Source organism: Euprymna scolopes, chromosome 4 (assembly GCF_053919585.1).
Source record: "Euprymna scolopes isolate OS-2025 chromosome 4, ASM5391958v1, whole genome shotgun sequence".
Classification (NCBI taxonomy): domain Eukaryota; kingdom Metazoa; phylum Mollusca; class Cephalopoda; order Sepiida; family Sepiolidae; genus Euprymna; species Euprymna scolopes.
The window spans coordinates 105347234-105419322 of record NC_136485.1 but is presented as its reverse complement, the minus strand read 5'-3'; positions in this window follow the sequence as shown (position 1 = coordinate 105419322).

Here is a 72089-nt window from a genome sequence, read left to right as displayed (position 1 = left end):
CATTCTATTAAAATATTTGTAAAACAGGCACAGTGATGCAACATGGTGGCGATGGGACAGGGGCTGGAGCTTAGTTGATAAAGTGGGACCGATTAGATTGACAACTCTTTTTTAGACCTTATCAAAGAGGGAGAGACTAGTGGTAGATGCACCAGCCCAGATGTGGCAGCAATACTCCATGCATGGGCGAATAGTGGCCTTGTAGAGATACAGGATACTCTCAGGTGTAATTAATTTTCTAGCCCGGTAGAGGAAAACCACCTTCTTTGCAACAGCCTTTGCAATATCCTCTGTGTATTCGTTTCATAATTATACAATAAATGTTTAAAACATACAAATCGTCTATACAATTGATATTATTAAAACATTAATAAATCACAGAAATTGATGTTTAATTATTTCTTCACTAGCTTGTGTTGTGTGTGTATGTGTGTGTATATGTGTATATCTGTGTGTATATGTGTGTGTATGTGTGTGTGTATGTGCGTGTATATGTGTGTATGTGTGTGTATATATGTGTATGTGCCTGGCCTTGTCCGATCGTTAAATACGCTTAAATATTAAGATTTCGTATTTCTTATTAAAAAGCTAATTATCTGTTGAATATTATATTATACCTAATATATAGTACTGATTTTTAAAACATGATTGCCATCAGCTCAAATCGAAACAAAAACATTTAGTGATCTAACTGCTTTCCTTACCGTCTGAGCTATCGACAAATAGAAAAAAAAAGATTTAAAATTAAACCACTTCAAACCATGAATGAATTTACGCATGCGCAAAAGTATTGGAAATATATCTGCAAATTGAAATAAACATTTTGCCTTTCAACTTGCCGACATATTTCTATACGCGTTATTCATCTACCCAAACAAGGATTTGACTCGTTATAAACCGCCCTTGGTGTCTGATTACTATTTACTGTTTATTTCAGTGTTATGTGAACAGTAGTTTATAAGTTTATCGGTTCATATTTTCACACAGACACACACACATACATACAACTACTGTTTTATTTATATAGATGAATGCATTGTTTGAAAAAGGAGGGTATTGCCGAAATATTTGGAGAGGAATAAGATTTGATCGGTAAGTGCAAATGACACGTTGTAGTGATGAAATAATAAATAACATTAAGCTAAAGTTGCTGACGATAGCCAAAGACTACCCAAAGGCTTACTTTTCATTATCTGTACGGCATAATCACGTTGACACACCGGGTTTTGTTAGATCATCGAAGTTAAGCAACATTGAGCTTGGTCAGTATCAGAGAAGTGACTATTTCGAAATACCAGGTCAAAAAGCTAATATCGTATCTCCTAACCGGGATATACATGCGACTGGGGACCGCTTGTGAATATAGTATTGCTTATACACTTCCGCCTTAGTTGACTTTTGAATGCTACACCGAAGTGTAGGGGAGGGCGTCACTTCATTCTCATGATTACTCTATAAGGCCTTTGTAAGGCTACGAATTTTTATCATCGACCACTAAAATCAACAGAGATTAGAGCATTTCTGTAATGACTGGGTCCCTATTAATAGCGGTGTAATGTTAGTTCTGTGCAGTTCTAGGAGGTCTACCATCTCCAGGTTGTGCCTTCTTCACACGGCGATACACGGCCTGCACTCATTACGGCTAGACACGGCAAGCACTCACTATACGGTTAAACACGGCAAGCACTCACTACACGGCTAGTACTCATTACACAACTAGGCATATCCAGCTCACACTACACGGTTAGACATAACTAGCTTACATTACACACGAAGACAATTCTATTCTCAAAAAATGCCCGGCTTAAATTGTAATTTTATTCTCTCCATAAGTTAACGACGGAGTCTTTTCACAAAGTCCAATCTGAATCTTATTTTAATCGCTGTGTTCTACGAAGACATTTTCATAAGGTCCGACCTGAATCGTATTTTAACTCCTCAATTTTACAATGACGAGTATTTATGAAATACAATCCGAATCGTATTCTAATCTCTCCGCTTCATGATGACGACACATTTCGTAAAGTCCAACCCGAATTGTATTTTAATCTTTCGATTTCATGACGAATTTTCACAAAATCCGACTCGTGCATCAGTCGCATCAACTTTAGATTTCTGTCGAAATTAACTTTGAATTCCAGAAAAAATAGTTGACAACATTTTCGTATTTTACATTCATCTTGTTCTATTTGGGCCAACTATCATTCGCCCATGGTCTTTTTATAAAGTATTTTAGGGCAGCTAATTAATTGATATGCAAATCAATGCATATCGATATCAAGATACATATATTGTGTATGTGAGTGTGCATGTGTTTGTATACGTCTCAGGACGAGTAAAACTAATTCTCTCATCAAAACATTTATACGTCCTGCAAAGATAAAAATAAATATATAATGCTACTAAACCTTATGTTTATAATACTTGTTCTAATTGATATGAAAATGCACTACCTGATTTTCGATTCGAGACATTATTTAAACCTTAGGGGACTTGAAAAAAAATGATTTAAAAAAGCGTCACATAACTTTATACATGCATAATTATATATATATATATATATATATATATATATATATATGTGTGTGTGTGTGTGTGTGTGTGTGTGTGGGTGTGTTTGTGTGCGCGTGTGTGTTTTTTTTGTGTGTGTGTGTGTGTGTGTGTGACACATCCGATGAACTCATAAAAGCACGCTGTTCAACATAAAGATTGAAAAGTTCGAATAGATGCCCCTAAAGAAGGTTGGAGGTTTTATCGTACGAAGTTTGAAAAATACCAAACAATATGAAAATGATAATTGGAATCAATTCAAATAATCGATTCACATCTCAAAAATTTAGAAACATACTTTAATTAATACAGAGTATGGAGCCGCAATGAGGCACGAAGTGCATATTATGTTCATGTATAAAAATAAACGTAAAGTTCAGTATTCGCGCAAAATAAGAATGGCTAAGCAAGTTATAACTTCCCTAAATTATATAACAAAGGATGGAAAATAGCATTAATACCTGCCAGTGCAGCACACAAGACCAACATGATAATAGGCCGGGTTCTATCTTCCTTCTTTAAATGTAATCATTTCTATTTTCTTCAAACTCCTTAGAATCAAACTTCCTTAGGATCACCTTATAGGCGATACTGATATCTGATCAATAAGTAAAATAAACGTATATCGTATTTGGAAGTGTTTCCACTTGTGTGAAGACTCCATCGATGACTCAATCGGAGAGTGTTTTTTCATTCCCAGCTATTTAACCCAATGTAAAAAAAGCCCAAAAAGCAATCAACCTTCTTTAAGGTGACTGTACTGGAGTATTTATTGATTGGTTGTTTGCCATCTACATCGAATGAAATTATTCTCTCAACAGAATGCATTAGGGCGTATTTCTATTCAGTTTTTAGGAATTCAAATGCCTTATCAATAATTTTGTACGCTATGGTCAATTTCTTTCAAGAACCACTTTAAATAGAAGAAAAGTACGAGAGTGATAATCCATATCTTTAACGAAAGTAGAACATTCGTTAAGTGCTAGAATCTTCAGCGGTGTACATTTATTTTATCCTTAAATATTCCATATCTTAGAAGTTTAAATGAAAGCGTATTCATTGTGAATGTGCATTAGATTTCTCGTATTGATTACATCCACGAATTTATTGAACTTCTCATCGTGATTTTCTTGACGCATTCCACAAATAATATCACATACGCTGGTAAAATGCTTGGAATAAACTGAATCATCATCATCATCATCATCATCATCATCATCATCATCATCATCATCATCATCATCATCATCATCATCATCATCATCATCGTCACAACGAGTACGTGATTGTCATGGCTAGAAGTATCCTTCCCGAGAAGAAATATGTAACATGAATTATTTAAAAATATTTAGAATATGAACAAAAGAGAAAGCGTATTCATTAATTTTCACGTCTTGGTTACAACTATGCTTTTGTTGATGTTCTCATCGTGTTTTTCCTACCACAATTTTATATCAATTACGTATGATAAACGCGCGAGAATGCGTATTTATCAGTTATTGTTTGAAAGCGGGCAACACTTTTGAATTCTAGGATGTTAATCAGTTTGAAAGACGTTGTCGGCTTTACGAACTGCTTCTTCATCATCATCATCATCATCATCATCATCATCATCATCATCATCACGACCGCGTGGTGATTGCTATAGCTGATAGCACAATGTCAGAGAGTCCAATATTAAACTACTAGTATTAAAAGACTAACCCTCACAGATAACATTTATTGGAATAAATACATAGAAGGTATTGCCAAAGCTGCTACAAAGCATATTAGTTTTCTGTACGGGAGAGAAAAGTTCACACATCTGTAAGTATCATGTCTCTACAAAGTTATTACTCACTCATGCACGGTGTATTGTTCTCACATTTAGGCTGATGCATCAACAACTAATGTCTCCCGCTTGGCCAGGATTCAAAAAAAAGTTAATGAGTTCATAAAACCCACACTGTGTTTAAAGCTCCAAGCAAACAAAATCACACCCCTTCATTGTAGAAATACACAGAGGTGTAAGATGGAACATTGTCATTTGGGATCATCTTATATATCTGTAAAAATTCTCGCGTGGTATACCTCGCTTTCTTGAACACCTTTTTAAATATATCTACAAATCGTTCTACTTGACTCTTGCTTCTCGCATGATACAACGCGATCATAATATGCTTCACTAGTACTAAATAAAATTCACTTGAATGGAGGTTCGTTGTCCGATATAATACAGTTAACGATCCAGTATTAAACGAACAATAAGGAATGCTCCATTTTATAATCATAATTATGGTGAATAGCCCCCTCCATCTCTGTAGTCTGTTTGCAGTATATGTTAGCAATCATTTTTAAATCCATGAATATTTGTAGTGGTTTATTTTCGGCTGGCTACATAATACCTGTTCCACGAACAAATTGATGACATTTTCTGACCTCAAAAATAATATCGTCTGATGAATAATTTTTCTGCCGGTAGTAAAGTACGAAACGTGTGAGCAATAGGGTTTTGGGGTGCGTTCTCCATTTTCTGTGATGTGCATTGCGAGTTTAAATAAATAGATACAATGATTTAAGGATCTGGATTGTAATAGGTCAAAAATAATTCTGATGTCAGGATATTTTATAAGTTTTTTAGACGGTGGTCACCACTTATCAAGGCCCGGAAGCCACTCAGGGATAAGGGTTATTGCAAGTACAGTACGTTAGTGTGGAGACTTATTGAAGTGTTTAAAGGAATTTGTTTACGTTGGACTTGAAGACATCCAGGTTGTAGTCAGGTGGGAAGCAGGCAAACGGAATAGAGTTCCACAGGCGTGCAGTTCTAAGAAAGAAGCTTTGTTCATGGAATCTACGTTTTGATTTAGGCACAGATAAAGAGTGGGGAAAATTTTTCACAGTGGATTCAGCTAGACGGGTGTTTTTCGTGAAAGATTGGCGAGGGGGGGACCAGAGATTGGAATTCAGACGAGCACCTGCCATGGAAATAACGATAAAACAAGGATAGGCTCGCAACGTCTCTTCTGTGGAAGACAGGTTGCAGGGAAGAGAAAAAGGCATCCCCCACTAAGCCACGAAGTCTATTTTATACTCTGTCAAGGCAGGATAGGCTGTTTTTAGCAGCTCCTGCCCAGATATGGCAGCAGTATTCCATCCTTGGACGTATTTGGCTTTTATATAGATAGAGATTTTCATCAGTAGTGAGATATCTTCTGGAGCGGTAGAAAGATCCCACCGTCTTTCCAGCGACCTTGGCAACAGACTTGATGTACGTGTTCCATTTCAGATCAGGAGTAAAGGACAAACCCAGAAGCTTGTCAAAACACGGGGCTTCTCCTAGACGAGAGCCATCCATTTCAATTGATGCCAGATAGGGATCAGAGCGTTGATGATGTAAAGATAGGAGTTTGGTTTTAGATGCATTAAAGGTAACCAGCCGCGTCTTCTCCCACTGAACCACGCGCTCGAGATCAGAGGAGAGAGAATCAGAGAACTTTGTCATTTACAGGCTTTAATGTGTTGCCGTAGATGGTCCTGTCATCAGCATAGATGTCAACGAATGATTTACGTATGTGTTTAGGCAGATCATTGATGTAGATCAGGAAGAGAGTTGGGCCCAGGATTGACCCTTGAGGGACTCCAGCATTAATACTGCAGGCCTCTGATTTTTGTCCACCGACCACTACTCTTATGAGCCTATCGGAGAGAAATGATTTACGATTGAGAAAACATTTCCAGTTATACTGTAACTGGAAATCTTGTGAGGTAGGCCCTTATGCCATACCTTTTCGAAGGCCTTTGATATGTCAAGAGCAATTGCCCTAGAAAGGAAGCCTTTGTCAAGAGATTCACTAATCCTGTGAGATATAACCGTTTGCACATCTGCGGTAGATATTGGAGAACGGAAACCATATTGCGTGTCACTAAGAAGGTTATTTTTGCTGAGGTGGTTGACTATTTCTCTATTTAATATGGATTCCAGCAACTTACTCACAACACACAGGAGACTTATTGGTCTGTACTGAGAGGGAGATGACTTATCACCTGAAATCTTAAATACAGGGCATACTGATGAGGTTTTCCAAGGAGTCGGAAAGCACTTCTCCTTAAGGCAACGCTTAAACAGTTTCGTAAGTATGGGAGCAAGTTCTGGTTGAAGCTTTTTTTTACACTATAATTGGCATGCCGTCAGGACCAGTTGCTTTGCTGGAATCAAGGTTCTTGATTAGCTTGGCGACCTCATGCACAGATATTTGTATGTTACCTAGCGTTTTCTGTGTTATAGGAGGAAATATGGGGAGTTGATAGCCTTCGTCGCATAGGGTAGAATTGGCTGCAAAGTTATTGGCAAATAGTTTGGCCTTGTCTGATGCTGACGAGATGACATCTGGTCCATTGATAATGGTTGGGCTAGAACGCACACTTCTGTTCAGGATCCTATTTGTTATTTGCCAGAACTGGTGGGAACCAAGCCGCTGATCAGCTACTTTGGATTTAACAGACTGGGCATATAGCTCTCTTGCATTTTAAATAGTTCACCCAAAGGTGGTTGAAAACTATTCTGAATTAAAATAACCATATTGTAATGATTTGTTAAAGCAAGAAAATATTGTAGTGACGATACCCGAATTTAGGAGTAAGCATATCTTTTCATCATACTCACTTGCGTAAGGCCTGGTCTTCTACCTTATTTATCTAAAGATTTTCATGAGAAAATCGCACTTTCCCACTTACAACTTGAATCTATATTTCTAGATACTTTTAAATACTTCATGTACATGTTACTTGTGTAATTCGATGAGTTAACTATTTTAATAAAGTTTTTCTATTTTTTAAACTGCAGTATATACTTTTATGTCCAATCGTTTTATACGATCACTTTTTAGACAAATGCAAATGCTGTAAAACAGAACACGTTTTAGAAAGAAACTTATATTTTAGTGATCAAATTTAGATTACGAATTTATTTTCTTTTCGTTAGAGATTCTTCTAATTACTTACTGTTCAATATTTCTTGAATCTTGGCGAACATTAATAACGTTGACAATCATGTACAATATATTGAAGCGTTAAACCATGGTTATTTTCTAATTTACTTAAAAATACATTTTAGGGCTATACAATTTATTGAATATTTGCATCGCGTCAACAATTTTTTTTGTGGCAATATATGATAATAATAATTGACGGCGTTAAACAGCACCCAACTTTCTGCATCGTCTAAAATACAAAAACGTATGTGTTAAAAATCCAGAAACGTTTTTAACTTTTCGCTAATACTGTTGAACGTTTTTTTTTCCGAGCACATCACTTAAATCTATTTTGTGATTGTGTTGTATCCGACATAAATGAAAGTTCTCACTGCCAGTATTGTGTGCAACATAATTCCATGTTATGTTGTGTTCGAATAAGGTCAAATTATCGTCTCTTACATTGTGATCTTGAAGAGCCGAAAATGAAATAAGACAACACGCTGGTAGATTTACAAGGATGTGTATTTAGAGAAGTACAAAAATTTTTACAGAAAGAGTGTTGCGGGACTACCTCGAGACGTCGCCATTAGTTCTTCTCGAGAAGTATCTAGAAGAGTGCATATAGTTATGAGGTAGAGGAGATCACTATCACATCTTAACAGCGAATGAGGTGCAACGATTGCCACTTGAGATTCTAAGAACGTTATGAAAATTAGGAAAAATTGAGGGGATGAACGTGTGGTGATGGTTTATAACAACAATCTATTAAAATTGAATTCGAAGACGAACCAGGGAAGAAGTCTTGTGCTAACGTGTTCCATAGATGGGCCAAAAAGAAGCTTTGTTTGTGGAAATTCCGCCTGACATTTAGCATGCGGAAGAAGGAAAGAACTAAAAAAGAGCATCTGCTCAGTTTGCGGCTAATGTCTCTAGAGGCAGAAAATTTATCGCTTTTCTTATCGCATACTTCTTCTATGACGTATCTTCCCGCACACTTTAGCTGAACTTCTGATTTAATTTCTGATTCTAGTTTCTTTCTCACCTAACCTTACGTTAAATTTACCATTTAAACACTATTTTTACATAATCAATATCTAATATTGCCACGAAAAAGCATCTTACTAAACCTAGCAATGTATATTATAATTCTCTTAGTCTGCCTGTCTATATATCTGTCCGTTCCATTTTTTCTCGAAAACTACTGGGTCTATCTGCCTGAAATTTTGTACGAAACCTTGCTATCATAAAATCTAGCTAAATAAGATATCCGTTCGATGCGCACTTGAGGATTTATAAGGAGTAGTCTCCACAATATATGTTCTCACTTTTTCGGAAATTACTGAGCTGATCATCCTAAAATGTTGTATAAACCTTGGTTACGATAAAGTGCAGCTAACTAATTATTATGTTATCCGTTTGACGCGCAGTTAAGGATTAACAGGGGTTAGTCATCACACACCACATATACACTAGACGTTTTGAATAAACTCATGGCTCGATGTGGGTGAAATTTTGTATGAACCTTTGTTATGATAAGGTGCGGCGAACTAATTATGATGTTATCTGTTCGATTCGCCCTAATATATTAACAGGGATTAGTCAGCACAGTAAACATTTACTTTCACTTTTTCCTGGAAACTACTGGAAAGGTCTGGCAAAAATTTTGCTTCGACATTTGTTATAATAAGATGCAGCGAACTATTAATTATGATATCTGTTCGAGGCACATTTAAAGTTTATTAGGGATTAATAGGGATAAGTACTTAATGAAAAAAATGAGCACAAATGAAACGATATTCAATTATCACTTTCGCATGAAGCACTCATTCTATATCAATAGACTATAACTTTTCCCGTTTTTAAGTCTACTTTTTATATTCGCAATCCATCAAACTATTCATAGTTACTAAATAGTGCTGAAATGTTTGATTTAACTTTGTGTGTGTTTTTTAGTTTTCTTATTCAAGTATTAAATATTTCTAAAAGTCAAGTATCTGCAGAATGTCTTCTTGGTTCCTCCTCTTCTCTCTCTCCCAACAATCGAACACAGCATATAATAACAAAACTCTAAAGCACGTCTGACAGCACTGACTTCTGCCAACAGTCTGCCCCTCCTCTTAACAACACAGGCTTTTTATATCGCAAAATCGTTCACCTCTATTTGCATATTCTTCTAACTCACGTGATCACTACTCTATAAATAAGAGTCTTGACCATTTCTTTTCTTTCTTTTTATTTATTTTTGGTGACCGACCCGCACGTGGTCTATCCAGGTAAGTCACGCATTTCTCCACACTCCCCCCTGATCTCATGATCACAAACAGGACATGCGGGCAATCGTCGTTGGCGGGTACTCCTTCGAAGAAGCACTTCCTCATTGCTGTTTTCTTCATTACCACCATCATTACTACCAGTCTGTTCCATTATCCCGTCTCGTGGTTCCATAGGCGGTGTCTCACAATCAGGGCAGAGGGGCAGTATCCGTCTTTGTCGGGTACTTCTCCGAAGAATCGGAGGCGTCATCTCCTCGGTATGCTCCATCATCCCTTCTCGCTGGGTTTCGCAATCACGGGGGGTGGGCAGTATTCGTCTCTGTCGAGTATTTCGATGAGGCATTACTTCCTTGTGTCCATCGCTCTCCTCACTATTGTCATCAGTATGTCCCATCATTCCCTCATCTGGTTCTGTTGGTGGTGTTTCTATGCTCACCTGAAGGGGCAGTAAGTGATCAGGATCATCTCTGAACGGTGTGTGATCCTCCTCATCGTCCTCAGAATCAGAAGAGGTATAACAAGGGCGGATATCTTTTACGTGACGTGGTATGCCACCAATCAACATGGTCTGAGGACTTATGATTTCATCTATTTTTCCCCGGAAAAATTTCGTAGTGCACCCAGCATTTGGGGGTTTTATCCAAACAAGGTCTCCCACCTGATATGGTGTATTGACAACACTCACCACTGATGGTATGGCATCAACTCCTTTCACACGCTGTTCATATTGGTAAATCCCATTGGCTGGTGCAGTTGCTGGTGTTGCATTGTCCTTGGGTGTTATATTATACCAGTACACAGCTTCTGGAATAGAGCACTGCGTCCTGGCTGCAATTCTTTTGATGGTGCGGTGACACCGTTCTGCTATACCATTACCCTCGGGATAATATGCACACCGATAATGCATTTTAATCCCCCATTCGTGCACGAATTTCTGAAATTCTTGACATCGAAATGTGGCGGCATTATCAGTCAGAATTTCAATCGGGGCACCACGTTCAAAAAAGACGGCTCTCAACTGTTGTATAATGCTGGCTGCATCCTGTCGTGTCAACAGGCGCCATATTGTGAAACGCGTCGGGCCACAATCCGTCATGGTCAAAAAATGTTTGCCCCCATAATGTGTTATGTCCATCCCTACTCGCTGCCAGTTGCCCTCCACCTCGAGCTTCCCTTTTTGCCATTGGGATGGTGCCGGATCAATTCTCTGACACTCTTCACACGAACGTATGGCTGCTTTCACTGATGCTTTTGTAGTTGCAGGGCATACTCTTCGGACAAAATATGCAGTCCTCTGAATTCCAGGATGTCCAATCTGCTGGTGTATCATACGGATCTGGCCAGGTGTTAATTGATCCGTTACAGTCGCGCATGTTTGTTGTTGAAGATCGGATCCCTGCCTCATTGCATCGATCCACCTCTTTGGTACTCGAGTCAAGCTATCAGCCAAATTCTGCATCGACGAGACTAACGTAATGTCTACCTGCAAGCTGTATTCGTCAACTAGACGCTTAATTATTGCTAGTCTCCTTCGTACTAGCATTTCACTTGCAGCTCTAGTCTTAACTCGAGCCTTTCCAGTCAAGGTGTCGGTTAACCAATGGTAAACACACAATGAGTCAGTGTGGAGATGCACAACATTAGTCTGCCATTGCAATGCGAGATTAAGACCTTTTAACGTGGCATCAAGTTCTGCCAAATTTATATGTTGGGCATCATTTTTCGGACGAAGCCAGCATGCATCTTCCACAACAACACCTAGTTGCTCCAACACGACACCTGTAGCCAACGAACTTGCGTCAACCCATGCATTTAGTTCGTTTCCAGACACTTGCCACTCACCCCGGGCAGGGTCATTCCTATGCACTCTGGACAACATTTCAGCCATCATTTGTTGGAGAGAATCATCATCCGCAACATCGTCCCATCCTTTTGTTACTGTAGTCACTCGTCTTTTCACCACTCCTGTTGCCGATCGGAGCCATCCACAGACAGGTAGATGTCCTACCAATTTACCACAGATAGAAAACACAGTACGTCTTGTTAATACATTGGGTAACTTTGGAAGTGGGCTCCCTCGTTTCCATCGCAACGTATTGCCCTCCTCCCAGACCTCGAGGCCTAGCACGGGCACTCCATCCTTTAGGCGCTTAGGGTCTTTGCTTATTAACCCAAACGCTTTCAGTTTTATTCGAACTGCATCCGCAGACATTATGTCCTCATTAACATAGATGTCATCTATGTAGGCTGAAGCAGCTTTTGCTGTGGTCTCATCCTGCATCAAAACAGTTTTAATAATGGTTGTCATAATCAAGGGTGCTACGTTTAGGCCAAAACCCAAACGTGTCAAACAATATAGTTTTCCCTTGAGTAGTACTGTCTGAAACGGCCATAATGACTCATGGACACGTATCTGCAGGTAGGCCCTCTTTAGATCCAGAAGTGCTACATTGCTCCCTTTTTGACGCCACTCTCTCAGTTTAGCAGCGCACACATCTGCGTTTCCGGTAAACGCATCAACATGCCGATTCAACTCTCGGTAATCCATTACAGGACGAATTTTTTCTTTGGTAGGTTGTTCAACAGCCATGAGCGGAATTAATCCCTTGGGTGGTCCCAGACGTTCCTGTGGGTATGGTATTAACCAACCGTTGTCAATCCACATCTGAAGTTCTTCTTCATATGCGGCCCTATTCTTGGTAGAAACTGCATACTCTGGAATCGTGTTGCACAGCCGATCTGGTTCCTGGCCCATGGCCCATTTCCACTTTGCAGTCCACACCCTTTCGTTGTCATCAAATGTAGCACAGAAGTCCTTTTCTTCAATCGACATGGCTGCACAGACGTCTTTCCCTTCTCCAAGCCTGATACCTCTAGCTGCTGTGATTGTAACGCCTCCTAGTGCTTGTATTGCATCAATTCCAAGCAACATGTCGTAGCCAAGGGGTTTCTCCTGCATCACCAGAACGTCAACTTTAGCTGTGTCACCCTTCTCAGTGCAGATTGTGACTGTCCCTTCACCACAACATACCCGTGATAAGCCATTGATGGTCATAACGCCAACTGGGTTCCTCCGCCACACCGGACAGCAATGGGCACTAACTATAGACCGGGAACACCCCGTGTCTATAAGTGCTGAACACTGCACATCATCAAGTTTAACGCTAATGACAGGCAATCCTGTGTTTATTGGTTGGCAGGGGGCAAGGGTAGCGATAGTACCTTGCCCCCAACTTCGTTTCCCGAACAGTTGCGAGATATGTGCCCAAACTTATTGCAGCGATAGCATTGCACTGGTCTCTTTGATTGTGGATATACACCTCTCCTATCACTCCGGCACTCTTTAGCAAAATGATTGGCCTCCCCACATTTATAGCACACTGGGGTGGCATGCTTATTACTATCTGGAAGAGAGTCCACATTGCCTCCATGTCGAAAACGAGCTGCTGCTGCAATTGGTTCCTGTTCCTTACAGATGTTTCGAGCTCGGGCCAATAACTCATCAGTTGACAATTCATCGATTCTTGATGATGCCCGCAACAGTTTACTGACCTCCTCGGGTAGGCCTACCAAAAAAGCACAGCTTAATATTTTATCGTTGACCCCACCAAACGGTACAGATAATTTTCGCAGGTCGGCTAGGTACACGTCGACTGTTTCCTTGGGTTGAAGTGTCCGGCTCGTGAACTGTTGCCACGCAACAAATGGATCTGTACCAAACGCTGTATACAGGCTCTGCTTGATTTCATCCCAGTCTGGTTCATCCCCGAGTTGTTGGTAGACTGCATAGGCCCCTCCGGTTAGCCTCAAAGGGATAACTGTGGCTGGTTCTTTAATTTTGCACAGTTTACAGATTTTCTCTGCCTTTTCAATCCATTCAACGACAGCCGGTCCAGTGGTAGATCCGTCGAACTCGGGTATTAAGCGAATGTCGAATCTGTCCATTGTTAGTAACCGCACACCAAGCGCCGAAATAGCTTAAAACCAACACAAAGTCAAGTATCTGCAGAATGTCTTCTTGGTTCCTCCTCTTCTCTCTCTCCCAACAATCGAACACAGCATATAATAACAAAACTCTAAAGCACGTCTGACAGCACTGACTTCTGCCAACAGTCTGCCCCTCCTCTTAACAACACAGGCTTTTTATATCGCAAAATCGTTCACCTCTATTTGCATATTCTTCTAACTCACGTGATCACTACTCTATAAATAAGAGTCTTGACCATTTCTTTTCTTTCTTTTTATTTATTTTTGGTGACCGACCCGCACGTGGTCTATCCAGGTAAGTCACGCATTTCTCCACAATTCACTCATTCATCACAACCTAATTAAGTTATTCCGTTTTTGTAGCTGACAAGTGAATTCGATTATTAAATATCTTTTACCATAAGTAATATTTTGTGCTGTAAAACTTTTCCGAAAGCGGTTTTTTTGTTTGTTTTCTGGAAATGATTACATTATCTAAAAACAGGTAGAATGCTTCCATTTAAAGCAATTTGCGTTGGCCACATTCTTCGGAATACATACGTTTATCCATCCTCCTCTGTTCATTACTATTACCAAATCGTTTTACTCTCTCCCTTTATAAATGTATATCTGTGCAAATTATAAACGCTCTCATAATGCTCTTTATATTACTTGATGGTTTGGGTGTAGCCACCACTTGTCTTGCATGTGGTTGGAAGAATTACAATGAAGTAAAGAAAAGGCGCAGAACAAGAGAATTAATGGGGATAGACGGGTGAGAAAAATATGTAAGTCATTAAAAGAGAGCAAAGAGATGGCAGAAAATAGAGAGGAAAGAGAGACAGAGAAAGGCGAATCTAGTGCGATGTGAAAAGAAGTAAATGTTATTATATTACAAAATATTCCAACTTTTCTGACGTCGAAAGCCATAGAAATTTAGAGAAAGAAAGAGGTGAGACAAGAATAGGAGAATAATACAGAGGCAGATAGACAGTGAGTCTTTATTATGACATCACATTTTATTCAGAAATTCTTTGACTGTAACCCCTATAAACATCTATCTATCTATCTATCTATCTATCTATCCCCCATTTCTCTGTATACACACATCCCACGCAAACATTTAAATCCACAGACCGGAAGCTTTTATGGCTTGTGCTGACTACAGCGTTGATTAATTCGTAAATTAGGTATATATATATATACTAGCAATCGGTGCCCGGCGTTGCCCAGGTGTTTTGAGGTTAATGCTGAGAAAAAAAAGGTCAATTTTTTAAAACTTTGACCCCTATTATGACCCCTTAACATTTATTGCTTAGGGACCAAGTAAAGTTAATAAGTTAGATCCATGTCCAAGGAATCTATATCTAAAATATCACGTGTTTACTGTTTAGACCCAAAATTGTAGGAGGAGTTTAGTAGAGTTCTCAAAGGTTAAATCGTTGAATATTGACCACTTAATCGCCAAATTTCTGTCGAAAACCTATCACATCGATTTTCCCAAATCTCAGTACCCTATATGTGAGAACATATATATATATATATATATATATATATATATATATATATATATATATATATATATATATATATATAAACATGTGTGTGGCATCCGTCAGTCGAAACGACTATGGATCAGCAGCGCCGTATTAAGATTTTGTTATAAACATAAACATCATATATATAAGGATAATAGTACGCCATATATATAACAAAAGACCATTATTTACTCAAGTGAAAGGAAAACCCGGGGGAACTTTACCCAAAAATAAATCTATATTTTTTTTGTGTGTAATGATAGTCTTATAAGCGAGTAATTAATAATTCAGCCATCTTGATTCTTAACCAAACAGAAAGTTCAAGTAGGGGGAGTTCCCTTTTTTTTTGATAGCGAGGCCAAATTTCGCGAATTTGGCCTTTTTTTAAAGCAGTGTGGCCTTCAAAATTTCTGTTTGGCCTTTTTCTTCACCGATGAAATCTGGAGACGCAACGGGAATTTTCGGCAAAAAATGGTGTTACTATGCACATCTATGTAATGAAATACAATTTGTGGCAAAATTTCAGGAAAAACTAATGGATGGTTATCTCGCAATAGTCCGGACAATTCGCTAAATTATCTCGTCAGAACCTTAAATCTCGAATTTTTGTGCATTTTTTTTTTTTGGGGGGGGGGTAATTTGGCATAATAGTGTCCATTTAATAGTATTATCTTGAAAAAATAAAAAAATAAGGAAAATTGCCAAAAAAAAACAAAAAACAAACAAGAACAACAAAAGTGTGCCGTATTTTTAAAAGTTTTATTGCGTTGTTTTTATTTGCTTTTTTTATTTCATCGGTGAAGAAAATGGCCAAACAGAAATTTTGAAGGCCAAACTGCTTTAAAAAAAAGGCCAAATTCGCGAAATTTGGCCTCGCTATAAAAAAAAGGGAAATCCCCCTACTTGAACTTTCTGTTTAATTTCGCTTGTAGCGTTGATTTTTTTCTTTTTTCGCTATAAAAAAATAACTACTTGATGAAATTACGTGATTTTTTCTGTAGGAAAACTTTATCCCATGACGAGTACATACAATATATATATTTTTTAAAATATTTCCATTTTTTAATGTCAATGGAAAACTGCACAAGTACCCAAACCCGAAATGTAAAGACCACGAGTGAACGCGTGTTTTTTTTTGTTTTTAGTTTAGTTTCATAATGGCGGCCGTGATGTCGGAGGTTCGATTGTTAGATTGTAAGTTAGTTTCGTATTTTTGTAATTTGTAAATCGCAAGTTAGGAAAAAATTAAACCCTTCCAAGATGGACAATAAATAAAGCCATAATATTTTATGGTAAAGTTAAGAGCCTACGAACCATAGTTTTTTAGGAGATGTGATTATTGGATTAACCAATCAGAAATCGTCTGTGGCACACACATCTCTGTTTATATATATATATATATATATATATACCTATAACTACTTCATTTACTCACACAAATTTAATATACGAAAGTATAGATTTATGCGTAAACTTTAAGTATTTACTTCAACAGTGCTCAATACGTAGGTAGAGCTAGTTAGTAATTTATAAAATATATATGGCGATTAAGCTACACTGAATATTCTGCGTTTCATCCACTGTAGGATTCGTCAGACTTATGCGCGAATTTTGTGGTTGCTTCTTGTTTTTATATATGTTGAGGATTTCTAGTTAGCCAATCAGCTTTCTAGTATCAACCGCGCCCCCTCCTATCAGCCAATGGGCATGCATTTTATCGAACAAAGGATCTGTTTTAGAACTAGGTTAGTGGTTTAAGGTAGATCTTTCCCTCGTTTTTTATATATATACGAATATACCCATGTGTATTTTTTTATATATGAATATACCTATGTGTGTACACACATATACACACATATATACATATATATATATACATATATGTGTGATCATTTATGTATATTCATGTTTATTTAATTTATTTATTTGTTTGTTTTCTATTGTTATTGTTAGTTTTAAAGCTATTTTGTATCGCTATCCTAGAGTAAGTTTTATTTTGTGAAAACAATTTTATAAAAACAACACTAGCGAATAAATACTAGGAACACAAAGAAAGAGGACATTCGCCGGTAGTCGAATGGAAAATAATGAGACAAGCTACCACGTGCAGACATTTAGACGACCCATGTAAATTATGCCTCCATGAAAACTTTGCTATCCTGTACTTTAAAGAACCTCAAAATCTATTAAACTGTAGACGAGAAATAGCAAACAACTGTGTTCACAAAATAAAACTTACTCTAGGATAGCGATACAAAATAGCTTTAAAACTAACAATAACAATAGAAAACAAACAAATAAATAAATTAAATAAACATGAATATACATAAACGATCACACATATATGTATATATATATATATATATGTGTATATATGTGTGCATGTGTGTGTACACATAGGTATATTCATATATAAAAAAATACACATAGGTATATTCGTATATATAAAAATATTCAGTGTAGCTTAATCGCCATATATATTTTATAAATTACTATATACATATATATATATATATATATATATATAGAGAGAGAGAGAGAGATAGATAGATAGATGGCTTGTTTAATTTTTCTTTCACTCGAAGTTCTCAGAAATCAAAGAGCCCTTTCGTGTAACTAACACTTGATTTTTATATGAGATACATAGCTATTCGAATGTCCTACTAAAGTTCTTTTTTTCAAAACTGTTAATAATATGTATTAGATAACTATGAATAAATATTCTCCAAAATTAAAATTTATTCAAGTTATATTGAAATGTTTTAGGATGAGCAATCTACGAACTGCATCCAGTTTAATGATCTTAAAAATTTACCTTCATATTTTAAATGTTAAAAAATCATGTAATGGATAGAATTAACATTTAAATAAGGATTCTAGACATGAGGTTTAGTAGCATACTATTTTTATTTCTATATTCATACATGGCGTAACAGTGGTGCAACACTGTTATGTTCAAGGAATTGATTCCCCACGTCCCTTATAAAGAATTATTCCAATATTCTACTAAAACTGAATTATTCCGTTTTCCTAAAGGGTTTTCTTATATATTTTAATCACACAAAACACATACTAAAATATTCCTCAGTTTGGAGTTGAATCATGTTTTAAAACAAACTTGTGTTTTATTATTTGAATTAGAATTTGCAATGTATTGAGAAAATGACCCTTGTTTTAGTAGATTCCTTTCTATCACATCCCTCTTTTCTTCTTTTGCGCACCACTATCACTTTATACGTAATCTCCTGTTTTCGCTTATACCACAGTCGATCCTTTCATTTTTAGTTAAACGCAATCCATCTATCTATATATCTATAAAAGTGAAATTGTCTGTGTGTGTGTCTCTGTGTGTACATTTTCCTGTCAAACTACTCTGTCAATTTTCAGTCTACATACTCGAAATTTGACATAAGGTATATTGAGATTTGGGAAAATCTTTTAAATTAGTTTTCAGCAAGAAAAAAAAGTAAAAGTTCAATGATTTGACATTTGAAAACTCTACCAAACTCCTCCGCCAATTTTGGGTCTAAACACTTGGAGGTTTAGATGTAGGTCCATTGGGTGGAAGTCAAATTTTTAAATTTTGTTTGAATCCAAAACAATAATGTTAATGGGTCAAAATTAGTGTCCAAGTTACGAAAATTACTCAGCAAATTATTGGTCTAAAGATTTGAAATTTTACATAAAGTGTATTTAGATATAGGTCAAGCTTTTTAATCGGTTTTTAGCCAAAGATTTTGCTGCTAAGAGGTCAAAGTTCAAAATATTTGATCTTTGCGGTCTATAGCAAATTATTTCAGCCAATTTTGGGTCTAAACTTTTGCAATTTTAAATAAAGGGTAATCAGATATGCAGCAAGCTTTTTACTAAGTTTTTGGGCGAAAATTTGGCTGCCAAAGTCAAAGTTGAAAGAATTGACCTTTGAAGACTCTACCAAACTCTGGATGGGTCTAAACACTTGAAATTTAATATGTAGGTTACCCGGACATGAGTCAAACTTTTTAATAATAATAATAATGATAATAATAATAATAATAATAATGATAATATATATATATATATATATATATATATATATATATATATATATATATATATATATATATATATATATATATACAGTAGCGTCCAAAAGTTAAGGAAAGATCGATCATTTTTTTTAATGGCTTCTAACTTTATCTATGAAAAAGAAAAAAAAAATTTTGGTGAATTTTCCAATGTTTAATCATGGTAGTTAAAGAAAAAAAAAAATTTTTTTTTTTAATTTTTGATTATAATACATATTAGTTTTTTTTTTTTACATATAAATAAATTTAGTTAAATTACAGGTGTCCACAAGTTAAGGAATGAGGGAAATTCATTATGAAAATATAAAGAATCCTTTCAGTATTTAGTGAAAAACGCCTTGTTTTCAATCACACTATGGTATCTTTTGCTGCAAGACAGAACCAATCGCTCACACGTTATAGGTGAAATATTATTCCAGGATGTTTTTATACATTCCCATAAATCATCAAGATTTTTGGGGGGTTTTCTGTGATCTTATCACCAATAATTTTCCAAACATTTTCAATTGGATTCAGGTCTGGGCTCTGAGCTGGCCAATCCATGACGCAAATATTGGATCTATTTAGCTCTTCTAAAACTATTTTTGCTTTATGGCACGGTGCGTTGTCTTGCATAAAGATATCAGAATTAGAAAGATTAGGTACCACATGTTCTCTAATCAATTCTCTGTATATTTGGGTATTAACTTTTCCATGAATTCTCACAAGGGGGCCAGTTCCTTTTGAAGATATCATGCTCCATACCATTATACTGCCGCCTCCAAATTTTACTGTACTTTTAACGCACTTATGGGACAGTCTTTCTCCATTTTTTCTTCTGGCATTTGGTCTTTTGTCTGATCCGAAAAGATTAAATTTAGATCCATCAGTAAAATGAACCTTTTCCCATTTTTTTTCTTTCTGCTTATTTGTGGCCATTATGATGAAAAAAAGTCCATAGGGGAGATTGCTAGAATATTGAAAAGGTCTAAAAGCGTTGTTTTTCGGATTACTAAAAATAGAAAAAAAGGTTTACCATTGACTGAAAAGAAAAAATCGGGCCGACCCCGAATAACAACTAAAAGGGAGGATAGAAAAATCACTCGATCATCTCGTTCTGATCGCTTTAAAACTGCGGCTTCGATATTCCGGGATTTTACATCCGAAACTGGACACAAGATTTCCCGACAAACGATCTCACGAAAATTAAACGAAGTTGGAGTATTTTCAAGAAGTCCATGCTCAAAGCCTTTAATTTCTATTAAGAATAAAAAGGCCAGATTGTTATTTGCCGAAAAACATTTGTTTTAGAGAACATGTGGTACTTAATCTTTCTAATTCTGATATCTTTATGCAAGACAACGCACCGTGCCATAAAGCAAAAATAGTTTTAGAAGAGCTAAATAGATCCAATATTTGCGCTATGGATTGGCCAGCTCAGAGCCCAGACCTGAATCCAATTGAAAATGTTTGGAAAATTATTGGTAATAAGATCACAGAAAACCCCCCAAAAATCTTGATGATTTATGGGAATGTATAAAAACATCCTGGAATAATATTTCACCTATAACGTGTGAACGATTGGTTCTGTCTTGCAGCAAAAGATGCCATAGTGTGATTGAAAACAAGGGGCTTTTCACTTAATACTGAAAGGATTTTTTATATTTTCATAATGAATTTCCCCCGTTCCTTAACTTTTGGACGCCTGTAATTTAATTAAATTTATTTATATGTAAAAAAAAAAAAAAAACTAATATGTATTAAAAAAAAATTTTTTTTTTTCTTTAACTACCATTATTAAACATTGGAAAATTCACCAAAAATTTTTTTTTTCTTTTTCATAGATAAAGTTAGAAGTCATTAAAAGAAAAATGATCGATCGTTCCTTAACTTTTGGACGCTACTGTATATATATACATATGCACATAAAGTTATGAACAGTGCATAGTGCCCCGAGCAAAGGCGGGCTAAACTGCTAGTAAGGAAAAATAGATTAGAGTAATTCATTATAAGCAGAAATATTATTTGATTTGTAACTAGAGAGCTAAATGGACAGATGGATAGATAGATGGCGGATAGAAAAATGATAGGTGTATATTTATTTTATGAAGTCGTATTCTTGTCTGTTTGTTTGTCCATGTTTATATGTACATAAAGTTCACTGTTTCACAAATTGATTTTAATACTGAAAATGGATTCTTACATACCTTTAATACTACATGATGTCTTGTAGATACTATTTATTCAAAATAGATAAACATCCAAGAGGTTATTTCATTGGCATATTACATTGGAGAAAATCTGTTTTAATAATTAGTTAAAAATAGATATTAGTAGTAAAATCGTTTTAAGTATTCTATTTAAAATATTATATAAATTTGGTTTATGTAATTCATTTTAATTTAATTACATTGAATTTAATTTAATTATTATCATAACAAAGATCAGCTGCGTTTAAAAGCGGAAGTAAGTTTTTATTTATCTTATTTCCCTTAACACAATGAAATTTTATTTTTCTGTTTGAATTTCATAAATGAACATGACCATTTTTGTGCTTTCAAAAATTCCAAAATATGTTCAATTTTTTGGAAAATCGTAACAACTTTGGATATTTGGCATATCATAAATAGTACGTGAATAAACCATCTTTATTACCTGGCAACGCCGGATATATACAGCCAGCATATATATATATATATATATATATATATATATATATATATATATATATATAGATACACGCACAAATAACATTATATATATACATAATATATATGATATACATGTAACATATATAAAGAAATATATATATACATATATATACATATATATATATATATATATATATATATATATATATATATATATATATAACATATACAGTCTAACCCGGATATAGACGTCTTTCTTCGGTCCCTACAACTCTCTTCTATCTGGGTTACACTGTACATTAATACAGGCTCCAATTTCAGCGAAAGTTGAAATGTCGATTTCAGTTTTGTTTGTTTTAGGTCATCCTGCTGCTCTTTATTTAATTGGCAATCGTGATGTAGAAAAAATAGTTTTTAACATGAAACATTATTATAACTTTTAGAACCCAAAATTCGTAATGTAAAAAATGAATGAAGGTTCATATTATAACTTAGTCGAATAAAAAGAGACCACGCTTAGTGAACGTCGGTTGCACCAGTCATCCAACGCGAAAATAAAAATACTATTCCTATAAAACTAAAATGCTTTACTTTGTTATTGTATGTGTGAGCACACTTCTCAACCTATATACTCAACGAAATTTGGTATATAGGGTATTCAGATATGTGGAAATTTTGTAATCAATATTCATCGAGAAAAAAGGGCTGCTAAGGGGTCAACATTGAAAAATTGTTACTTGGGAGTCATCAGATTTTTATCTCTTTGTCAACTGTCTCACGATTGCGCATGCGCGAATCTTCATATGATAGATTCCTTATATTAAGTATAAATAGGTATAAAACAGTTTTTATAGATCGTGGCAAGCTGAAGTAATTGTTATCATAATTGACACACTGTCGGGAGGTTTTTGTTTCGATATAAACTAGAGTATTTTTTTTACTTACAAAAAGTGAAATGCTTAGAAAAAACATTATACACACATGCACATATCACAGTTTCTGTTCTTTTTCTATTTATCTTAAAAATGGATTTAACGTTATGTTTAATACCTACGGTACTTCTATTTCTAATAAATAAGAAATCTGTATTAATTAAAATATAATATTTGTGCGTATTGTACGACCAAGTAACGCCAGGTGGCCTACTAGTATATATATATATAAAAGTGAGAATGTTTGTGTGGGTGTGAGGCCACTTCTCAAACTATATACTCAATGAATTTTTGATCGACAGACTTAAAATTTGATATATAAGGTAATCAGACATGTGCAAAACTTTTAATCGGTTTTCATTCGGCAAAAGGGCTGCTAAAGTTTTTAAATTGAAAAATTGGTACTTGGATGTCATCAGATTTTTTTGTTATCTGTTTGCTAACTGTTTTATGAATGTACATGCATGAATCAATCACATGACAAATTCTTATGTTAAGAATAAGAAAACACTTTTTAAAGAACGTGTTGAGCTGACCTAATGGTTATCGTTGACTCACTGTCTTTAGGTTTTGGTTTCCATGCCAGCTATGGTACTTTTTTGCTTACAAGAAGTGAACCGTTAAGAAAAAAAAAATGATACATGCATCCATGCGTCTCAGTTCCTTTTCGTTTTTTTACTTCATTTTTCTTAATGGAATTTAACGTTACGCAGAATACCTAGGGTATTTCTGTTTTTAATAAATAAGAAATCTGCAACATAATATATAATATATATGCGTATTTTATGACGCGGAACGACATGCGGCCTGCTAATAATGTAATAAATAAAAAAGATGCAAATAAAACTGTATTAAATTAAGCTGAAATGATGATTTTTCTATGAGCAGAAAACATGAATAATTCACCACTTACTAAACCGTGAAGCCTCGTAAATTATTACGTTGAAATAATTAACTTCAAATAATTCATATGTGAATTAAACCTTAGCAGAAGAAATACCATTTTCAGAATATACAATCTGGTGTAATGTTAGGTCGGTCTTAAACTTTAAAAATTATATCAGCACACACACACACACACACACACACACACACACACACACACACACACACACACACACACTACCATAGACATACACACACACGCATATATATATATATATATATATATATAATTATTTCAGTTAAATATTATTTAATTTAATGAGGTTTATACACAGGTGCTCAATACCAAGGTACAGCAATATATACCTTTTATTTGTTTTTAGATTAACATTTATATATAGCTACACAGATATGAGTATGTTTCAGTCAACTAGTTATAAATAACTAGAGACATTGTCAGGCGATGTTACTTTTCCCAATAGTTCAGTTGTTAAGCTTAAGATAAGAACTGAATATTTCGAAAAGCAACGTCGCCTGGTAATGTCTAACTAGTTTACTGAATCGTACTTATGATTGCGTAGCGATACCTAAATTTTTGTAAAACAAATAAAGATGCATATATATATATATATATATATATATATATATATATATATATATATATATATATATATAGACAAATATTATTAAATAGCGCGGAATTATTCTGTTTTACAATTTTCCTTTTTATCTTCTCCAATCTCCGAATAGTCCTTTCAATTGTAAAACAGAATAATTCCGTGCCATTCAATAATATTTGTCTAAATGAGAAAATGCTGCCTAAATATACACAATATATATATATATATATATATATATATATATATATACTAGATTTGTTAAATCATTAAAAATGAACTAAAGTTATAGCCCATTTACTTAAGAATTAGTCTTTTATGCAAGAAAATACACGGTAAATACGATTATAAATTTGTGCTCATTTTTTTCCATTAAATACCAATCTCTATTAATCCTATTTAAAGTGCGCCTTGAGTTTACTTTCGATAGATTCATAACTCTCACATCAATTATGTTGTCATTTACTCTTCAAATTCTATGAGCAATGTTTTTGAAAAAAAAAAGGCTGAAGTATTGCTGTTTTCAAGGTCAGAATATATTCCATCGTTGGCAATTTTTTTTTATCATGAAGTATGATTTTTAGCTCCTTACACCAAGTGGCTTTATGACTTGTCTGGATCGATTTCGATAAAACATCCTTAATTGTTCGTCGAAGGAATACGGTAATACTTAATAATTTCCGAAAAAGACTTCGAGAGTAATTGTGTTATTGTAGTGACTAATCTGTATTAGTCTCTAGTAATCCCTAACTGTGCATCGAACCGATGCCATAATTCTCAAATCGCTGGACTTTATCATATTAAAGGTTCATACAAAATTTCAGCCAGATTGGCCCAGTAATTTCCAAGAGCGTAAATGTGGTATTTTTGCAAATAATTCATATTAATCCTTATAAATAGTCAACTGCGAATCGAACGGATATCATACTATTTAGTTCGCTGCACCTTATCATAACAAAGGTCCATACACAATTTCAGCCAGATTGGTTCATTAGCTTTTGAGACAACCTGGAGAGTAAATGTAGTATTGTGACTACTAATCCCTATAATCTCTTGCAATACACAACATTGGATCGAAATTGTGCTATTATACTAAACCTGCTTCATCTTATCATAAATAAGTCTTATACTAAATTTTAGCCAGATTAGCCCAGTAGTTTCCGAGACATTTTCTAAATAAAATGAATATCGTGATTAGCAACTCTATTAGTCTTTATTATTTCCTAACTGTGAACCGAACAGATGCCATAATACTCAACTTCTTAAACCTTTTCACGTCAATATTTCATACAGAGTTGCGCCCGGATCGGCCAGTAATTTCCAAGCAAACTTCTAGAGTAAATGTGGTATTACGGTGTCCGTACACAATTTCAGCCAGGTCGGTTAAGTAGTTTCTTAGAAAAAGTGAAACGGAAAGACAGGGAGACAGATGACGAGAAATATAATACAGATATAGTTATGGTCGTCTATCTCGAAAACTCTCGACGGATTTTGTGAACAGGCAGACCACTATATATATATACATATATACATATATATATATGTATATATATATATATATATATATATATATATATATATAATGCTATATAAATGATGTTGTTGATAAAAGGTATTTTCTTGCATACAAAAAGACTATTTCATTATGAGTCAATTAGTTAATGACGTTGTCTCGTCTCTCATTTATTTGATTGCGCTACGACATTAATGAAAACAAAACAAAAAAAAATCCGTATTCAAAAGTTAATGTCAAAAATAAAGTGATTTATTTTGCTGCTTCTGCTTATAATAATTTCTTTATTCTGTCCTATTTCTTATTTTGTTTGTATATTTATCAAATCTTAGCGAGATTCGTGGGAAGTCCATAGTTGCATCCTTCATCAGTTGTATAATGCTTTTGTATATATACATCCGCTGATGCTACCAGATCAGGTTGTCTGAAGATATTGCCTCCCCGACCTAAAATGCCCCGAACATTAATGTTATTGTTTTTATTATTTCCTTTGCAAAAGTTAATCATGTTCATCGAAGCATACAAAACGATTACACCAAACACCATGAATACATTTTTCAATGTATAAATGTCTTCAAGCATAAAAACTTTAAAATAAATACTGAATTTGGCAATAAGTGACCCTAAAAAAGTTGATATACCGCAAAAACCAAACAAGCAAACTAAACACATTTCCATTCAATGGACATCTGGTGCGAATGCAGACCTCACATTATTAGTGTACCACTTTTGATCAAACTGAAATATCTATGTTCTCTGGTTAATGTAGTTTTACAATATATCTAATTATTAGGACCCAAAACCCCTGTAAGAATTTGTTACATATTTCAGTTTTCTAGATAAAACAGATACTTCGTCAGAATACCAAGAAAGTGAATGTCAGTACGAGTTTCACGTTGAAAACAATAAGGTCAACAGATGAAATAAAAAATACTTGTTTGCATTCCATCTTCGGCGATCGTGCGATCTAATCTAAAAAAGACATAGAGGATGATTTAAATCTGTTTTATAATTTTTTTTTTACATGGAGGTCATTAAAAGTAAAATAAAATAATGAATAAATAATATATCAAAATATTAGACGTCATGGAGACGTCATCTTTAAAGACTGAAGAAACCAAAGGAGAAGGGGAGCCAAACGGAAAATCCGAAAATATGCCTTTACTCTTCAGCTCTGACAAAAAGGCATCTAACTGACTGATCCTCATATTGTGCCATTGTGTCACAGTCTGACTTTTTCCAGGACATTTACGTAACACACGAGTCGGTTATGTTATTGATCTGCTCATAGTGTTACATATTATTAATTTATTATTTTATTATTTACTAGCATGGGTGTCTGGCATTGCCCGGGCGTGTGAAGGTGTGTGTTGAGCAAAAAAAAAAAAGAAAAAAAAAGAAAGTGGTAATAGGAAGGCAGGCTCGACCCGTACCGCAAGGAGGAAAAGAACGTGAAAAAAACGTGACGTCTTTGCTGTTACGACCACCGGCAAACCGGAAGTGGCGTAGGTTTAAATTAAGGCTAGATAATCAAAAAGAGGTGATGATTTTCGAAAATTTCAGCGAAAAAAGCGACCCCTCTCTGTAGAAAAGTGCCCAGTTGAGGGTGAAGAAATTAATGTTTTTACCTAATTTTTCGAGATTTGTCGTCTGAAGGGTCGAGCTAAAAAACGATACTGATCTTGTTAAAATCTGCGTCATCTGTCAAAAGTTTTAGGCAGACATGCAAACATACATACATACATTTATATATTGGTAGCTCAATTTTTTGACCCAAACCGATTAAAAAGCTTGCCCTATCTCTGAATACCCTTTATGTAAAATTTCAATTGTCAGAGTAATTTGCTAGATACAACAGAGGTCAATTTTTTTAAAAACTTTCACCCCTATTATGATCTCTTAACATTTATTGTTTTGGGCTCAAATAAAGTTAGTTCCATGTCCGATGACCTATATTTAAAATTTCAAGTGCGTAGACCCAAAATTGACGGAGGAGTTTGGTAGAGTTCTCAAAGGACAAATCGTGTAACTTTGACCCCTTAACAGCCAAATTTCTGCCCGAAAACAGATTACAAAGATTTTCTCAAATCTCAATACCCTGTATATCAAATTTCGAGTCTATAGACTGAAAATTGACAGGGTTTATGTGTAGGGAAATGTACACACACAGATAGACACTTTCACTTTCACTTTTATAGATATATAGATTTTGCTTATAAAACTGTTCTATAAGTAAAACAGAACAATAAATAAATAAATAAATAATATTTTTTTACGTCTAAAAAATATTGGTGGTTTTCTAAAAGAAAAAGATCTTCAACGTGAAGACGCTAATCAATCGTATTATCGTTTAAAAATAAACAATAAATCTACAAATGACATTATATATATATATCTATATATATATATATATATATATATATATATATATATATATATATATATATATATCTCTCTCTCTCTCTCTCTATATATATATATATATATATATATATATATATATATATATATATATATATATATATATACAGTGCCGGAAAAAAGAAAGTCCGCACTTGTAATTTTTTCAAAAACTGCAAATTTAAGCTAAATTTAATGTAACTGTTTAAACAACCTATACCTCATTTGATTCGCCATTTATTCCTCTATAATTTTACATCTTCATATTTGACTTTTAGTTGAAATATTCTAGTGTTCACGTCAATTTAAAAAAAAATTACTTGTAATTGAGGAGGCAAAAAGAAAGACCGCAGCAACAAATTCGCTTAAAGCAAGCTTAAATTATCGCCCCTAAACCAGTTTAAAATAGCAAATAACAGGCAACAAAGCATCTCTAATCGTAATTTTTGTTGTTCTAGGTTATACTGCGTAACATTTAGTCCATATGCCACGACTTTCTCTTAGTGATGGCCAGGAGCTCATTAATCTCCACCTTTCTGGTTTATCCAATCGAGAAATCGGCCGCAGATTTAAATGTGATGAGAAAACGGTTCGAAAGACTGCACCAAAATATTGGCAGTGTTCATGATGCCCCTAAATTTGGTCGTACTAGAGTTACTGCTGACAGGGAAGACAATGCTATCAAAATCAGCAGCTTCAAAAACAGATTTGAAACGGCTACCCGAATCCAACAACAGTGCAATCTTGTTAAAAAGAGCTCTCTTTCTACTGTCAAGAACAGATTAAAGGAATTTAATTTGCGACGATGTGTTGCCAGACGCAAGCCCATGATTTCTGTAAAGAACAAAAAGCGCTGTCTGGACTTCGTCAGATGCAATGAAGATCATGACTCTTTATATTGGTCAAAAGTCCTTTTTAGCGACGAAAGCAAGTTCAATAGGCTAGGCAGTGATGGTAGGCAGTACGTTCGTCGGAGGAAAGACGAAGAATTTAATCCTAGGTGCTCAGTTTCAATATAGCACGATGGTGGAGGTTCAGTTTTGGCGTGGGGCATTATAAGTACTAATGATACAGGGTCTAAGTTCGCTTGCAAGGACGAATTAATTCGACCAAGTACATTAATATGTTTACTGAGAATTTTCCACCGTACTTTAGTCAGAATTTGGATGATAATTCCATCTTCATGCAGGATAATGCTCTCATTCACACAGCTGGCAATGTCAAGAGGTTGCCGGAAGAGCATGATATTCCGTGTTTGCATTGGTCTCCAGACCTCAATCCTATCGAAAACGTATGGTATTACATAAAGCAATAGCTACGAAGTCATAAAATTTCAAATTTGAAAGAACTTTGGACAAAAATTGAAGAAACGTTGGATACCCTTTCCCCGGAGTATTGCTGCAGTCTAATTCAAGAATTCCCAAAAGATTGCAGGCTTTCAAGTTGCAGAGGGTTATGCTGCTAAATATTAAAGAGTTCATTGTGTTCCTGTTGTATTTGTGTTGCATTAATGTCCTAAAGTTACATTTAAATATAAATTTTCAATGGTGCGGACTTTCTTTTTTGCCTCCTTAATTTGAAGTAATTTTTTTTTTTAAATTGACATGAACACTAGAATATTTCAATTAAAAGTCAAACATGAACAGGTAAAATTATAGAAGAATAAAAAGTCAATCGAATGAGGTATAGTAATTTGCAGTTTTTTGAAAAAATTACAAGTGCGGTCTTTCTTTTTGCCGCCTATATATATATATATATATACACACATATATTCATATATATAACTACTTAATTTACTCACATAAATTTATATACGAAAGTATAGATTTATGCGTAAACTTTAAGTATTTACTTCAAAAGTGCTCAATACGTAGGTAAAGCTAGTTAGTAAGTTATAAAATGTATATGGCGATTAAGCTACACTGAATATTCCGCGTTTAATCCACTCTAGGATTCTTCAGGCTTATGCGTCTAAGCCTGAAGAATCCTAGAGTGGATGAAACGCGGAATATGCAGTGTAGCTTAATCGACATATACATTTTATAACTTACTATACACACACACACACACACACACACACACACACACACACACGCACACACATATATATATTCGATAAATAACATACTCACTTTCTTTCTTGTGTTGATAGCGCAGTGATTTTACGGAAAACGGTTGCGTTTTTGATTTCAGCTTGAATTATTAGCCGATTTAGCCACAGACCTGTGATGAAGTGAAACACAGTCTATGGATAACTATCTATATAATAATACGACAAAGCGTTTCATGTTCGCATGTACATTATCACCAATCACGTTAGCACCAATTATGTTATAATATGTCACAGAAAAATGTTATTTACTCTTCATTTCATTACGTGTTCCAAATCAAAAGAGAGCGCGGGAGAAAGAGAGAGAGAGAGAGAGAGAGAGAGAGAGAGAGAGAGAGAGAGAGAGAGAAAGGAAAACGGGGAATTAGAGAATTAGAAAAATCTAGCTTGTTAGAGATCTTCGACGTAATGCCATAGATTGTATTGTTATCTACATAGATATAAACGCATGACATTAAGATACGATTAGGAAGATCATAGATAAAGATTAGAACGAGGATCGGACACACCTGCATTGATATTATGAGTTTCGCACGTCTGCCCAACAACTAGTTTAATAGACCTATCGGAGAGAAAAATCGACATTTGTGAGGACAGTTCAGATATTCAATACCATGCAAGTTTAACAAACCAAACCCTATCCATATAACAAGAGCTATTGCCGTAGAAACGGAAACCCATCGATTTATTCGCAGATCCTGCGCAATATCACAGTTTGTACGTTAGCTGTGGATCTTGAAAGATAAAATCCATAGTGCTTCTCACAAAGTAGATTGTCTTTCTGTCGGTAGTTAATAACTTCTAACTTTATTACCGATTACGCGTAACATACTAATGATGCACTAAATTAAAAAGGACCAATCTCCAGTCATTTTTAATACTGTGAAGACAATGGAAGTTCTCTAAAGTGATGGAAAGAATGTTTCATATGAGAAATAGCGGGTATCTTTTTAAGTATAGAAGCAATTTCCGGTTGTAGTTTCATGGAATGTTGCTGGGATCAATTGCAGGATCAGTATCATTGTTTTTGAAGCTGTTAACAAATTGCTTTTTTTATGGAAATTGCACAGATAAGGTATAAAACCACTTGATATAAGGTACTACAAAGTCAAAAACTTGCCAACAATATGTGCTTAATATTATATTAAACCCAATATGTAGTAGTGTTTTCAAAAGTTAAAGCAAAAACAGAAAATATAACTTCGGTTCCATTAGCTAGAATCGAAACCAAAACATATAGTACTCAAGCTTTATTTGTTACCATCTGAGGCATGGATATTAGCATTTAAAAAAATAACCGACTTTACAATATAAATGGATATTTGCACATGTGTAGAAGTTAAACAAGTTCCAATTCATTTTTCAATTTGGACCTCTTAGCAACTTTTTTACTGGCTAAAAACAAAATCGAATTTGTTCCACAATTCCAAACCTCCGACAAGAAAACATTTATGACGCTTAGAATTATTCTGGTAATTAGAGTCAATTTGGAGGGCAATTCACTTTGATCACAAAAGGTAGAATTTGTTGTAAGGAAATTGACGAGTTTTATATATTTTCTCTTAATTTTGATTTGCTCGAATTTCCATAAATATTACATCCAGACATATTCTCCAATAAAGTCTTCACATTTTTTCGACTTTCCTATCAATCTTAAATAACCTTCTTAACATGAGAGTTAGGGGTTAAATGCCACTTTCGTTTTTCCACCTATCTATCTATCTATCTATCTATCTTATCTATCTATCTATTATTACATCTACGATCCGGATCCGAGCGTTCAGTTTAACTTCAATCCTAGCACTCGGAGTCGTGGCTAGTTTTCGCTACCCCGGCTTGTTCATCGGAAGTTAAGTCGGGGCTTGAAACACAAGAACGCTCCACTAGCTAAATAGTTCCTGATAAGATACGCGTGATGCAATGAGGAGCACTCCACATGAACAGACATCGAATACAATATTGGGTCACCTCCGATTATTTTTCTTTCATTTAAAACGGAGGTAGCAAGAAATATATAATCACCAAACTGACTTCGGGTAATCCACCGATAAGGATTTTATCCAAGCATACAAATGCAAACAGTTCATAGGAAGAAGGCAATCCTACTCTTTTTCAAGCAGAGGTCATCCGACAGCGTCTCTCGTGCAGAACATGGTAAACGTCCGACCGTGACATTATCTATCTATCTATCTATCTATCTATCTATCTATCTATCTATCTATCTATCTATCTATCTATGAATATATACACACACACATAAACACAGACATATATATATATTTATGGAGAACTTTTATACACGTAAAAATATCTAAATATTAAAAAAGAAAATTAAAAAAGCACGTGACGTCAATAAAAGGAGCGAATTTTTATATGCTTAACAAAGGATAGGTTATTTCCTCATCTCATTTTTTTTGTTTTGAATTCGACAGCCTAACATCACAAGTGTATTTGCGAAGTTTTGCAAACGCACAAGCAAAGGTCCAGCCTATAAATTCAACAGTATGTTTTTTAATAAAATATGAGCGCGTTCAAAATGAATGTTTCTGTTTAAGTCACAAAATATAACATAATATTAACTTTTACATTTTCAACTTAAATTCAAGCCATTGTAGAAAATAACTTAATAAAATCAAAATTAGGTCACTAATTGTGCAATGTAAGCTACAATGTATTGTGGACTAAGTCACTGCAGGGACCGCGATGGGTTCTCAACTGGAGCAGGTAATCAATCGATTTGCTGGAATAATATGCGATTGCTCTTCGTTCAATCCCGGACAATATAGGTTCTCCTTACTAGTCGTCAGTAAATAAAGAAAGCTTTAATAATTTAATTGTTAATGTTGCTTGTATTTAAAAAAAAATGTTGAATGTTAATCATCGTAGCTTGGTAAGATTTCTTTGCAGACGCAATACTTTTCCGTGTACTTTGCGTTGTTCTGGTCTTACATGATTCATTAGCTAATAATGTCTAAACATTTAACTGCTTCCAATCAAATACGAGGAGCGTTCATAAAGTAATACCTCCTATTTTTATTTCACCCAAATACGAGGCATTGAAAATTGCATTGGTCTGATGGGTGAACATTTAAATTCATCGCCGAAAAGTTATATCTGTTTGTTGCTTATATTGACGGTGTGAGACTCTGAGAAAGCAGCCCTTGTGATGGACATGCGTCAGAAGCAAAAATGCGTCATTGGGTTTTTCCATGCAGGAAAAATTGAACGGATCATAATTCATCGGCGCCTGTTGAACGTTTAGGAAACCGAAGTAGTTGATGTAAACCCAGTTAGGAGATAGATTCGTCGATTTCAGATTCGCGACTGAGATGGGAGTGACAAAGCGTACCCCAGATGGTCATGCATAACTATCACTATCGCTGAAAAAAGTGCATTGAGAATTGTGTTAACTATGTAGAAAAATATATTATGGAGCACAAAGAGGTTGCTCGTTTTAATGGAATCACTCCCGTTTTTGTAGCTCTTAAATTTGTCTTCGTTAAAAAGTAGAATCCAATATTTTTAAGACGACCCTCGTAGTTCAAAATAGTGACATTTCGCAATATCAGGAAATCGATCGTTTAATGAAATTAAACTATTCTGAAATATTTTCACATGAATCTAGTTACAATTCATTGCTTGTATCTAGTTAATAGTGGATAAGGTAGGTGGAATTAATCCTATCGTCAATTACAAGCATTGTTGTTTCAATAATATTTTTATGCTTTCCACGTTGGATTGATTTTCAATATATCAAATAAATCAATGCAATTTTATATTGAGCTTATTTTAAATCAACATGTTTACGTTGGAAAATACCGAATATTTCAGCTCGCACTGAAGAACGCTAGAAGAAACGTAAGACAAAGCATTCAGAATCATCCTACACGTGCTCGACATGCAGGAGATACTTGAGAGCTCGGATCAGACTGACAAACCACCTTAGGATCCTAACCAACAACTGCATGAATACGGTCATCCTCGCAACCAATACGGACAAACATCATCAAACTACTCGTAATTCTGAGTTAACGAACCTTGTTTTCCCAAGGCTTGTTTTAATACAGATATTAATCATACAAAATACATGCTAAAATATTGCTCAGATTTTGGATTATGCTTGAGAATTTTCCATTGTTAGTGTTCAATAAGCCGTAATTTGCGATTAACTTACAAATTCACCCATCCTGTACTACGTTTCTGTCTATAAAATTTATCATAATTCACTATATGTAGTTTCTCTTCTCGCTATTATTTAATAATTATCACACACACATTTCTCAGTTTATTCTTCAATATTCCATCCAAGGCAATAAAATCTTCCCTCCAGTCTCTTTTTCAATATTGACGAAGAGAGATCTTGAGAAGATACAAGTTCGGCGACAAGTTTACTGCTCAATCTGTTACTCTCTTAGTTTATACCCGTTTTCTTTTAAAACCCTTTCATTTTTGTCCTCTCTCTGTCTCTACTAACGAAGAGAAGCAGCAACAAAACAGTCGTAATACTACATAATATGTTAATAAAGATGACATAAGAAAAGGATGAGACAGAGAGGTAGATATATAACGAGCAGAAGGAGAGTAATTTTAAATTTTGTGTTCAATTTAAACAAAAGTCAGTTTGTAAACTTTTTCTATTTCAAATAATGTAACCCGGGCTCATTAATTGATCAAGCTAGTTACATTATATATATATATATATATATATATATATATATATATATATATATATATATATATATATATATATATATATATATATACTGGTCCATACCTAATATGTCATATATTCATCCACACATACAGATACATACACACACGCGCGTGCGCGTGCGCAATTCTACTTTATTTAGAACAAATGCTGAAGTACCCAGCGATATCAACGAAGTATTTCGTCCAGAAACCACTACTGAACGCACAATGGTGGTTTAAGAACTTTCGTGGTGACGACGAGGGTCTAGAAGACGATGAGCGTAGTGGTCGGTCTTTGGATGTTGACAACGATCAATTAAAAGCCTTACTTAAAGCCAATCCACGCACAACTATTAGAAAACTTTCCTCCGAATTAGCCGAAACGTATTCGACGATTTCCAACTATTGAGAGAAATTGGAAAAAACAAAAAACTTAATAAATGGATGCTTCACGAATTGGACGACAACCAGAAGGAACGCTGTCATGAAGTTTCATTTTCCCTTCTTTTACGCAACAAGAATGACCCGTTTCTCGGCCAGATTGTAATTTGTGATGAAAAGTGGGCTCTTTACGCCAACCGGCGACGCTCAGCTCAGTGGTTAGACGCCGACGAAGCTGCACGACACTTCACAAAGCCAGAGTTGCACCAAAAGTAGGCCATGCAGAAGTTTTGGTGATCTACGACCGGTCTGATACATTACAGTTTTTTGAAAGCAGGCGAAACCACTACGTTGGGGAAGTACTGTCAAGATATAGATGAAATGCATCAAAAACCTCTACAACACCCAGCATCAGTTAACAAAACATGCCAATTCTCCTCCACGACAATGCCCGACCGCACGTTGCTAAACCGACATTGCAGATGTTGAACGGATTGGGTTACGAAACTCATCCGCCATACTTTCCAGACCTCTTACTTACCGACTACCTCTTTTTCAAGTATCTCGACAACTTTCTGCTTGAGAAATACATAAAAAATAAGCGACATCAAAAACGCATAATAGTTATCAGAACGCAAGATTGCTGGCCTAAATACACTTGTTTTGCATTAGCAAAAGTGTATTGATTTTGATAGTACTCATTTCGATTAATAAATTTTTGTTTGAGTCGAGATAAGTTAATCTGAATTTAAAAGTTCAAAACCGCATGAACTTTCTCGTCAACCCGAGAGAACTGGTCAGGTATATCATACAGAAAATGGAGTATGAGACGTTGTGACATCGACATCTGATTTTGCGCCATCTGATTACGATCTATTTTCATGGATAATCATCTTCGTGGAAAATCCTTCAACAATGAAGCAGACTTGTGCCAAACCCTCACTGATTTCTTTGCATTTAATATCTCGAGTTCTTCTGTAAGGGCATTAAATCACTGGAGACACCTTGGCAGAATGTTTTAGATATCGATGTCGATTACTTCGAAGACTGAATACAAATTTCACGTACTGTGAAGCGGACATAACTTTTTGGTTACTTTCTATAATTTTTGTTGGATTTTGGCGATTTGATCTGCCTCGTATATGTATGAAATAAGATTAAAATATATTTACCATTGAGTTTTCAATATTATTTTCCTCGTTCAATTATTTTAAATCGAGTCTGTGTTACTCTTTCCTCAATTTGTTATGATTAACGTCATAAATAGCATTTTCCTTGTTTCGTTAATATGGTATTTTTTTTGTGATTTATCATCCTTATGTTTTGAATGGAGTTTATGTAGGTCAGTTATGCTTATGTCTTAAATGAACATGTTCATAGGTTCGGCAGATTGTGCTTAAGTTTGAAATAATATTCAGATTGCTGTGTCGCACTTAAATTTAGTAGCGTACTTGGGTGTAATTGCGCCAAATTCGGGGATAATTGCGCAACTAAAAAAAAGTACTCCGTATTTGCCAAAAGAGCACTTTTAGCTAGTTGGCGCAATTACCCCGGACTCGGTGCAATTACCCCGGACTCGGCGCAATTACCCCGGACTTGGCGCAATTACCCCAAAATACGGTGTAGCATTTTCGTCATCTTCACACACATTGAATGTGAATCCGTCATTGTTTAAAATTGTTTTTAATTAGTATTTTAGATCCGTCACATGAGATTTTAATAGTATGCTAGTCGATTTGAAATGCTCAAGTAAGAAATGGAATTTTATTGATTTTCCATACTTCCTTTGGAAATGTCATTTATTTCAGTTTGGTACGCTTAAGCGCAGAGACTTAAGGCGCGTTATACTTAGATGGACGCAGATTGAAATGACAAACATTCTTTCCGATCATATTAAGGTTATTCAACTATCTAAATCTAAAAGTTTCAAGAAATGTCTCGTTGTTTTTATCATCCATGATTCATTTGATCCGCCTTTGAAGACCAGATCGTTTCTCGTAATGTCTCTAGAAAATGCCATTATTCATTTCTTGAAGAATCAAGAAGCATTTGGCTTAGCAAATATAGTTTAGCAAAGAACATGAATTGGCGTTTAATCATTTGTTGATTGGCCACAATATCTGAAATGCAAACATCTGCTGAGAATTTAAAGACAAATATGCCTCTAATTTCACAAACATAACATTCCGCATACGACATTGATATATATATATATATATATATATATATATATATATATATATAAGAGATGGGAAGGGAGAGAGATGGAGAAAGAATGAGAGAGATAAAAGGAACTAAACGAAGTCACGCGTCTATCAACACTTCGTCTTTATTGTAAGACTTATTCTAGAAGAAGTCATACAGTAAAGGCGAAACGTTGATGGACGTGTGACTTTGTTCCACTCTCTATCCCATTAGAATACTATTTCCAATATATATATATAATATATATATGTATATATATATATATATATATATTTCTCTCTCATACCCCCTCTCTCTCTCTCTCTCTATATATATATATATATATATATATATATATATATATATATATATATATATGATATTTTAAAGAAAATATACAAATATACCAATGTATACAGAACAAACAATCTTGACGAGAAACTATTACTTTGGCAGAAGTAAATAAGAGAGAGGTGGGTTCCTTGTTCAGTTTATTATAAATTACTGATAATAACATTAAAAAAGTGCTTATATAGTAAACTAAAAGCAAACTCAATGGCGTTATCAAAATTTTTATGTTAGAAATGACGTTACTACATAATGACATTATCTATTAAAATAGATGACTGAGAAATTTAACGACAATCTATCCAATAAACGAGAGGGAACAATAGATATTACAGATAGATAGAAAGAGAAAGAGAGAGTGATAAAAAGAGAGAAAGAAAGATAGAGAATAAATCTTTTATTTAGAGCGGGAATCTCCCATGTTTTCGGACGGGGAGTCACATTGCTAAATTTTTAGTACACGAGGTAAAATAGAAAATAATGACCCGGGCGTGTTTATACTATTTTACTCGTTTTTTTTTTTTTTTTTTTTTTTTTTTGCTTTTCACTGAAACTGGTTCTCCTAAACCTCATTCTTGTAATCATGTGCTGAACAAAACGACAAGCCACCACATTATGTCCATACATTTCTATTCAAAAGAATCTTTACTGAATATTTTTACGCTTTTCATACGAGCTCCACGGATTGAATTTAAGACTGGCAAGCCGCATCTAGCCCCCGCGCTGTAGTTTGGAGACCCCTCATCTAGAAGAACGTCTAGGTCTTTTATGGTCGTGTCTACTACTAAAATGCTGAACTTGCTTGCTTGCCAGAATGCTAACATCATTTGAACATGAATATTTTAGATGATGGAAATGGAGAGCGAATAACGTAAACACAGGGTTAATGATTACAAAAGTTTGAGAACAGACGAATGACGTAAATAAATTAAGAGGGGTGAAAGATGAGTTAGCAAAACAAAAAAGTGTAAAATGAGAAAAAATAGAGAGTAAGAATAGAGAGTAAGAAAATCAAACAAAAAGAAAAGCGGGTAAAATCAAATGATTATTACGAACAAGGCCAGTGGAAATTCAATGAAATGAGCAATACATTTAATTAACCAATATGTTTTGATAAAACTAATATTTTTCTGGATAGCGCAAAAAATAAGTTTTCGGACAGAAAAACAGATAAGACGTGGCAAATATGAATTTAATTAATATTTCTATGAAAATAGTGTCTATTATATTTAAATATAGAACTAATCCAAGTTAGATAAATTAAGAAGTACTACTAAATACTCAAAAGTAATATTGTGCGACATAGTTCAATACAAATAATCAAATTAAATTAAAATAGATAATCTTTAATTTACTCATTCAGTTCAGCACCTCTTGGCATGAAATGTTCTTTTTGCCCTTTTTATTTCGAATGTTCCCTTTTTTAGTTAACATTTCGCTGATTTCTTTTTTCGGTAAAGAACCGCTGCGCATCGTAATTATTATGAATTCCTTTCGCACGATATTATAGCAATGATCATATATTATTATAATGATAGTCGAAAACGAGGCTACATCAAAGGGAGGCTACTATTATATTCTTGTCTAGTATTGACAGATTAACATTTTTAAAGCTGTATTTCGTCACTTTGAAGCAATTTGGCCTTCAAAATTGTATTTATTCTTTTTTAAAATCGTAACGTACAAACTAACTAAGCCAGGAACAAGCATAATATTATATAGATTAAAAAAGAAATATATATTTATTTTCAAATAGATGACATTACATATTATGGTATTTTAAAAATGTTCCTAAATCAAATTTATGACATCATCTATTTTTAAGTTAATGCTTTCTTGTGAAAAATAGTGTCAACAGTTAAAAAAAAGAAGAAGATATATATTTAATAATAACGTTATTGTTTTGGGAGTTGGCAGTGGGTAAGTTGTTAATAACATTAGAAACTTGAGTATGACAAATTCGAATCCGGCGCGTTCGGTGTAATACTTTCATCGACTCAACACTTGATCTTGTGTCTAACCTCATATAGAGGAGGTAAATAAAATATTTTGAAAATTCTTGCTGCTAATAGATCTTTTCTTTTTGAATTTGAATCAGGGTGGAAATCACTTAGAGTATCTTTATCTCCGTCTCTACTAATATCTAAAAGAAAATTTGTCTATGAGTGTGTGTGTGTGTGCGCGGATGTGTGTGTGCGCGCGTGTGTTTGTGAGTTTGTTTCCCGTGGAGTCTTAAATGGCTGGATCGAATTAAGAAAAATTCACACAAATGGCCTCCATATATTGGCAGTGTTCTTGGACGGGTTTTGTATAAGAATGTATCGTTGATATACTTATCGAAAAGTCTTATCGATAATCGAAAAAAATCCGATGAAATAAAGAACAGACGATTTTGACTAAACTTAACGCCTTATACAGTCTACCATCACAAGTGAATTTGAGAAGATTTATTATTATACAAGCTGAAAAGCCCGACATATAAAATCAACAGCAAGTTCTTTGATATAACAGAGGAACAATTGAACCACGATATTTGATATTTGCATTTTAAAACTTAGTTGAAGCTATTATATAAAAATAATTTTATAATAGTAGGTTCTCTATAGTACAATGTATTGTAGATTAAGTAACTGCGGGGAGGATTGAAAAATAGGCGATTTTACCTATTTCAATGACAATAAAATATTGTCAAAATAAATTCCCGTGCAACTTCTAGTCTATAATAGTATTATTTATTATAGTAAATAATTATATATATATATATATATATATATATATATATATAAAATATATATATAGAAAATAAAAATTACAATGAGTTTACCAAGGTAATCAAAATTTATATATATATATATATATATATATATATATATAATTATTTACTATAATAATTAAATACTTACAGATTCTAGTGTTTATCCTTATATGACGATCAACGCGTATGAGTTAAGTTGACCGACTTATTACAACTGATAGTGCTCGATGACTAGAAACAAGTTTCTTAAAGGGGCTGACATAATTATTTACTATAATAAGGATACTAGTGTTTCATCCTTTCGGGAATCATCAGTGCAGAGTGTCATTATTAACGCCAGTCGAGAGACTTGAACCCCGGCAACATTAGCAAGGACCCGAACAATTCGGCTACCGACAGCCGCGAGAGATAAAGTTGAAATTAAACATTTATTTTTTAAATGCTTTTAACGTCAGTCAGAATGATCTATTCATTATATGACGATCTACACATATGAGCTAAGTTGACTGACTTATTACAACTGAGAGTGCTCAACGATAAGTTACACGTTTCTTAAGGGGACTGATATAATTATTTTCTATTATAATTAAATACATACACACACACACACACACATATATATAAGTGCATAGGTTAAATAAAAAAATATATAATTATATATATATAAAATATATATATCTGTAGAAATATATTTTCTCATTATATATCAATCCTTACATAAGAAGCTCAATGTGATTACAGAGCAATATATAGAATAAATGACAAGAATTTATATTCCAAAATTCATGATGTAAACCATCTTATAATTTATTCCTTTAAATCCGTCAATTTATACAATTCTTGACAGTATCTGTTTCGTAGCGCAAAATCTTGTGATTGATTTGCGCTACGAAACAGATACTCTCAAGAATTGTATAAATCGATTGATTTAAAGGAATAAATTATAAGATGGTCAACATGAATTTTGGAATATAAATTTTTGTCATTTACTCTCTCTCTCTCTCTCTCTCTCTCTATATATATATATATATATATATATATATATATAAGTACATAGGTTTAATAAAATGTGTCGAGAAACACTTTAGTAAGAGTTTAAATATATTTATTATTCAGAAAAGGAAACACAAATAGAGGCAAAAGTCCTTAATTCGTAGAGTTTCGAAGAAATACTTTCCTTTTTCGTCAAAGGGGAGAAGTTTGTAAAATGTATAAATGAATTTTGCTTGTAAAGTATTAAAAGAAACTAAGCATGGAAAGCATACTAGTGTGAAAATAAAATAAGGACAAATATTTAACGTGAGAGAATGTTCCCATGGTTGTTGAGTCCAAAATCCAGTGAATCCAAGAAGGTGGTGAAGGTAAAATATCCAAGTTTGTAGTAGTCCGAATGCATCTTTTTGGAGTTTTCAATAGTCCAAAAATAAATTGCTTTGTGTATAGGCACAGTTGGAAAGGTCCAAGATGTGAGATTAACCAAAGGGAATAAGTAGAGAGAAGTAACACTCAGTTAATTCAAAGGTCAGGGAGGTTATTGATGCAATAATAAAAACAGTTCAACGAAGTAGAGTAAGGGAGGCTGATGATCTGGTTGTCATGACAATTTATCATTGTAAAAATAGTACTAAGAGCATTCATTAGGGTGGGGAGAAATAGGACAGGTAAGTGGATACGGTTGGGTGGAATTATAAGCGAAGTTAAGCAGACGTATTTGAAAAAGTTGTAAACTTATTGCGAGAAATACTTTATCTGGAAGATTGGAGAGTTTAATTGAGAGTTTTGGTGGATTGCCAGAGTTGAGGAAAGAATAAAGGAGAATTAGAGGAAGAAGAGGGCGACTGGCGCCCGCAGACTCTGTCATAGTGATAAAAATAAAAAATAAAAAAGATTACGCTGGAACTCATGTACAAATGTATATATACCTATGCATAAGCGCACTTAATGCACACATGAATACAAGCATTGGAGCGCATATATAGGTAAGAGCATAGATGCCCAGGTCTACATGTACACAAAAGAAAAATTTCTAGCCGAGTTTATATATATATATATATATATATATATATATATATATATATATATATATATATATATATTTACGTATACAAAGTTATTACATCCCTTACATTTCTGCAGATATTTAAGTATATCTCTTCATGAGACAACACTGAACAAATGATTCTTTGACACAATGAAATGTAGTTTGCGTTAAGCTTATTTATTTCCTATAAAAAATAACGTAAAATATAACCTTTAAAGGTAAACCCCTGACAAGAAAAAGAAGTACAACCCAAGAAACTGCATTCCTAAATGTCTAAATTGAGTAATATTTGTCATTTTACCTCTAAATTTTCAAATTACTCATTAATGTAACTAAGCACATGTGTGTAAGATCTTGGCTAACCATCTTCAAATTGTTTTGCATCACCTAATAAGTCCCGAACACACTTGTGCTGTTATGTGCCGGAAAATCCAAGATAATTTGCACATGTTACGCCTAATCATAGATAAAGTCGACACTAAAGCCGCGCTAATAAATTTAGATCAGTCCAAAGTTTTTGATAGGATATAAATCCGCTGAAACCCACGTGATTATTAAAGAGTGTGTAATAGAGGACACACCTAGTATATAGTTGCTTATTATGCAAATATTATTGGTTAATTATGTTATGTGAATACCTGTTTTAGTGGAATCTTATTTCAAAAATACCATTTTATCAGTTCTTTGACTTGGGATTCTACTGAAACATGTATGCATATATGTAACCAATAATGTTTGTATAATAAACAGAATATATATATATATATATATATATATATATATATATATATATATATATATATATATATAGGGCATAAGCACCTTGACAGGTGGATTATTCTTAGATACCGAACTTAAGCGTCGTTAAGCTTGGTCGATACTACATTGCTGACAATTTGGAAAAATCAGGTGTTACGTGGGCATTTTTTTCTAGTTGCTCCAGACATCTTTTCACTGAATTGAAGCGGTGTCAATGCAGAAGATGGGTATTTGGGAATTACACAAGAACTTCTTCACAATTATACGCCCAATTCCTCTTACAGACGGTATTCATTGTTTCTCAAAAATGTATAGAGGCCATTGTACACACACACACGCACACACACGCACACACACACATACACATACATATATATATATATATATATATATATATATATATAATTATTTCAAAAGCCAGAAAATCTCTCAGCTCACAAGATCCATGAAAGCCACCAAAGCGGAAGGCCAAGACTCAAGTTCGCCGTCATTTGGGCTCATCAGTTTTACACATCCGAACCCGGAATTCAAAACACGAACCTTTTGCATGCGAGCCGAGCACTCTGCCACATAAGCAAATGCGTCACACACAAAAAGTCTATTTACTAACACACTAACTTGTGTGTTAATAGACTTGGGTGTGGCGCATTTGCTCAGTTTGCAGAGTGCTCGCCTCGCATGCAAAAGGCTCAGATTTCGAATCCCGTGTTCGGATTCGTCTAACTGATGAGCCCAAATGAGGTCGAAACTCTAGTCTTGGACTTCCGGTTTGTTAGTTGCTATGGCTCTTGTGAGCTTCGCCATTGTCAAGCTGTGGAAATAATTATATATTCTCGCAAATTTTGAATATATATATATGCCATACGTATATTTTTATTTAATAACTTTAATGAAAATAAAAATAAAAGTTCTATTTGCGCCAATAAATCAGATCGATGAGGAAATAAATAGACTCGAATAAATGAGAGTGTAATAGAAATTAGAATACAGAGGGTAGACTTCGCCTAGAGTGTTCGTAAAATCTAAAGAGATAACTGTTCGTGCAGATTTCTCTACATTACTGAAATCTGCAATAAATGGTTTCCACTTCTCCCGGCCTTCCGCAGTCTGCAAAATTCGACGAAGAAAAAATCATTCTATGTTTATTTAATTGATGCTAATCTAAAAATATGTGTAAATGAGTAGTACTCAAAACCATTTCATGTAAATATCTATATGGGTTCTTACGAATTCGAAGAAATACCATTTGAGATTAAGCTTTACCAGGCATTTAAAAAGAAAATGGACACGTTGCTTAGCAGCTTAAGATATAGGTACAGTGATCAGTAAAAGCACCTAGCGATTGAATCACATATGCTTGAAGTATTTAAAAGAACCCACGAACATGGATTTTAATTGAAGGTAAGAAAGTGCATTTCTTCATAAACAATTGAGTATCTTAATCAGATTATCACCGTGATCGAGCTAGTGTGATAAAACAACGCCTGCTATGAAAAACACATTGCTATGCAAAAGATTTGAGCTTTCAGGCATGCACAGTTTGCGGAATCCTGTAAACGAGCTAGTACAAAAAACAGGTATTATCTGGACTAGAAAATACCAAGTAGCAGTTGAAAGAATAAAGAATATTCTTACGCCAGAATTATCTTTGATGCGCTATTATCTAGATGTTGAAATCATTGTGATGCTAGCTCGTACGATATTGGAGGTTGTATATCACACAAAATAGAAGATGGATCTTTATAACAGATCGCTCACACATCCCATACATATTACCCGCAGAAAATGATAACTCAAAATCCAGTGGAAGCATTGTGCATTCTTTACAGTCACCAAATTTCATTGATTTGTTCACGGAAAACAATTTGCATTTCAAACAAACAGTAATTAATTGCTAACAATTTATTAGTTAAAAAAGGGATTACCGATGTTATTACGGGTGTTCAAAAACAATGAACTAACTGGGAAACCTGTAAATAAACGTTTCATGATTCACATGTTAACGCGAAGGAAGTTTAACAAGAAAAGAGACAAGAACCAGATATTCAGATACAGTAATAATGCTCCACAGCGTAAACTAATGGATATTATGTTTAATACATTTGAGATACAACATGCAAGCTGGTTCTGAGCAGTGAAGATAAACAAGAAACTTAAGATTATGGACTTAATTATGATAAATAGAAAAAGTGTATTTACTTCATAAAGAACAAGACTAAAAAAGTGTGTTCTGGTACGATGGTGATATACCCTATTTTGTGACTATATGTACCTTTCTAGATATCAAGTAAAAACAATAACCATTCAACTTTCAAGATGGGATGAAACTGTAATATTTGTTCCGTCATTGTTTAATAAAAGATTTTCACAAAAGAAGCAATTTTTATTTTTATCCCAATGGATCGTTTTTGCGGAGCTTGGTTTCTACACTTGAAAAATCAACCTTTAGTTTAACTCTGATCCAAGGGAAGCAAGTAAATAAGGACCATATTAAAAACAGATATTTTGCAATAAGTTTTCCGATCGGCAATATTATTGTCATTATTACTGAATTCAATTTGATAATTGAGAGGTGGTAACTGAATCTTTCCTTCCATTTGGAGTAGTGCATTATTACATTTTAATCCCTTTAAACTATTTTCATTATTAACATAATTTTCTTCTATATTATTGTGAAAGAAGAACGTAATTACCCGAGATAAAGAATGTCATTTTTTGTCTTATTCGACAATGTCTATGGGCAATAAGTTTAATAATTCAGTATAACATTTAAGCAGGACAACCACAGTAAATAAATTACATTATTAGTTTTTAGCACAATACAACAAGAGAATAGAAAAGTTTGGTGGAAGACAAAGAGAGGATAAAGGAAGAGAACGGAAAAATGAAAGAGATGGAAAGAAAAAAGATGAATAGATGGAGAGATAGACTTTTTGATATAAAGAAGTTACACACATATATTATGTTATATTATATGACAATATATTTACACGCAGACAACGCCTGTTACATGCAGCTAGTATTGAGTTAATGAAAAATGTAAAACTGGACTGAGTGAATTTGGTCCATAAAATATCGGTTTCATTGATAGTATCTTCATTCCAATTTTCATTTTGATTTGGATTATTTGATAGACGCTTATATACACGAATCTCTCACAGCTGACACATGTCTTGACCTATGACATTATCTTGGATGGGTCAATAATGAAATGTAGACTTTCATTACGGTTGTCTTATCATACGTTATGAAATAAGGTTTACTTTACAAAACTGCGTGAATCAGAAGAATAACGTTGATTCCAAATCAGATTGAGCTCATGCATATAACATTGAATGAAGTCTACATATTCAAATCCCTTTTGCCCCCTGCTTTAGTCCTACTCCGTATTATTCATGTAGCTTTACGGCTGTTCAATCATAGGTTATGTTAACGCTTATTTACATTTCATACTGATCAATGAATTGAACACATATTTTATAATTCAGTTAACATTGACGCACTTTGTTACGAGGTTAATCATGTGGAGATAGTGTAAGCATTGATACTACTACTACTACTACTTACATAAAGAATAATAATAAGGTAATAACTTGTAGTTTTGTTTTGTTTGATTGTTTTGTTTCACGCCATATCAACCCCTTTCGGTTTTTTTAAATTCCGAATTCAATAATTTTGTGAAAAATTATGCTTCGATTCTTTATATCTTAAAATATTTATTCATGGAGTTTTGTTTGGTTGTTTTACGATATATCAACCATTTTAGAATTATTTAATGCTGAATACAGTGATTCTCGAAAAAGCTTTTATTCTTCATGTTCAGGTACATTTTTAAATATTCATTGGTGGAGTTTAGTGTGATTATTTTGTAGAAGAAGTTGTTTTTGTCTTTGACTTTGCAGGAAATGATTGCGTTTTGCAAAGGAAAAGAAAAACAACAATATCAATGTTTGGCGTATTTTTAGTCAGTACCTTAAGACAGTTTGATGTGGCAGCATTGGATGCCCTAACAGGTATTACCACTCCAGGCCAAAATGGACCTAGAATCAATGATAACTAAGGGGTAAAGCCATGTTCTTCAAATGGGGTTGACCACTAGATGTCGTTTTATGTTATACGATATAACTATTAGTGGCCATGAAAATTTCGGCAAGATAATTGTTGTTACGATCTTTAATAATTTTTGAATGTTACTTTTTGCTGTCAATATGTGCGATTCTCCGTAGGATATGCCATTGACTTTTCTTCTTAAGTCCGGGATTGAGAAAGACAGTTCACATCCACCGTGTAGGTATTAGACCTGAACGGTGTATATGCAGTTTGGGTTTCTTCTAATAAGGTGGGCTCCATCTACCGTGATAGAAAATTATTCACATCAGAAAGCATCCTATATCTTTAAAAACGATCATTCGATCACGCATTGAGTTGCTAAATCTACCACTAATGTTTTACACGTAGACGGCGTTTAAAAAAGAATTTCAAATTGAATAGGTTCCGCATTGTCGGCCCAGCTTCAGCCTTTGACCCATTATCACAATCTCGCATCCCTGTGTCGATTTTACAAGTACTCTAATGAATTCATAGCACTTGTGCTCTCTCGACCTACATATTCCTAGCTAACCCAACTGTCAGCAAAATCCCACTTTTTCACTCTTGATGTCTGTCGATGACGAAAAGCGTTATATTCTAATAGTTCCTTCCCACAAGCGGCTAAGCTTTGGGATTATATCCATGTTTCCTACTTCCATGAGTGTACTAACAAGCAGAAGTTTAAATTTAATGTGAACATACATGTCGCTGCTCAACTTCCCACGTTTTTTTTTTGCTGTAAATATGTACAATTATTTGTAGGATGTGTTGTCATCTTTTCTGCTTGAGTTCAACACGGAGCAAGAGACTGGGCAGTAAATATGGATGTTGGACCTAAGCGGTATGTCTGTACAGACTTTGTTTCTTTCGATAATTATGACATCTCTATGTGATACCTACTCATCACTAAATAAGAATTCCATTTTCGATAAGACCTCTTGGGTTGATTCCTCGATGTAATCCATGGTTGGTCGATTAAAAAGTCATAAATTCAAGATAAAACAACATAAATAACAAAGCGCTTGTGATTAATTACTTTTTATTTTCATTTTTATTGAAATCACTTCAGACAAGGGATGAAGCCTTTTAATGTAAGGTACTAAAATATCATCTTAAGGTAAAAAATTGGCCAAAAATATCCATTAGATAGATAGATTCCGACTCAGAATGCAACCATTTTCGCTGCATTTGTCAAAAATATTGATCTTAGAATGTGAAAACTAAAGGACAAAATAAGGGAGGCGAGAATTACGAAGTTGCCGAAAATAAACTTCAAATTCACTTTCTATTCTTCTTTATTTCAATAGATCGATCTACATTAAATGACGATTTAGTAACTTCTCTTTGGTTGGACAATCTTTTACAGACTCTTGACCTACTGTCGGTTAATTATGGAATACAAAGTTTCAATCCCTGAATGTAATATTTCGGTGACGTCCATAGTAAACTATCAGATAAAGTTATTATCTTTTTCTAAAAAAGAAAGAAACTAATAAATATTTCGTAAAATAATATATATTTTTATAATACGACTATAAAATTAAAAACAGTGAAAAAAAAAAAATTTATTATTTATGTAAAAATAAAAATTAAGCATGAAACGATTTTTTTCTGGCGCTGTTTACTGTAGACTTTGAGTTGCATGTTTTTTCTGATTTAGCAGTATTTCTTTAGATTAAATTTGTAAATATTAGAAAGCCGAATTATGCTGTACAAGTTTTTATTACATAAAAAATCATATTTTTAATTATTTTTGTTTGAGACTTTCAGCAGAATCCAACGTGATCATATGAGTAGACTTTGTATTTTTCCCATTTGTTCCCTTATAAAGCCAAGCTATATAACGTAGTACAAATGCAGTTTTGCAAAAACAAACAAAAATAAATCTATATTGTATATCTTCATGTGCACATTGTGTGTGTAAACCGTTTCTTTTCTTTCTGTTGCTAATTTCTGTTTTAACTATTTTTTTCTCCATTTTCTCGTCTTCATAACATGTTCTTTTTATATGTATGCTATATTTTAGACACTTCTTGCGTGTGTGTTTCTTTTATACTTTCTTTTTACTAAAGTACAATGAAATTCTTTGGATACCTTTCTCCTTTTCGCTTTCTTTTATTCTATTTTTTTTTTTAAAAAGAACTTAGACTCTTATTTACTTTTTTCCTTATTGAGGCTTGTGTGTGTGTATGTGTGGTAATCTATGTTCTTTTATTCCAGTTAGAAAAATAGTCATGGGCATGGAATATGTGCCTACATCAAAGATAGCTTTCCATGTGGTAGGGATATCTCCAGAGAAGACACTAATTTATGTGCTTCCTGGTTGAACTAACGTACACCACTGCATTTATATTTGCCCCCCCCATTGCCCCTACAACAGTGAGGTTACTATCTTTTAGAGCATATCTGAGAAAATTGACCACATCCTGTCTGCTCATCCTTCGGCTAACATTCACATTTGCGGTGACTTCAATGTCCATAATGTGGAATGGCTGACCCACTCAAATAAGATCGATGACGAGGGGAGGTTCTGTCATGATTTTGCCATTGCCTATGACCTCACTCAGATTGTTCACGAACACACCCGTGTGCCCGATACTACCAGTCAGTATGCAAGCCTTCTAGACCTTTTCCTCACAACTTCCCTTGAGCAATGTTCATGTTCCGTTTTATCTCCTCTGGGATCCTCCGACCACTCTGTTGTAGCAGTTAAGATAAAAATGAAATGTAATAAGTCTTCAGACGTACCTATCCACCGTACTGTATATCGATACTCTATGGCTGACTGGGATAGCTTCCGTACGTTCATATCTGATCTACCTCTGCATTCCATGTTTAAAAAGGACGTGTACTCCATGGTATCAGACCTGACCGAATGGTCAATTTTAGGCATAGACAGATTCATACCATCTAAATAATTCCAGCAAAAACCTAACAGCCAGCCATGGTTCTCCCCAGAATGTGCTGCTGCCATTACGCACAGAAATCACTTTTTCCATAGCTACCAACGTAATAGATGTACTGAGACTAAAGCTGCTTTCAGGAATGCCAGCAACCACTGTAAAAGAGTAATAAAAAATGCAAGAGAGCTATATGCTCAGTCCGTTAAATCCAGAGTAGCTGAACAGCGGCTTGGTCCCCACTAGTTCTGGCAAATAGCAAACAGGATCCTGAACAGAAGCGTGCGTTCTATCCCAACCATCATCAATGGACCTGAGGCCATCTCGTAAGCATCAGGCAAGGCCAGACTATTTGCCAAGAACTTTGCAGTTAATTCTACTCTATGCGACAAAGGCCATCAACTCCCCGTATTTCCCCCTATACAACACACTATGCAACATACAAATATCTGTGCGTGAGGTCCCCAAGCTAATCAAGAACCTTGATTCCAGTAAAGCAACTGACCCTGATGGCAGTCCAGTTATAGTGCTGAAAAAGCTCCAACTAGAACTTGCTCCCATACTTACAAAACTGTTTAAGCGTTGCCTTAAGGAGAAGTGCTTTCCAACACTCTGGAAAACCTCATCAGTATGCCCTGTATTTAAGAATTCAGGTGAAAAGTCATCTCCCTCTCAGTACAGACTAATAAGTCTCCTGTGTGTCATGAGTAAGTTGTTGGAATCCATATTAAATAAAGAAGTAGTCAACCACCTTAACAGAAACAACCTTCTTAGTGACACACAATATGGTTTCCGCTCTGCAAGATCTACAGCAGATGTGCTAACGGTTATATCTCATAGGATTAGTGAATCTCTTGACAAAGGCGTCCTTTTTAGGGCAATTGCTCTTGACATATCAAAAGCCTTCAATAAGGTATGGCATAAGGGCCTACTTCACAAGATTTCCAGCTACGGTATCACTGGAAATGTTTTCTCAGTCATTAAATCATTTCTCTCCGATAGGCTCATAAGAGTAGTGGTTGATGGGAAAAAATCAGAAGCCCACAGTATTAATGCTGGGGTCTCCTACGGGTTCATCATGGGCCCAACTCTCTTCCTGATCTACATCAATGATCTCCCAAAACACATACTTAAATAATTCGTTGACATCTATGCTGATGACACGACCATCTATGGCAACACATCAAAGGCCGTAAATGACAAAGTTCTCTCTAATTCTCTGTCCTCTGACCTTGAGCGCGTGGTACAATGGGGAAAGAGGTGGCTGGTCACTTTTAATGCATCCAAAACCAAGCTTCTATCTGTACATCATCAACGCTCTGATCCCATCTGGCATCAATTGAAATGGATGGCTCTCGTCTTGGGAGGCTCCATGTTTTGACTAGCTTTTGGGTTTGACCTTTACTTCTTATCTGAAATGGAACACGTACATCAGGTCTGTTGCCAAGGACGCTGGGAAAATGGTGGGATCCTTCTACCACTCGAGAATATATCTCACTACTGATGCAATTCTCTATCTGTATAAAAGCCAGTTACGTCCAAGGATGGAGTACTGCTGCCACATCTGGGCAGAGTACAAAATAGACTTCGTGGTTTAGTGGGGGATGCCCCTTTATCTTCCCTGCAACCTCTCTCCCACAAAAGAGACGTTGCTAGCCTGTCATTGTTTTATCGTTATTTCCATGGCAGGTGCTTGTCTGAGCTCCAATCTCTGGCCCCCCTCGCCAATCTTTCACGAGAAACACTCGTCTGGCTGAAACTACTGTCAATAATTTTCCCCACTCTTTATCTGTGCCTAAATCCAAACGTAGATTCCATGAGCAAAGCTTCTTTCTTAGAAATGCACGCCAGTGGAACTCTCTGTCGCTTGCCTGTTTCCCACCTGACTACAACTTGGATGTCTTCAAGTCCAACATAAACAAACTCCTGACAAACCGCCCCCTTAAGTAAGACACTCTATCAAATCTCCAATACTAATGATTACTACAATACTATCTCATTGATTACTTTACACGCAATAACCCTTATCCTTGAGTGGCCTTCGGGCGTTGATAATGGTGACCCCCATGTAAAAAAAAAATAGTCGACGACAATTAAAACATATGCGTTATATATGTAACGATCTATATAATTTGGACCAAATACGTATATTACGCGTGTGCTCGTATATGAAACGTATCTACGTAATATAAGTATATAACAGATGTTTACTTGTTACTATTATTCACGACATCCAATATTGTCTATTATAAACCCGAGTGTGTATATATTTACGCGTCTATCCGTGTCTGTCTACGTTCAGGTATGTTTGTATCGTCGTCTGTGCCGTCTCTAGTGTGTTAAATCTATGTACGTGTCGGTACGTGTGGTCATCTATATAAGGTATGTGCATGATATATATTTATGACAGTGTCTCTGCGATCATCTAGTTTATATAACGTGTATATGCAGACAATAAACATTTTACCCAACGTAGACAATAACGTCTCAAGGACAGTTTGGGAGACGTAACTTGTTTCACTAGATCCCTCTTTCTTTTGGGTTCTGTGAATCAGCCTAAAGGTTTCCGTCAAATGACACACAAACGCCAGTTGACATTTGTTTAGCATTTAGTCATTGATTATTTCCCGGCTCGGAGTTGTACGCTTCCTTGACCTCTACATCTTGCGATATTGTCCACCGCTAGTGCTTACATGAACCTCGGCGACTGGATCCTCCGTCTGCTAGCCAAGTCGACCTGTGTATGACTGACTAACTCGCTAACGTGTATATATTAAAACTATTTGTCTATTCATCCAAATCCTTGACGTTACAGGTCAATCTTATTGTTATTCTCAATAAAAATTTGCTTATCTATCTACATTTCAAACTGGCCTGCCTCCCATGATATCAAATTCCATTATGGCTCAAACTAATTTTATTTTTCAATATTCTTTTCAGTTATGGAATAATTTTCTCTTAAATTTTCCTATTTAATAACATCTGCATTTATCCTTAGAAAATGCCAAGCGGCATATAAGTTCACTAACACGGAAGAAAGAATGAACCATCTAATGTACATGGATGGCCTTAAACTGTTTGCAAAAACAAAGACAGCACTAGAAACACTAATAAACAAGACCAGAATCTTTTTCCAGGATATACAAATGGAATTCACATGGAAAACTGCGCACTGCTTACCATGAGGAAGGGAAAACTAGAAACAACAGAAGGTATAGTACTGCCCAATCAAACAGAAATGAGGGCACTAGGCTAATGAATGGAGAAATAACAAGAACAAAGCAACCGGACCCAACAGAAATCAGACACTTTTAGAACCAAATATGGGGACAACAAAAAGATCACAATAAAATCCCTAAATGGCTGAAAGACATGAAAAATGAACTAGAAAATGAAGAAGGAAAAGAATCAGAAATGAATGTAGAAACACTGATGACAACCCTGAGGAAAATAGTAAATTAAAAATCACCGGGTCATGATAGGAAACATGCATATTGGTTCCAAAAATTCACGACACTCCATGATAGACTTGTACAAAGCCTGAAAAGAGGAATCTATGAAACAAAAATACCAAAATGGATGACTAAAGGAAGAACTACGATAATACAAAAAAGATACAAAAAGGCACGACCTTAAGCAATTACAGATAGATAACCTGCAGAGTATGTGAAAATTTTTTACTGCATAATTGATTGAGTAGATTTACTACTCCCTTAACGCCCCAGCGCTATTGCTCGCGGAACAAAAACGATACCGTAAAGAGAACATACGACTTATTATACATAGATTTTAAAAATTTTGAAAGAGGTAAAAAGCAAAAATAAAATGGATTGAATACAAGAAAGTCTACCACAGAATCCCACAAGCATGAGTAATTGTATGCCTAAAAATATACAAGATATCTGACAAAATTATTAATATTAAGTAGAAAGCAATGGAAACATGGAGACTGGAACTAAAAGCTAGAGGACAGTACCTGCCTGATATAAAACTAAAGAGCCACATATTCCAAGGAGTGTTTATCATAGTCATGGTGTCACTAAAATACATACTGAGGAAATGTAATGCTTGATACAAATTTACAAGCACAGAATAAACCACCTCATGTATATGGAATACCTGAAGCTGTTTGTCAAAAAGAAAAAAGGACTGGAAAAATTGATAAACACAACGAACATATAAGGCCAGAACATTGAAATTGAAATTTAGAATGAAAAATGTGCATTACTCGAGTTGAAAAGGGGAAAACTTGAGACGTCAGAAAGAATGGAACTCCTTAACTAAAAGAAGATGAGAGCGCTCAGTGAAAATGACACTTAAAAATACGAAGGGATGCCGGAAGCAGACACCATTAAATCGACAGAAATGATAGCTGGGATTGGAACAAAGTACCTAAGAAGCATGAGAAAACTGTCAGAAACAAAGATATGCAATAGAAATTTCATTAAAGGGATAAACACCTGGATGGTATCGATAATAAGGTACTCCGGGCCGTTAATAGGATGTACTAAAGAAGAACAGACACCTTGATAAGAGGACCGAAAAATTAATGACAATGCACAATGCATTACACCCAAAATATGATACTGAACGACTCTATGAGAATAGGAGCGAAGAAGGAAGGGGACTTATAAACCTAGACGACTATGTAGAAGGCGCAAAATAGACTTGAAAAAGTATATAAGTCAGAACACAGAAAGATTGATCACCGCAACGAGAGATACCACCAAGAATAACAATACAGGAATCAATTAAACCAGAAACAAAAAGACAAGAAAAAAGTGAGAAGAGAAAAAACTACACGGACCATTTATCAGAATAACAAAAAGGAGAGAATCATGAAAATACATGGATGTGGCTAAGAAAAGGAGAAACATAATTAATACTGACAGTTCCACAGAACAACGCAATTAGAACCAACCACATTAAAGCTAAAAGAGATAAACCACAAGAAAACAGTAAATGTAGAGTCTGTGGACAGAGAGCCGAAACAGTAAACCACATAAGTGTAGCCAAAAAGGAATATGAGGACAGGCACGACTACATAGGGACGGCAGTGCACTGGAAACTCTGCAGACGATTACACCTCGAACATGCTAATTCAAACACAAACCACTGACACAAACCGTTGGGACATGGAGATACAGACAGATAAACACGTCGAAGCAAAAAAACAAAAACAAAAACAAAAAAACAAACAAAAAAACGGGTTGTCATGATTATAACAAGAAGGAAAAAATGACCAAATTTTAGGTTTTACCGTTCGAGAAGTCCACAGAGTAAAGATCCAAAGCGAAGAAAAACGAAACAAATATGAGAAACTTGCCAGAGAGCTTAAACGAAGATGGAACCTGCAGAAAATAAATATAATACCAATATTTATAGGAGAACTAGTAACAGTCCAAAAAAACTTGGAAATAGACTAAGAGAAATCGGAAGCGATGAGAAAACTGAGATTATGTAACGAACAGTAATGCTAAAAACATCTAAAAGCTTAAAAAAAACCTTGCGTGCAGAAACATGTCAACATGAGCGACAAATTCTAATCAGTCATATATAAACTGCAGCAAAAGTGAAAAAAAAGATACAACGAAGAGGACTCGTACACCAAAAGTTAAAAGTGCTTATTCCCTTATTCTCCTCCTCCCCTTCTGTCTCTCCTATTTCTGTCCTCATCCTTGTCCCCTTTCTTTTCTCTTCTCTCTCCCTTTCTCCGTACCCTTTTCCATTTCCCCCTACCGTTCCTCCTCCAAAAAACTGGCAGAAGCACGACTAAAAATCAAATAGTCGAAGGGTCAAGAATGATGGAAAGACTAAGGGGAGAAAGCACTAACCGGGCCATCACTAGATAAGTGCGAAGAGGACTGCGACTTTGAGGCTTTTTGCCACTCACATTCGAGTGAAGATCAATGGACGCTACCAACAGGAAATCAATGGTGGACGTCTGTTGCGATAACTCAAATTACTTTGCAAATGGTATCGAAAGAGGTGGAGAGTAATGGAAATCTGGGTAGACTTGTCACTCAGACGCCCAAGAACACCACAAGTTCTCAAAGAAAATTCCTTGATGATAGCCTGTGTTAAAACTCCCAGTGACTGAATAATAATAATAATAATAATAATAATAATAATAATAATAATAATAATAATAATGAAAATAATAATAATGAAAATATACAATGAATAGCAATAATGAAAACGGCTGAAATCTTAAGGAAAATTTTAGAATGCGGAAATCAATCCACGTAAACTGCAAATTACAACCAGTAACTTGGATAGTGCAATAGAAATAAGACAAAACCAGAATATGACCACAGGAAAATAAGAAAACCAACATAACAAAATATTAAGTTGACTTCCACCCCTCACTAAAATGGTTGCGTTTAGATTCGATAGCACCACACCAAAGCTCGGGAAGGGCCCAGAAGGACCGAGAAGGGAGAGAACTAACATGCCCCCCATTTAAAAAGTGCGGAGAACAATGGCTCCTTGAGGAAGAGTTTTTACCAACCAAACTCCAGGGAATAGATACCAATAGCCGTATTTTAGAGACGGATCAAAGATAAGCGGCCGTTGAGATAATGTGAAGTCATCTTCGCTGGTTATCAAGAAAGGTAGAAGGCACTGGAAATTTGGAGAGGAATTTTGTCACTTACCCTCCAGGGAAGATTACAGGTTATTTAAGGTGATGGTCTGTAAGAACTCATAGTGAGTTGAATATAATAAAATGAAAATTGTCAGTCTCATGAATTAATTCAATATTCCTACCAACGTACGTAGGGTTAAACGAATATTTTTGAGTCAAGGATTTTCAATATCACATTATCTCCGCCAAGACATATAAACATTCAATAGCACCATTTAATAACTTCTTCGCTTAGAATTGCTTTTTACTTGTTGAAAGAATGTGAAATAAAGTCGATATATATACATATACATACATATATATATATATATATATATATAATACTAATACTGCTACTGTTATATACGCTATCTTTTTCTGCCAAGAAATTCAATCTTACTTTAATTTCCTTTGTTCAAACTATCTTGCCCATTATAAAAACTACTTATTTGCAAGAGTGCGATACATTATTCATTGTTTTAAATGTATTCTATAAAATGTCTTAAAATATCGGTAATTATTTCAACGTCTTACATATTTAGAAAAAAACTTAGCTGTCGGTCAAACTTAGCTGTGGGGAATGTGTCTGAAACGTAATTGTCAGTAATAGGGGATGAGAAGCTATGTGTTATGCTACCAGCTGCGTCTGTGTAAGTAGAGAAACCTAGCCAATTACTGTGGTAGACATTAAAGTCACCAAATACATGTACGTGCGCGCTAGTATCAAGGAGGAGTGCTGTATATATGCAGGTAGAGACTTGGTTTGGAGAGAGAAAATATAAGTAGCTAACGCTATGTTGCAGATGAAGTCTAAAGCACATAAAGGCCTGGTCGTCTGATTCTAGTTCTGAGTCTTTAGTCAAGAGGAGGGTGTTTCGAATATAGACTCCAAGTCCGGTCATATGTTCTTCTGAGTCCTTACGGCAAAGTAATAGAAAACTAAGCATTTTCATATGATTAGAGGGGATGGAAGAGTGTAGGTTAGTTTCACTTAGCGCCAAGATATCCGGGGTGTTTGCTAGGAGAAATAATTCAACATCATCTAAATTAGTTTTAAGCCAGCGGATATTCATGAATGCAAGCCTCAACGGAGGAGGTAAATTGATTTTGTTTGAATTTACGCCTGTATTGGTCGTAATTTTTGATTGAACTATGATTTTATTTTATTTAAAAGTTTCATTTTAAGGGTAAGAGGTGCTGAGAAATATGGTTGTGTAGTATACCAAACATGCAATACAAGTAGTTAATCTACAGGATAGTGGCCTCGGAAAGCCTACTAGAGATGGGTACAAGGTATCTTTCCATGCGCTATATGGCACTACAATCATCCCGATATTATTAAACTGATATTGGAGCATCCGCTCTAAGCGCTAACAAAGAGTTAGGATTCCTGTATTATCCGTTGGAATACAGCAGCCAGAAACTGTCAAACCGGTACCGTCAACCCGTCACACAAAAATCAACCCAATCCAATTGCATTGGAATATATGACACTCAAGCACCTCCGAAGTGCCCAGTTTTGGGGGATTGGAATGTGGCGGGAGTGTTTTATATATATATAATAACTAGTAGGCCTTCCGGTGTTGCTCGATCGTAAAATACGCTTAAATATTATATTTTAATTCATGTAATTTCGTATTTATTATTATAGAGCCAATTGTCTATCTCTTATTATATTGTACCTACTATATAGCAATAATCTCAAAAGTAAAAATAAATTAACTTGTGTACCATCAGCTAGAATCGAAACCAAAACATATAACCACCCGCCTGTCGTATCCGTTTACGTACAGCCTAAATCCATACGTATGCAAGTTTTGACCTACTAGCCGCTACCTTACCAGCTAAAAGCCAAATCAAGAGTGTGCTACAGGTCTAAATGCCCTAGATATAAAATTTCAACTTTGTAGATCAAATATTAAGAGTGAAGTTTGTTAGAGACTTTTCGCACACACATAGACTAGGTCACTTATATATATATATATATATATATGTATATATATATATATATATATATATATATATATATATATTCGTGTGCTAGAAAGTTTTTATTTTAAATTATACGCAATTATGCAGAATGTAGAAACGATGCATAAACAGAATTCAAAGTAATGGTCAAATGAAACCTATCAACTAACAAGAAACCTTAAAATGAATAAGTAATTAATAAACTGTCATTTTTTTTCAAATGATTATTTTTTTTTAAATAAAAGAAGTTTTTAATATCAATATCAGAGAAAAAATCCCACCTTTATAGGTATGCAGACGAGCGATAGACAAGCTGGAAAGTTAAGATTCTTTTGATCTGTAGATACTGCCGCACATTTAGAAAGTCTTTCTCTGATTTGTGGTTTCTATACATTTCCTTAACATAAATCAGCATAGTAATATTTCGTTTCGTTTCTAATTGAACTTTTGATGTCTTTTTGGGTGTGCCTAGAAGTATGCCTCTGTGTCTGTAATTTTTTTTGTTAAATTAATGTATAAAATTATTACTGACGATCGATACTATATTTCCTCTAAAACAGTTCATGTCTTCATCATTTGCCCAGTCAGTAAGAATTGATTTTCTCTCGTATTTATTAAGAAAATAAACGCTGTTCAAGTTAAGGATGCTGTTTCAGTTGACGCATTTTGCTAAAATTATTTTAAATGGACATTGGAAGATAATATATTTAATAAGTACATTTTATGACTGCTGACATTGATTTCAATTGACTGTCTCCACTTTAAGAATTTTTTTCTTTGTAATTCTAAAGTATAACACTTTTATTGCATATAAATGCATTGGAGAATAAATATCAAGTGGGTTACTATCTACTACGTATTATCTTTTAGTTTAATTTATTAACGCTGGTCGATATCACATTTCCTAAACACTAGCTCAGTTTCTATACTCAGTTACACTTCAGTCGAATTAAGTATGACTTTGAATTTTAAGAGTACAGCCACTATTCAGGTCGTGCAAGATTTTATTCACTCTTTTAATATTTTCGGTAAAATAACGCATGTTGCACAGAATAAAATATTATAAATGTAAAATACTTGAAAGCTATATCGTATAATCAATAAATTAATGCCGATTTTTTAAATTTTAATTTCGAAACAGGCTTATTTAAACCATATTTCACGTGTTTTTTTGGGTGGGGGAGGTTTAACGTTCGTTTCCTGTTTTCTTTTTTGTTTTTTCGATTTTTACATTTAACATCGTTCGTTTGCCTTACGTTAGTTTTTTGTGTTTTTTTCGATGTTTTAGTTACCCCCTCCCCGCTTAAGTTTTAACGTCCGTTTTTATGTTTTCTTTTTTACTTCGCTTATAACAAAAAAACCTGGTCATTGAACTCATTAAAAACGTTCACACAGAAAATGTTAACTGCTGAATAGCTATAGCTTACGTCGTCGTCCTCGTCGTCCTCGTCGTTGTAACGCTCGCATAAAATGTTAACTCTATGACTTCTGTGCGGCACCTGTCGATTTCGTTCTTACTTAAATAAATTCGAACATCTTTCAGTAACTCATTCTGGCTGGCCGAACGGAATGTTTTTTTCACATTTTATTTTCCAACATCGCCTCAGGGCTTCGATTCTACCAACTTACCCCCCCCACCCCAGTTTCTTTTTTATTTAAGAGCACACAAACCTCGAAACACCCGGGCAACGCTGGGTACCCCGCTAGTCTAATATATAAAAGGCAAAATGTGTGTGTGTGTTTGTATGTTGCTAAAACTTTCGACAGACAGAACAAAAATTAACAAACTTGGTATCATATTGACGCTCCACCAAGGATGGAATACTGTTGCCATATCTGGGCAGGAGCTGCTAAAAACAGACTATCCCGCCTTGACAGAGTACAAAATAGACTTCGTGGCTTAGTGGGGGATGCCCTTTTCTCTACGCTGCAACCTCTCTCTCACAAAAGAGACGTTGCGAGCCTATCCTTGTTTTATCGCTATTTCCATGGCAGGTGCTCGTCTTAACTCCAATCTCTGGTACCCCCTCGCCAATCTTTCACGAAAAACATCCGTCTAGCTGAATCCACTGTGAAAGATTTCCCCCACTCTTTATCTGTGCCTAATTTTTGCCGAAAAGGACCACTAGAAGTTGGTCAGTTGAACGATTTTCTGCAGGAGGGGGGCAAAAAAGTGACATTTTAACGTTGAACATTACGTATTTTTAAATCGATTTATAAGTGCCCCCCAAAAAACGTGCCACAACTCTACCACATAAAGTGTACACGGGTCCCGTTTTTTTTAGTCACCCTGTATTCAAAAACCGCTGAGTCATGTCACGTGATCTTGACGTCAACAAGCTGTAATGGCGACGTTCGTATTGTTAGTATCGGACAAATTAAGATTAACTGTAAGTATCGTACAAATTATTATATAATATCTTACACGTTATGAAAATGTTTCCAACGTGATTAACGGGTTAAAAATAGTAAATATACGAAGGGGGAAAAAATTAAGCTTAAAATATTCACTGAATCGTTATATTTACGCTAAAAAATAAACAGCCATTTTCTTTTTTTATCATTAACACATGACCTCCTACTTCTGTTAAACTGGAGTGGGGGCGGACATAAATATATATAAATTTTTTAAAAATATATTTAGCAGTAGACGACCGACTCACAACAAAAAAACGGGCCATTTTCTTTTTTATATTATTTACACTATGACCTAATTCTTCTTAGAGGGAGGAAGGTGGGAGACATAATATGAGTTAGTGGGAGGGGGAGAAAGACGAAACAACTTTATATCTAAGAACAGATATTACACTTTGATCTTAGCCAAAAGACCAAGTAAAAAAAAACATGCGTATTGGATAAAATTGGTGTATATGTACGATCAAAATACCCAGCGTCGCCCTGAATTGTATTGACTAGCACGACATATATACTAGCTGATTACCCGGCATGGCCTGGGATTGGATAAAATTCATAGGATTTTTCCTAGCAGAACACTCGGCGACGCCTGGGATAGGAAAAAATTGGTTGATATATGTACTAACCAAATGCACAGCGTCGCCCGGGATAGATTATATAGGTGGATACCTGTACTAGCAAAATACTCGGCATAGCCAAGGGTTGGATAAGGTAGGTGTATATGCATTAGCAGAACCGGCGTCGCCCGGGATTGTATGACATATGTAGATGTGTACTAGTAGAATACCAAGCGTCGCCTGGGATTGTATGACATAGGTGAAGTATAGGTCCAATTCAATAATTTTGAAGGTGCTTGTGCAGTATAGGTCCGATTTGAAAAATTTTGATGGTGCATGTGCATTATAGGTCCGATTTGATCAATTTTGAAGGTGCTTGTGCATTATAGGCCGATTTGAAAATTTTGAAGGAGCTTGTGCAGTATAGATCCCATTTGACAATTGTGAAGGTGCTTGTGCAATATATATCCAATTTGAAAAATTTAGAAGGTGCTTGTGCAGTATAGGTTCGATGTAGAAATTTTGTAGGTGCTTGTGCATTATAGGTCCGATTTGACAATTTTGAAGGTGCTTGTGCAGTATATGTCCGATTTGAAAAATTTTGAAGATGCTTGCGCAGTATTTATGTTATAATATGCAAGTGACATCCCTTGGATTTAGCTTCATTATCAGATTCCATTAGATTAATATACAATCATTGTTATAATATGGAAGTGACCTCCCTTGGATGTAGCCTCATTGTCGAATTCCATTAGATTAATATACAATCATTGTTATAATATGGAAGTGACCTCCCTTGGATGTAGCTTCATTGTCGAATTCCATTAGATTAATATACAATCATTGTTCTAATATCCGAGTGACCTCCCTTGGATGTAGCTTCATTGTCGAAATTCATTAGATTAATATACAGCCATTGTTATAATATGCGAGTGACCTTCATTTTCGAATACTATTAGATTAATATACAATCATTGTCATATGTAAGTGACCTCCCTTGGATGTAGGTTTGTTGCGGAATACCATTAGATTAATATACAATCATTGTCATAATATCTAAGTGACCTCCCTTGGATGTTGCTTCATTGTCAAATACCATTAGATTAATATAAAATAATTGTTATGATATGTAAGTTACCTCACTTGGATGTAGCTACATTGTCAAATTCTAATAGAATAATTTTTCAATCATTATAATATGCAAGTGACCTCCCTTAGGTGTAGTTTAATTGTCGAATTCAGTTAGATTAATATACAGTCATTGTTATAATATGTGAGTTAACTCCCTTGGGCGTTGCCTCATTGTCGAATTCCATAAAATTATATACAATCATTGCTTTAATATGTAAGTGACATCCCCTGGGTGTAGCTTCATTGTTGAATATCATTAGAATAATATACAATCATTGTCATAACATGTAAATGCCCTCCCTTGGGTGCAGCTTCATTGTGGAATACCGTTAGATTAATATACAATCATTCTCATAATATGTAAGTGACCTCCCTAGAGTGTGGCTTCATTGTCGAATACCATTAGATTAATATACAATTATTTTCATAATATATGTGACCTCCATTGAGTGTAGCTTCATTCTAGAATTCCATTATATTAATATGCAATTATTGTCATCATTAGTAAGTGACGTACATTGAGTGTAGCTTCATTCTCGAATACCATTAGATTAATATACATTCCTTGTCATAATATGTAAGTGGCCGCCCTTGGGAGCAGCTTCATTCTAGAATACCATTAGATTAATTGACAGTCAATGCCATAATATGTAAGTGACCTCCCTTGGATGTATCTTCACTGTCTGATTCCATTAGAATAATATACAATCATTGTTATAATATGCGAGTGACCTACCTTGGATATAGCTTCATTGTCGAATTTCATTAGATTAATATATAATCATTGTTATAATATTAGAATTATGAAAAATAGTAAAATGTGAGTAACTTGATAGGTGTGTTTGTAATGAAAAAAATAGCCATACAATGTCTGAAAGTTATTATTTTAGTGATAGGAGGTGGCGATAATGTGGATTAACTCATGAAAAATTATTGTCGTAATTAGTAACATATTCAAGAATTATGAAAAATGAAGTTTTAGTTATTTGATTGGTGTGTTTATAATGAAATAAACAGCCCAGTCAATGTAACACACTTATGATTTTAGTAAGAATTGGGCGATTAGATGTGCGCACTCATTAAATTTGATTGTCGAAATTCATAACATATCCAAGAATTATAAAAAATGATGAAATGTGAGGTATTTTATTGATGTGTTTCTAATGCAATAAACAGCCCAGAAATTTCTCAAAGATATTATTTTAGTAAGAGGAGAGAGATTATGTGATTGAACTCAGAAAAAATGCTGTTTAAAATTAGCAACATATCCAAAAATAATGAAAAATGATTAAATGTGAGTTATTTGATTGGTGTATTCGTAATGAAGTAGACAGACCAGAAAATGTATGGAAGTTATAATTTTAGTAAGAGGTCGCGATTATTTTGGTTAATTCATTGAAAATAAGTGTCGAAATTAGTAACATATCCAAGAATTATGAAAAATGATATAATGTGACTTACTTCTTTGGTGGGTTTGTAATGAAATAACCAGCCATACCATGTCTAAAAGGTATTATTTTAGTGATAGAAGAGGGCAATAATGTGGATTTACTCATGAAAAGTGATAGTCGAAACTAGTAACACACCATAGCCTATGTATATAGCCTATGTATCAAAGTTTTTTTTATTTTAGTAAGAGTGGCGATAATGTAAGTTAAATCATGTGACATGGTTGTTGAAATTAGTAACATATTCAAAAATTATTAAAAAAAATGATGAAATGTGAGTGATTTGGATGATGTGTTTGTAATGAAAAACCAGTCAAGACAATGTCTCAACGTTATTATTTTAGACAGGTGAGCGATAATGTGGGTATAATTGTCGAAATGTATAACAATCCAAGAATTATGGGATTTTACGAGATACGTCCACATATATACTTACAAATTACCTGGAGTCATCCTGGATTCAATGAGATACATGCAGATGTATGCAAGCAGAATACACGGTCGCCTGGGATGTAATGAGATAGATGCAAATATATACTAGCAGAATACTGTGCGTTGTCTTGGATTGAATTAGATTTATTGAAGTATATACTAACAGAATACCTTGCGTCACCCAGGATTTAATGAGATTGATTGAGATATATACTAGCAAAATACCTAGCATTGCCCGGGATTAAATGAAATAGGCGAGAATATATATTAGTAAAATACCTGGCATCGCTTGGAATTTGATGAGATAAATGCGTTGTATATTACCCGTCCTTTCATATACATGCTATAAATGACCTACCCTAGGTAATATACAATTATTTCATATGTGTAATACCCGTCTTATGTAGTAATTGTTTGTATTTTTTTTTAGATGAGGTGTTTTCATTGATTGGCGGCTGCTGAGGTTGATGACCGCTTTCACAGGTGAGCGGTGTTTTGATGTTACATTCCTCTGGTCTCTGAGCTTTGTGAGCACCCACTGGAAAGTGAGAAAACTCACATGCTCGGACATAACAACCTACTGAGCAAACCAAGCATAGAGCTTAATGCAATTTGGACACCTCTGATAGAGAGAGAAAACCTTGAATAACAACATAGGTTTAACATTAACAAAAACCAACTAAGAATTGTGCCAGTGACATATGGCCGAGTGGTCCTAGACGTTGTATCAAAGTTTACATTTACCCAAAGGTGTTGAGTGCAATCCTGAACGAAGGCAGGGAAAAGTAACATTCAAAACAGAGAATCAGCAACTATGTCCCAGAGCCTAGCTGGAGTCCGAACACGGTACCCCCGTAATAATAAAAAAGGGTTGGGTTCGAGACGCCTAACAAACGGTTCCCCAGTTCGATACAAAACACCGGATGAAGGCCGGAGGGCAAAACGGCCGAAACGTTGTGATTATAAAAACCAAGATGAGGAAGTCAGTCCGACAATCTCAACCGTCTTATGTAGGTAAACTATTCTTTTATTCGAAATAACAAATGATACATAAACATACAAAATTACTCTCTCATAAGAATAACAAATATATTACAAAACCAAATTCAATTTTCAACGCCGTGCAGCCCCGCTAGTCTATATATATATATATATATATATATATATATATATATATATATATATATATATATATATATATATATATATACATACATATATATATATATGTGTATATATATATATATATTTATATATATATATATATAAAAGCTAAAATGTATGTATGTATGTATGTATGTATGTTTGTGTGTCTGCTTAAATCTTTCGACAGACCGAACGAAAATTCACAAATTTGGTCTCATATGAAAGACCATCCTTCGCCCGACAAATATCGAAAAATTGGCCAAAAACGTTAATTTTTTCACCCTGAAATCAGCACTATTCTACAGGTGGGGGTCAGCAATAACCGTCCTCTCATGACGAGATCGGTTCTACGCATACGTCATGCGACGTCGTAACCTGATTTAGTTTAACTATTTGAAGAACTGATACAATTTCATGTACGTCGTGTTGGCTGAGTTGGTTAGAATGTTCGGTCATTATCTAAACGTTTTGGGTTCGAATCGTGGTGTGAGATGTCTTTTTGTTTCGATTTTTTTAATTCTAATATTGAAGCAGGGTTATTTAAGCCATTTTTCACGTAACGTGCGTTTTTCTGTTTTTTTTTTTACTTCGCTTATTCTTAGGTTTTCATTAACACCCCGACCGACCGCACACACCACAAAACACCCGGGTACCCACCGATTTTGTTGAAATTTCAATATCGAAACAGGCTTATTTAAACCATTTTTCACGTGTTTTTTGTTTTTATTTTTCAGATTTTTTAAAGTAGTTTTAACGTTCGTTTTTCTGTTTACTTTTTTGTTTTTTCGATTTTTACATTTAACATCGTTCGTTTGCCTTACGTTAGATTTTTTTGGGTTTATTCTTATGTTTTTACCCCCTCCCTGCCCGGGTACCCCCGAGTTCGTTTTTCTGTTTTCTTTTTTTTTTTTTTTACTTCGCTTATTCTTAGGTTTTCAGTAACATCTCCCACAATTTACCGACCACACACACCTCCAAACACTCGGGCAACGCCGGGTACTCCCCGCTAGTATCACATACAGCAGACATTTGCAAATGCGCTTGTGGTTTTATATTTTATTCGAAAGTCATTGATCCTGATGACATAACTTGAGAAGCGGCGAAACCTCGATAAACTCACTAATGTTTTTGTTGTTCTTCTAGTTCTTTATTCATGACTTTAGAATTATAGAAATGAGGCAATAATAATAGAAATATAATTGAAGGGCCCAGGGCGTTAAGCAGTAACGAACAGTGGACCCCAGTTCTTCTCGAAAAGTGTTGTAAGCAGCCTTCAGGGGATTACAATTTTATTTCAATTCACGTCATTACTTACATTATCTCAGCTTAATAAATACTGAATGCATTCGTTGGTGAAATTCTTAAAAATTGAAAATTATAAAGTGCAACAAAAAAAAAAAAAAGAAAAGAAAAAGCAAAAACTAAAAGGTAAAATAATTTGATGGGCACACAAGAATATTGCATTTCTAATTCAATCCTACGTTACGCGGTGTCTTCTTGTTAGTATGCGATGCAGCATCTTGTAAATGTTGCGGAGAGTTGCGGTTATGCTTACAATTACTGTTTCGACTTCACTTCCGGTTTCCCCATACCTATATTAATGCTGTTTTTTCTAAATTCTAACCTTAATCTGTATTATTTGGATTTTCAAGACTACTGTTTTCATCTTGAGTGTCATTTTCACAACGTTTCGGTTTATGTAACCTTTGACCTTTAATTAGGTGTATCTTTTTGAACTCGATAATCTTTCTGTCGGACTCGGAAATATGCACAGAATTTCAAATGAAACCTTTTATTTAATCCACATGGTTAGCATGCTCTCATTCCGTCAGCCATACCTGCGTGAAAATAATCCGCAATTATATTTTGAGTCTCGCCCGTACACAGGATTGCAACTGAAATTTACAACTGATTAAGCAATTTATCTACTACGCAAGTATTTTGCATAATAGCATAATTACTTGGAAAAGTACTTCTTGACGCAGAGAGAAGACGTTTACTTTAACTATTCTATACTTACACCTAAAAATTTTATAAACAAAAGATACTGTAAAAATCAATTAAAAACGAAGGAACAACCAGATGGGAAGTGAAAACAGTAAGTGTAAATGCCATTTTCATATAGAAAAATAGCGACTAGAAATTTTATATTGGTGTTGTGTCGTGTGTCATTAATTTGATTGTGTAAAGACTTTCGCTAAAAGAAACGATCGTGTTAAAATTTTCAAACAACGCCTTTCTTTAATGCCTTTGTTTTTCCTTACAATAAAGTAATAAATACTTTATAGAAATATTTTATTTTTTCGAGATTTCAACGAGTGAAAATACAATTACAAACAATCAGGAAACACCATTTATCGAATTTTCAAATTGACAACAGTTCACAAAATGAAAGTTTATTTTTTTAATTATGGAAATCGCTCCGGACAAAGCATTCGGTTACTTGATGTAAGTAACAAAAAAATACTACTACGAGGTCAAAAATTTATCAACGATAAGTGTTGAATGAAATAAATTTGGACCCAGGAAACAGTGATTCTTCCTCATTTGCCAGAAACATCGCTACTGGAACGTGAGTACCAAAAAACAACGCAAACGGCCCACAATCTTTCCTGGTTGTGTTTTAAATATACTTGGTGAACATTCCAACGAACAATATTGTGATATGGTAACATTTCAACCATCAAAGAAAACGAACAAAGCATTAAACTAATGGAACAGCATGAGAAGCACACACTCTTTTTCATCAAACGCGTTTTTGTACACACGTTAGTTATCGTTGGTGAGTGATAAGGCAACAATTAAATTAAATAAAAAAATTTTCATGCAGTCTGATCTTCATTCTTTCCATCGTCGCTTTCCATGTGTTTTACCAGTAATCTGTATAGTGCATTACATATTGTCTGTTTAATCCGGGCGAATAATTAATGTATGGAAATACGATACTCATTGTTGTTTTAAAGGTTTTATTGTAGAGAGAGATTATTTAAAAAAGGGGAGAGACCAAAATTAGTTCCTTTCTTTTCTTACTTAATTTTCTTACTGAGCCTTAAAAATGGTCGACGAATGGATAGTCTCGAGGAAATTCACTTGTTGGAACATGTCTCGTGTGTCTGCTATCTCGATCATTTTTGTGTAATTGTGAACACCTGCTTCTATTGGGTTGTATATTTAAAGCTGATCTCTAAACCCCCGTACTAATTATGCTAGTTGCATTTGGTCCATTACCATTCGACGTAAGGCCATGCCGACACGTTCTTAATTTAACATTTCCTAAATTCATGCTAGTAAGCATTATAACTATCGGCGTAGGGTTCCGATATATAACAGTATTATGGACATCTCCTGAGAAGAAAAACGCATGGGGGCCGACACAACAAGATTGCTAGCGACAGTTGGAGCGCCTCATTCTACGTTAAGTGACGGTATCGCATTGATACACACAGCTTAACTCATTTACATCAAGCATTTACCTTGTGCTGTATTTTGCTTTGTAGCGCAACCACGCAACTGATCAGCGGGTCAGTGGGCAGTTATTTTTCTTGATGTGTGTTGAAATTTTCTATCAATGGTTCGTATTTTTTAATTTTCCCCTAGTTTTTTTAATACTGCTTTTGTGTCACAAATATACCCTTAATCGCTTCTTGTGTAACATCTGCGAGGTTTTTTTTTATCTTTGTTGAGATTTACAGTACGTCAATCGTCTTTTAGCTATTTAGTGCTAAAACCATACATATGTTTTTAATGTAATGCATATCTGGTTTCTTCTCACAAGAATATGATTGGATAGTTAATCCATAAATACCCACTGATAGAGCAGCTTGAAAGAGACATCGAAAATCTCATGCTTTAAGATCACAATCACGAACATTCGTCCATTAAGGCGACTTCTAGATTATAACTCGAAATAGTAGCCCAAACCACCCAGCTACCTCAAACGAATATATCCATTTAAGGGGACATAACAGTTTTGTATGCAACTAGATTGTATAGTGATCTTTCGATATGGACTTTATTCGATGTTTTGCTTCACTTGGCAACCTTTGAGTAATAGTAACCGACGATGGCTTGACTCTTACACATATTATTTTTTGGTGCTACTACATATAGTAGGGGTACGGGTAAGACCTTTTAATAATGCCTGATAGCTGTATCTGAGTGGTTTCTATTATTATTGAATTCTATTTACAGAAGCAGGGAAGTTTCTATTATTTCTTATCTCTTCTCGTCTGGACTTTTTTCCCCTTAAGTGCCAATCTGCTAGTGTTTATTCTTCTTTTTATTCATCCTTTTTATAAATTCCTCACGGCCAACAGCTCCTTATTTGTATTTCATAGCTGCCCTCTTTCAATAGAAGGAGTGCGTTTGTCCGCAATCCTGGAGACATGTCAGATCACTTGAAGGGAAGGTGCAGTATTGATTATGAATAATTGGCCAGGGTTTACTTCATATGGGAAGTGTCCTCCTGTTAAAATGATCTGACAGACCATTGTTACGAAGTTGAGATACTCCTTTATGGCAGCACTAAGAAGAGCATTACTGAAACCTTAAGAAGGTGTCAATCATACAAGTCATTATAGGAGCAACCGGGCTAATGAAAAAGAGTTTCAAAAACTATCTGGCGAATATATCTGGTGAACCAAGTGCAAGAGAAATATAAACAATAACACTTAAAGGGGCGGTTAGAATCTTAAAAAGATCTCTCAGTTGGAGTGACTAAACAAATAGGAAAATGTGAAGCATCCATACCCAGAAAAAACAAAGTGATAAGAAAAATAAAACAGAAAAAATCAATATCTTCGTAATTTTTTCTTTTCTGACCTTGAGCACGTGCTGCAATAGAGAAAATTCACTGGTTATTTTAATACATCTAAAACCAGTTTAATCATGAGTATTCCAATTCTAACCTTTCACTAATTGAAAAAGTCATTTACTTTGATAAACATTGAGAACTGACTTTCACTTCAGACCTGAAATAGAAGAATCACATCAGATCAATTGCTAAGCTTGCTGGAAAATATTCCTTCATTCTATGTTCCAGAAAGTATAATCTTATGCATGTATGAGAGCCAGATACGTCCGCAGATGTAGCACACCATCCACATCTGCGGAGATGCACGTAGAGCTAGCTTTCCTCCATTGACAGGGTACAAAACTGACCTACAATTGTTCTGCTCCTCAAGATAATATGCCAATCTTTTTCTATTCTATCGTTATTTTCATGGTAGGTGCGCGACAGAACACAACTCTCTTCCTTCTTCATAGAAACATCACAATAAAACTAGTCTAGCTGCAACAACTGTAATTTTCATTCCATCTTCTGTGTACCAGAAAATAAACAGAACTTCAATATGCGGAGTTTTTTTTTCAAAACTACCTATCTGTGAAAGACAATGCTACGAATCTGCTTCACAGCTGACTACAACATAATTGTACTAAAGTCCAATGTTAAAAAATACTCCTTAAGCTGCCCGTTTAAATAAAAGTTTGCCCAGTTTCAACCATCGTATTTAATCTTTAAGGTTTCTGTCTCACCGCCAACCTGACAAATATTATTATTTGTCTTCGAGTGACTTTTGGAATTATTAAGATGTGACTCATCTATTAAAATATATATTGCATTAGCGAATAAGTAAATAAATAAATAAATAAAATATCTATTCCAGAATGATTTCACTTCCACTAATGCAGTTTGAATCATTTCAGTAGATCGCCAGACTCTTTTGGTGGTTCCAGTTCCAATTTTGAATTTCTGTTGGCCAAGTCAACCGAGAAGGAA